Genomic DNA, 72,089 nt, shown 5'->3' on the forward strand with positions numbered 1-72,089 from the left:
GAGTAATTCAACACAGTGCAAATCACTGCGTTGCATTACACTGCCAGGGAAGTGTTCCCATGGGTGTTGTGTGGGTGTTCTCACGAAACATCCTTGGATTTTGACACATTCCCAGATTTACCCGAAATGGTAGACCTGGGAATGTGCCTAAAACCTACCTAATCGCAATCCGTCAGAGGATTGTTTTTGTGCAGGAAAGTGCACCTTCTTGCACTAAATCTATCCTGCCTATAATGTAGGTCCCTTGAACCATGGCGTCAGGCTGCCAGAAGGGCACCAGTGCAGGGGAAAAGGCAGGAATGTGCTGTGTTTGCTTAAATATGCTGCATTCCTGCTCTTTCCCAGTCATGCAGTGCAGCAAGGTGACTTACTGCGCTGCACTGTGTGACAAATATAAATATGCCCCTTATTGTGATTTATGTTAACTTATCAACCATTCATGGTGATTAGTCCAATTAATAAACATTACAGGAGGTACAAATGTGGTCAAAAGTTCCCATCAAAATAGAATGTTTGCAACAGGAAAAGAGCATTTGTCTATAATTTAAGTGCACTAGTGTGCAAAATCACCTTCCATAATATCACACTGTCAAACCTTTGCAAAATGGAGACTCTGTACAATAGCATTGTACCAAAGATGCAGCCATATAAAAGGCTTACTAATGTCAGGTGCCATTGTCAAATTATTATTAGTTGCAGTATGTTTAAGGATCATAGAGACAGCAACTTACATAAGTAGTCATCACAATTATGAAATTAAAAATTTTGTTCTGCCTTTTGTGCCACAATGTGCAACCGTGTGCATCATTATGGCTTAAAATTATGTGCTACATAGACGTTGATGATTGAACAGAGATGTGTAATCATCACACACCCCTCCTTGTAGCTCCATGGGGCCTGTCACATAATTTAGATATCTCCCATCAATACAACTCAAAATATAAAATATGTTTTGGTGTGTGAAGGAGAAGCAAACATAATAAACACAAATTTTATGTCACAAGTGCACAATGAGTGTGCCACACATAGCCAAACATGATATAAGGTACTAGCTTAGCTACATAGAAAGTCCTATATTAGATATAAAGAGTTGGAAAGTCAACTTAGTGGCAATTTGATAGGTGTTGCCCCATCACAAATTACACAATTATGATTTGTAATGTAAGCACAGCTAGAAAAATTAAGAAAGCTGGCCAAGGGACACAATACGATTTTTTCTCATGGTGGCTATGATGGCAGGATAATGAGTGAATATATATGAATCATAAAAATCATTGGAGTAGAAGGTGCCTACACACATTTTTCACTGTCATCTGTGCCTTGGGAGAATGTGTCATACACAGTTAAATGTTAATACTTGAAAAAACTAAGCGACCTCCATAAGGGTAATGTACAGGAAAGCAAATAATTGTGACACATTATATATTTTCTTCTATTGTCAACCAGCATAATAACTGAATAACTGAATGAGGATTGTGAATGTTCCACTTTTTTTTAGAACATTTCATTTGAGAAACGCATTACTTCTATGTCTGTTTGTTTTATAAATGCAACATAACTATGAAGCTAGGTTCCCTTTATTACAGGATGAGTTTTAACTATGGCAGGCACATATACATGGAGTTAAGTATGTTGTAACCCACTCACTTTGTAATGGTGAGTTTTGAAATCTGAAACATCTGTTCACAGGGTTATGTTTCAGGAAAACCCTTTCTGAAGGATGGTAAATTAGTCACAACACTGTTGAGTTGCATCATGATGTCTACTTTTATTGGGAGGAGTTGTCAGGACCTAACACGAAAGTGCAAATCAACTGGAAACCTATGTAATCTTGCTCGTAAATGTCTGTCATATTGAATGAAATTGCAACAAACCAGGTACACTCTCCATCAACTACACATAAAAATGTATGTTTTTCTTTACTGTCAAGGGCACTTCTGGACCACCTCAATAAAGGAAAACACATTGCAAATTAGGTGCCACATTACATTGAGGAAGTTTGAGTGCTAACTTTGTGTCATGCAAGGCGAAGGAAGGACAACATATATCCTTTATGACCGTTTCATCTGAGCCTCATGGCATGTGTTGGGTGCCCGTTGGTGATAGCATTAATAACAGTGACTGAATTATGCTGGTTGTGTTGCATGATGTTGTATTGCTACTTGGGTTTTGCATGTGCCGCCACACGATATGGCCTATGTAAATTACGAGTCAATTGTACATACTATAAGTGTAGTCTAATAAAAATCACAGATTGGTATCCCATTCTCATTGTGGCTTACCAAGGAGATATATTTACTGCATAGACTCTCATCCCTGTTTCCACATGTGTGATAGTGTTCAACACACATTATAAGATAATAAGAGGTCAAATAATTGTGTCTGTGCATGCATCTATCCCTTCAGGACTACAAATTATAGTCTCTGTAGCTTCCTGTCATGTACAACTATGGACAAAGATTCCATGCATCACCACTAGCCACCACACAGTGTATCACTGCAAGTCGATGAAATTGTCCATATGTAACAATATGATGATCTGTCCTTCCCTATACCTTTCACAAAATGTAGCACAGCATCCTTATTAGCATGGGTTTGATGTGTAAAAGTATCCTTAACCCCATTGCTGTGAGTGACTTCCATTGATCATCACAAGCACACCCTCCCTGGTGTGTCTGACGGCCATTGGTCATCACCAGGGAGGGTTTAAAAGAATTCCTTGGTGCACAGCACCAGATAAATATTTTATTCCCCTGGAAGGGAGACAGAGAATCACTTCTGTGTCTCTCCACATGCCCACTCTTGCAAATCTGTGACATCAGCGTGCAGCTAGGTGTGCTGACTTCACAGTTTTATCCAGGGGTGCCGAGGTAGCAGCAGATAAGGCCGGGCTCGACTCTGATGGGGAAAACAGACTGAAAAGGCCTCCTCAGTTTTCCGGCAGGCCTCCGTTGAAAGGGGAGAGTGTCCCCTTTCAAATGGAGCCTTCCTGAAAGGGTTTTCTGGCCATGGATCATGGCCACACTGTGATCCACTGCTAGGAAACTCAACTAGGCACTAGGGATTAACTGGGGAGGTGGGGGGTCAGGCCTCATAGAAGTGGGCAGGCTCCCCCCACTGCAGGGTATTATTTTGAATAAAGGACTGTTTTTCCCTTGGAGAGGTGCAATCACTCCCATCAGGGGTTCAATGGCATCATTTGTTTAAAAAAAAAATTGATGAAATTGACAGGGGGTCAGCCCTCCTGGTCATGGGCCAACCCCCTGTGGGGGCTAAATCTTTTTTAATAGATTTGTGGTTTTTATATATATATATATATATATATATATATATATATATATATATATATATATATATATATATATATATATAAATAGAGAAAGAGAGAAAGAGAGAGAGAGAAAAAGAGAGATCACTTTTTTTTGTAGTTGGGTGCTTTCCCTGGGGCCGCGATCGGAGGAGGACTTCACTCTAAACCCTGTAGGTTTCCCTCCCACTCTAGGGGTCACAGGAAAGACTTTATGGGAGCTTGTCGAGCCGCTCATTCACAAAGGTTACAACCTTTATGTGGAAAATTTATGTAGAGGAATAGCGCTGTTCAGTGAGCTCTACAAAGCTGGTACTGCGGCCTGCGGTACAGTTAATTGTCACTACAAATGATTCCCGCAGGAGCTTATTTGTGAGAAGCTCCAGAAATCTCAGAGCACTGAGTTGCATTCCAACGAACTGCTCGCAGTCAAGTTTCTCGGATAGGCATAATGTGTACATGCTCACTACAATTCATGATGAGAGCACTTATGCTGTCACGGTTTGGGGTCAGATGGCCGAAGTTCACAAGTACACCTGTATACTTGATTACAACAAGTACTTTGTTGGAGTGGACAAGAATGATTAGGTTCTTCAGCCATACAATGCTAGTCATAAATCTCACACTTGGTACAAGAAACTGTTTACCCACCTGATGTAGATGGCAACGTACACTGCATATGTTGTTTATCGTCAGACAACCACAGGAAGAATCACGTCTTTCGTTGACTTTCAGTTGTCTGTGATTGAAAGTCTCAATGCTACCGAAACAGCAGCCTCTACTTCATACGTTCTGGAGGATGAGGCAAGGCTACAGGAGCAACACTTTGCTGATCAAATTCCTAAAACACCCAAAAAGGTAGGACCAGGTTGTCGTTGCAAAGTGTGCTCGAAGCAGGGAAAGAGGCAGGAGAGTTGTTTACTGTTCCCAGTGCCCATCTCAGCCAGGCCTGTGTTTTCCTACTTGCTTTATCTTGTATCATACTAAAGCAAACTATTGGGAAATTGACTGACATGGAGTTGCTGTTAGGTAAACCTTTCAGTGGCTGTGCATAGATACCTACAGTCCAAGGGCCACTACTTCATTAGGCAAGCAGCTGCAGATTTTTAGTTCCTCTACTTCAGGAAATCATAGACTTCCTTATGGCCTTCTCAACACCTTTATTTTCCATCAGAACGTGGTAGGTGTTCTGTTTGCCAATTGACAAGTGTATTATAGTCCTCACAGTGCACATACTGGTACAGAAAATCTACCATGTTGTCACAGAGTACCCTGTGTGGCAAAATGTTAAAGGCTTGATTGGATTTTGAAGTGATTTTTAGGGACTTGACGTTATGTATACTACACAAGGACCACCCTGATTGCCATGAGAACCAGAGTAAGTGTAATAATTCAACCAAATGTCCTGTGGGACTTATTCACTAACATTTCTACTTGCATTGAAAGCATGCAAACTCAAATAGTAACTTGTAACTTGTATCATACCCAATGTTATTAAAAAAGGGGTACAGGACCGAATATCTTTTATGATGATTGTTTTCACATCTTTAGCATAAGATGTTTAAATAATCATCATACAAGATATTGTATCCTGTAGCCTTCTTCAATACCATTAGGTATGATGCAAGTTAGTAATTGAGTTTTGACACTGTCAGATCAAAAGTAGGAGTGTTGTTGAATGAGACCCACAGGACATTTGTCTGCCTTATTACTTTAGGAAAATTATGCAGTGTGCCCCAGCATGATTCCCTTACTGTCAATGGTAGCTATACTTGCTCAGTTTGAAGAATCACCCTGGGAATGCATACTTCAACAAACCCATCTTGCATCCACAAACTGAACGGAGTTGGATTTAGCACAGTAAGTGCAGTGATGGCACATGAAAGACACGTTTTCTTCAGCTTCAACTACCTAGGGATGGAAGGCATTAGTATAGGTTCACTTGGCAATTATACAGGACTAGTCAGTACTCTAATGAGGACAGAGACATGAACGGGTAAGAAAAGCTTATGGTAGGTCTTCCTTCTCTGGGATATTGCATTGGTAAAAGGCAGATAGTAAAGGTAGTAGAGATACACATGCCATGACTTCAACTTCACCCATGGATTCAATCTGATTGATGCCACACTCGCCCCAATACTGAATCACTATGTTGTGTATGGGTCAATGCTTGACCTGCTTGCCGTGTTTATCCTCTGTCAGAACTTAGTAGATGTTCAGTTTGCTGTATGATAAGTGCATTACAGTCACAGCACTGCACATAACAATGGGAGGGACATATGCTACGTTCTCATGGACTACTCTGTGTGGAAAAAACTACTGTTTTTCACAGTTCATGACATTCTGTTTAGGGAACTTCAGAAATTTTCCAGCATGTTTGCCTTAGTTTCAAATGTGAATATGCTCACTCAGTTCGAGGAATGACGCCTCCGGGGCACACTTGGACACCCACAAACTGCATCCACAAACTGCAAGGTGTTGGATTTAGCACAGTGAGTGCGCTAAAGGCGCATTAAAGCTGTCTTCCTGAGCCTCATGGGAGCCATTAGGAAAGGTTCACTAGGAATGCGTTCGGTAATGTTCAGAAAGGAGGAGACGGGTAGTTGACAGGTAGTAAAATGTAGTCAAACTTATTACCTCCTGTGGCGTATGTATGTGATGGGCCCTTGTATGGCTAATAAAAAGTGTGGCATATTGTGGGGAAGAAGACTCTATAAAATGTCACAACAGTGAGTACATGAATTAGTGTTGGAATTGCTGAAAATCATTTATAGAAAATTATTTATTCTAGTAATCACAATAGCACAATAAAATAATTCTCAGTGTACTACCACCTGAAATATGGAGTAATCATATCTACATTCAAAACCATATAACATACATAAACAACCACAAGGCAAAGAACATGCCCGTCTTCTGGCTAAACCAAAAGTGATTTGTCAAATACAGTCTTACTCCAGTCGTACAGGTCAATAAGTGCAGTGTGGCTGTAATCCTTATTTTAAGACCAGTCTACCATAGAGATAGTTCATGTGGAAACAACATAAAGAGGACACTTCTGTCCTTGGTTTGTCATTGTGAGTCCCAAATATAATTGAATATCTCTCCGGTTTAAATAACTCCTCCAAAAAGGTGTTGACACGTTTCTGCCCCTATCCAATTTGGGCCTCCTCAGGACAATGGAAGATTGAAGTACTTAAGGCAATTGAAAGGCGACCTCTCAAGGGAAACGGTTGCGGTATACATTCTGACAGGCACAGAAATAGCCCTGCACCACCCTTCAGTCAGTCATGCTAACATATGACACATCAAGACAAATTGTGACTCAAGCCTACATCCGATTCTTTCAGACCTAACTTGGTCAACCCAGCGGTGCACAGAAGTTACTAGTAAATGAGCACCAATATCAACGAGGTGGCCATCCACTATCCGTCTGAGGGTAGAGAGAATCTTAAAGTGTGCTCGGGTGGTTCCCAATCTGAGCCCCGTCATCACCGACTTCTTGGGGCTCAGTCCTATGCCAGATCATGTTCTCATGCAAGGACTACCATTGACCCTCATGTGATTGGGAAAAGTGGGAGAACGCTGGGTGGAAGGAAGTTTGTGGATCCCTGCATATTCCTGTAGTTTACGTCACAGAAATACAAGGAAAATTAGTGTTTTTATTCAACGTTTCACCTTGGCAGTGTATTCTGGGTAAGAAATCTTTGGGGGAATCCACACAAGCAACACCTTCCTGGACTCCCTTTGATATCTACTTTTCAGAAATATCTGGGTTTGATAGGTTTCCTTATATGTTGGCCAACCCCAGGACTAATTAGTACACCTACCATTATTATCATTAGCACCACAATGCGTTTTGGGTCCTTACCTGTCACAGGTTGTTGGTCAACTCACATAAGTGAGGTACCATTTTTATCAGAAGAGCTCGGGAAATGCTAGGTAGAAGGACGTTTCCATAGAACTTTCCATAGCAGAAATGTGAGGAAAATGTGTTTTTTTAGTCAAAGTTTGAGATTTGCAAGAGATTCTGGGTCACAAAATGTGGCAAGAGCCCTGCAAGTGAGCCCACCCTGGGTACCTCTCAGTGTCTAGTTTTCAAAAACTTACATGTTGGCTAGGTTTCTCTAGGTGCCGGCTGAGCTAGGGTCAAATATCTCGAGCTACATACGTTGGGAAATAAGGGTCAGTTTTCGGTGAAAAAATGTGATGCACCCATGTTGCATTTTGGGCTGTTTTCTGTCCTGGGCACTTGGTCTACCCGCACAAGCGAGGGACCATTTTTATTGAGAGACCTGGAGGAATGCCAGATGGAAGGAACTTTGTGGCTCCCCAGGGATTTCAGATATGAGAAGAATGTGTTTTTTTAATCAACGTTTGAGTTTTGCATGGGATTCTGGGTCAAAAAACATGGTGAAAGCCACGAAAGCCAGCCCATGCTGGATACCCCACGGTATCTAGTTTGCAAAAATGTACAGGTTGGCTAGGTTTCCCTAGGTGCCAGCTGAGCTAGGGTCAAAAATCTTAAGGCCCACTTTTAGGTGAAAAAATGTTATGTGTCCATGTTGTGTTTTGGGCCGTTTCCTGTTGTGGTCAGTAGGTCTACCCACAGAAGAGAGGTACCATTTTTATCAGGAGACCTGTGGGAATGTCAGGTGGAAAACAGTTTGTGGCTCGCCACAGATTCCAGAACCTTCTATCTCAGAAATGTGAGGAAAATGTGATATTTTAGTGAATGTTTGAGGTTTGCAAGGGATTCTGGGTCAAAAAAGGTGGTGAGAGCCATGCAAGTCAGCACACCCTGGATACCCCTAAATGTCTAGTTTTCATAAATTTAGAGGTTGGCTAGGTTTCCCTAAGTGTTGGCTGAGCTACCATCCAAAATCTTGAGATACCCACATTGGAAAAAAGGGTCAGTTTTCAGTGGAAAAATATGATGAGTCCATGTTGCACTTTGGGCTTTTTCCTGTCATGTGGACCAGGTCTACCTACACCTGGTTGTGCGTGATGTCAGAACGCCTTTGCCTGCCCTCTGCTGCACTGGTCCGGTCTGCTGGCTGTAGGGGTGGTATGGGATCATCATCCTCATCAGATTCAGAATCACATATTTCCACAGGTATGCCCCTGGTGGTAGCTATATTGTGCAAGATTGCACAAGTAGCCACTATTCTACATGTTGTCTCTGGGCTGTACTGTAGTGCCCCTCCACTTTTGTGGATGCACCGGAAGCGACTCTTCAGCAGCCCAAAGGTGCGCTCCACCACGTTGCGGGTTGCCCTGTGTGCTGCATTGTATCTCCGTTCAGCAGGTGTTGTAGGATTTAGGTAGGGCGTCATCATGTAAGTGCGCACTGCGTAGGCACTGTCTCCTGGAAGGAACAAAGGGTATAATGAGTAACAGAGCCATGTGACCTCAGCAGGCCATCAATGCACCAGTGTACAGTGGGACAATACCTAGTAGATATCCTTCACCAAACTCCCCAGCTAGCAGTCTTGTGTGAATGCCGTTGTGGCGAAAAATGTATGAATCATGTGTGCTCCCTGGGTACCTGGCCACGAGATCAGTTATGATATAGGAGGCATTGCATATCACCTGGATATTCATGGAATGTTGGTATTTACGGTTGCGGTACACATACTCTGTGGCTGATGGTGGACAGATTGCTACATGTGTCCCATCTATGGCACCTAGGACATGGGGGAACTGTGCTATCTGGTACAAATCTATTTTTGTCTGCTGTATTTCCTGTGGGGTGTGGGGGAATCTGATGTACTGGTGTATTCTGCTCAGCATGGCGTTGATAAATGCATTGAAAAATCTAGAGAGGGTACTCTGTGAGACCCCTCCAGCTGCTGCTACGACTCCTTGATAGCTCCCTGTGGCGAGTAGATGGAGGGAGCATAATACCTGCACATGGGTGGGGATGCTATGAGTCCTATGTGTTGTGCGCTGCAATATGGGTTGTAGCTCAGCTATCAGGTCAAGTATCATGGCTGAGCTCAACCTGTACTTCTCAAATATTTCCTCCTCAGTCTGGTCAAAAACTGTAATGCACACTCTGAAAATGCGCTCCTGTCTCCTCCTCCCTCTCCTCAACCCTGCCAAGATCCTCATTCTCCTCGCCATGACGCAGAGTGCAGCCATTGTGGAAAAGAGTCTGAGGCATTCTGGGCCTCTTTATATAGGTTGCACCTGGTTACCACCTGGTTTCACTTAGTGGTATTTTACATGTGCAGAATGTCATTCTGCGAAAAATCGCAATTTGCAATTTTTTGGTGCATCACATTGCGACTTGGTTTTGCAAGTCGCATTTTGCGTCTCGCAATTTCCTACTTGAAATACCGAATCGCTAATTTGCGATTCGGTATTTCATGTCGCAAATTGCAAGAGGCAAAATGAGACTCACAAAACCAAGTCGAACACAAAAAATCGCTATTTTTGCAGTTTCTTATTTTTCGTCTGCGAATGCCTTTCATGCATCGCAGACCAAGTTTTTGCATTCGCAAACGGACAAATTTTGCGATTCGCAACGTTTGCAAATGCAAAAACTTTTTATACATCTGGCCCTAGGTCTTTGATTCAGCTCTGCATGTTCCTGAAAGGGAAAGCTGGGAAGATGGTGACTTTAGCACAGCAAACCGTTTGTGGATGTCATTTTTAGGGAAAAAAACAGACACTTTTATCTGGAGCACTTTTTCCCTATTTTTCTCAAAAAACTCAAAATTTTGCTATATTTTGCCTATTTTCTCTGTCCCCTTCAGGGGAATCCATAAACCCTGGGTACCTTTAGAATCCCTAGGATGTTGAAAAAAAGGATGCAAATTTGGCGTGAAGGCCATATGAGGAAAAAAGTTTTGGAGCCATAAGACCTAACCTACCCCAAATAGACAAAAATGGGCTCTGCATGTGGGGGAGGGGGATGCAGCAGCTAAGGGGTCAAAATAGTTGTGTCCAATGTCTGAGTCTGTTAATATGGATAACAATCCCTAAAAATCATGTTGTATTGGAACATAAAAGATAGCATTGCTAAATCCTTGTCTTAGCAGTAGACATCTTACCTTTTTATCTGTTGGTATGGTTAATCTATAGTCACCAACATAAACATATCTAGCACTCAATTAATTAATTAGCTAACTAAACTATTTATGAACACTGCACACTAGCTAATCCTAACACTAACTAAAACGTATCTGCTAAATCTTAAATCTACACTATTAACATACACTAAAACTAACACCCTACTTAACTATAGCTAAAACAACACATCATAAGCATCAACCTCCACCCCTTAACATACATCAAAATCTACAAAACCGTCACACACTACATCCTACACAATAACTAGCTAAACATTAATTACTTAACATATATAGTATACCACACTTCTAACATCTAGCATTAGCCCCACCACTGCCTATCCTAACTGTCTAACTGTCCGTATTAAACTTATTACTACCTAACTCTACCTAATATTACACTTAACCTATGTAGGAGGCTGGCCTGGCTTATAGTGGATACCTTGTGGTACTTACACCTTGTGCCAGGTCCAGTTATCCCTTATTAGTAGAATAGAGGTGTTTCTAGCAGCTTAGACTGTTAGAGGTAGCTATGGCAAAGCAGCTTAGGCTGAACTAGGAGACATGCAAAGCTCCTACTATACCACTTATATCATATAGCACAATATGATAAGAAAACATAATACTCAGAGTTACTAAAAATAAAGGTACTTTATTTTAGTGACAATATGCCAAAAGTATCTCAGAGGATACCCTCACTTAGGAGGTAAGTAATATACACAAATTATATGTACACAAACCAAAATCAGGAAAGTAACAGTTCGAAAAGTAGTCCAAACAATGTAGAATCACAATAGGATGCAATAGGTAGACACAGGCCCATGGGCAACACAAACCATATACTCCAAAAGTGGAATGCGAATCACAAATGGACCCCAGGCCTATGGGAGGCTGTAGAGGGTCGCTGGGACTGTGAGAAAACCGTAAGGGTGTCCAAAATACCCCACCCAAGACCCTGAAAAGTAGGAGTAAAGTTACCCTACTACCCCAGAAAGACTGAATAGTCGTGATGGGGGATTCTGCAAGAACCACAAGCACCAGCAAAACACTGAAGATGGATTCCTGGACCCGAGGACCTGTAAAGGAAGGGGACCAAGTCCAAGAGACACGCAAGTGTCCGGGGGGGGCAGGAGCCCACTAAACCCCGGATGAAGGTGCAAAAGGGCTGCCTCTGGGTGGAAGAAGCTGAAGATTCTGCAACAACGAAAGGGGCCAGGAACTTCTCCTTTGGATGAAAGATGTCCCACGGCGTGCTGGAGGTTGCAGAAGTATTCCGAGGCAGAAATACCACAAACAAGACTTGCTAGCTGCAAGAGTTGCGGTTAAGGATTTTGGGTGCTGCTGGGGACCAGGAAGGACCAGAATGTCGCCCCTTGGAGGAGGAAACAGAGCACCCGCTGAAGTACCAGCACAGGCACTTAGAAGATCTGAGGACTCAGAGTCACAAAGGAGGGTCCCACAACGTCAGATTTCAACTCAGCGAGTTGGGCAATGCAGGACAGAGTGCTGGGGACCCAGGCTAAGCTGTGCACAAAGGAATCCTTGGAAAAGAGCACAGAAGCTGGAACAGCTGCAGATCACGCAGTACACAGGATTACTGTCTGGCGTGGGGAGGCAAGGTCTTACCTCCACCAAATTTGGACAGAAGGGCCACTGGACTGTGGGAGACACTTGGACCCAGCTCCTGTGTTCCAGGGACCACGCTCGTCAGGATGAGAGGGGTCCCAGAGGACCAGTGATGCAGAAGTTTGGTGCCTTCGTTAGCAGGGGGAAGATTCCGTCGACCCACAGGAGATTTCTTCTTGGATTCCAGTGCAGGGTGAAGGCAGACAGCCCTCAGAGCATGGACCACCAAGAAACAGTCGAGAAAGCCAGCAGGATGAGGCGCTACAATGTTGCTGGAAGTCTTCTTGCTACTTTGTTGCGGTTTTGCAGGCGTCCTGGAGCAGTCAGTGGTCGAACCTTGGGAGAAGTCAAAGAGGGAAGTGCAGAGGAACTCTGGTGAGCTCTTGCATTCATTATCTGAGGAATAGCCCAGAGGAGAGACCCTAAATAGCCAGAAAAGGAAGTTTGGCTACTGAAAGAGGACGCATGGCTACTGAAAGAGGTAAGCACCTATTAGGAGGGGTCTCTGAGGTAACCTGCTGGCACTGGCCAATCAGAGCAGACCATTGTGCCCCAACGCCTCTGAATCCAAGATGGCAGAGGTCTGGGACCCACTGGAGGAGCTCTGGGCACCTCCCCTGGGAGGTACTGGTCAGGGGAGTGGTCACTCCCCTTTCCTTTGTCTAGGTTCACGCCAGAGCAGGGCTGGGGGATCCCTGAACTGGTGTAGACTGGCTTATGCAGAAATGGGCACCATCTGTGCCCATCAAAGCATTTCCAGAGGCTGGGGGAGGCTATTCCTCCCCAGCCCTTCACACCTATTTCCAAAGGGAGAGGGTGTAACACCCTCTCTCAGAGGAAATCCTTTGTTCTGCCTTCCTGGGACTGGGCTGGCCAGGCCCCAGGGGGGGCAGAAACCTGTCTGAGGGGTTGGCAGCAGCAGCAGCTGCAGTGGAGACCCCAGAAAGGCAGTTTGGCAGTACCCGGGTTCTGTGCTAGAGACCCGGGGATGCATGGAACTGTCCTCCCAATACCGGAATGGTATTGGGGTGACAATTCCATGATCCTAGACATGTTACATGGCCATGTTCGGAGTTACCATTGTGAAGCTCCACATAGGTAGTGACCTAAGTGTAGTGCACGCGTATAATGGTGTCCCCGCACTCACAAAGTCCGGAGAATTTGCCCTGAACAATGTGGGGGCACCTTGGCTAGTGCCAGGGTGCCCACACACTAAGTAACTTGGCACCTAACCTTCACCAAGTGAGGGTTAGACATATAGGTGACTTATAAGTTACTTATGTGCAGTGAAAAATGGCTATGAAATAACGTGGACGTTATTTCACTCAGGCTGCAGTGGCAGTCCTGTGTAAGAATTGTTTGAGCTTCCTATGGGTGGCAAAAGAAATGCTGCAGCCCATAGGGATCTCCTGGAACCCCAATACCCTGGGTACCTAGGTACCATATACAAGGGAATTATATGCGTGTTCCAGTGTGCCAATGAGAATTGGTAAAATCAGTCACTAGCCTGCAGTGACAATTTTAGAAATCAGAGAGAGCATGAAGACTGAGGTTCTGGTTAGCAGAGCCTCAGTGATACAGTTAGGCACCACACAGTGAACACATACAGGGCATACATTATGAGCACTGGGGTCCTGCCTAGCAGGATCCCAGTGACACATGGGCAAAAACAAACATACATACAGTGAAAATGGGGGTAACATGCCAGGCAAGATGGTACTTTCCTACAGACCCCCAACCCCCAAATGAAGGACAATAAGGCCAACCTTGCCCAGATGATTCTTCATTGTCTAAGTGGAAATATCTGGAGAGTCCATCTGCATTGGAGTGGGTACTCCCAGGTCTATGTTCCACTGTATTGTCCATTCCCTGTAGGGATATGGACCACCTCAACAATTTAGGGTTTTCACCTTTCATTTGTTTTAGCCAAAGTAGAGGTTTGTGGTCTGTCTGAACAATAAAGTGAGTACCAAACAGGTGTGGTCTCAACTTTTTCAGTGCCCAGGCCACAGCAAAGGCCTCCCTCTCTATGGCAGACCAATGCTTTTCTCTAGGGCTCAACCTTCAGCTGATAAAAGCAACAGGTTGATCCTGGCCCTCAGAATTCAGTTGTGATAGTACTGCCCCTACCCCAAATTCAGATGCATCACATTGTACAATTAATTTCTTGGAGTAACAAGGGCTTTTTAGGACAGGTGCAGAGCACATGGCCTGTTTGAGCTCCTCAAAAGTTTTCTGACAGCTGGCTGTCCACATTACCTTCTTAGGCATATTCTTGCTAGTGAGATCATTAAGAGGGGCTGAGATGGAGCCATAATTCTTTATGAATCTCCTATAGTACCCTGTGAAGCCTAAAAAGGCTCTCACCTGGGTTTGAGTTGTAGGGGGAACCCAATCCATGATAGTTTGGATTTTCCCCTGCAGTGGTGCAATCTGTTCTCCACCAACCAGGTGGCCCAGATAAACCACTTTCCTCTGCCCTATCTGGCACTTTGAGGCCTTGATAGTGAGGCCTGCCTTTTGCAGGGCCTCAAAAACTTTCCATAGGTGGACCAGGTGATCATCCCAGGTTGAGCTAAAGACAGCAATATCATCTGGATATGCTGCACTAAAAGCTTCCAACCCTTGCAGGACTGTGTTCACCAACCTCTGAATGTGGCAGGTGCACTTTTCAAACCAAAGGGCATTACTGTGAATTGGTAGTGCCCTCCAATGGTAGAAAATGCAGTCTTGGGTTTAGCATCTTCTGATAACCTAATCTGCCAATACCCTGCAGTTAGATCAAAAGTGCTTAGATACTTGGCAGAAGCCTGTGCATCTATGAGCTCATCTGCCCTGGGTACAGGGTGAGCACCAGTCTTGGTTACTTGATTGAGCCCTCTATAATCTACACAAAACCTCATCTCCCTCTTTCGATCTTTGGTGTGAGGTTTTGGTACAAGCACAACTGGGCTAGCCCAGGGGCTTTCTGAAGGCTCAATCATCCCTAAGTCCAACATTTTCTGCACCTCTTGTTTAATGCAGTCCCTGACATGGTCAGGCTGCCTATAAATTTGACTTTTGACAGGCAGGCTATCTCCAGTATCAATTGTATGTTCACACCAGGAAGTTGTACCAGGTACAAGTGAAAAGAAGTCAGAAAACTGACTTAAGATATTGATACAGTTGTCTTTCTGTTCTCCAGTAAGACAATCTGCTAAGACTAATCCTTCCACTAAGCCATCAGCTTCAGTGGTGGAGAAGAGATCAGGGAGAGGGTCACTCTCTTCTTCCTGTCCCTCATCTGTTGCCATGAGCAGGGTGAGATCAGCCCTGTCATAGTAGGGTTTTAGGCGATTGACATGAATCACCCTAAGGGGACTCCTGGCAGTGCCTAGGTCTACCAAATAGGTAACTGCACCCTTCTTTTCAACAATTGGATGGGGTCCACTCCATTTGTCCTGGAGTGCTCTTGGGGCCACAGGCGCCATTACCCACACCTTCTGTCCTGGGTGGTACTGAGTCAGGACAGCCTTCTGGTCATGCCATTGCTTTTGCAGCTCCTGGCTGGCCTGAAGGTTTTTACTGGCCTTTTTCATATACTCAGCCATTCTGGATCTTAGGCCAAGTACATAGACTATTATGTCCTGTTTAGGAGCTTTTAAAGGTTGTTCCCAACCCTCCTTCACAAGAGCAAGTGGACCTCTTACAGGGTGCCCAAAGAGGAGTTCAAAAGGGCTGAAGCCCACTCCTTTTTCGGGTACCTCCCTGTAAGCAAAAAGGAGGCAAGGTAACAGGACATCCCATCTCCTCCTGAGTTTTTCAGGGAGTCCCATTATCATACCTTTGAGAGTTTGATTAAACCTCTCAACCAGACCATTTGTTTGTGGGTGGTAAGGAGTTGTGAACTTGTAAGTCACACCACACTCCTTCCACATTGCTTTTAGGTATGCAGACATGAAGTTGCTACCTCTGTCTGACACCACTTCCTTAGGGAAACCCACCATGGAAAAGATTCCCAGGAGGGCCTTTGCCACTGCAGGAGCTGTAATGGTCCTTAAGGGGATGGCTTCAGGATACCTAGTGGCATGGCCCACTACCACAAAGATGAATCTATTGCCTGAAGCTGTTGGAGGGTCAAGGGGGCCAACTATGTCAACCCCTACCCTTTCAAAGGGCACCCCAACCACTGGAAGTGGAATTAGAGGGGTCTTTGGAGTGACACCAGTCTTGCCACTGGCTTGGCAGGTCACACAAGAGTGACAAAACTCTTTTGTGTCCACTGACATATGAGGCCAGTGAAACAAGGGGACAAGTCTTTCCCAAGTTTTCGTCTGGCCGAAATGCCTAGCCAAAGGAATGTCATGTGCCAGGGTGAGAAGAAACTCTCTGTACTGCAGGGGAATGACAAATCTCCTGGCAGCTCCAGGTTTAGGGTCCCTTGACTCTGTGTACAAGAGGTTATCTTCCCAATACACCCTATGGCTATCACTGATCTTAAACCCTCTAATGTGGGACAGGTCTGCGGTGCCACAGTCAGCTCTTCCCTGGCAGGCCCCCCTGCACCCAAAAGCTCAGCAGTGTCTGCTGCCAGCTCCTCTGGTGTAGGTTCTGCACAGGGAGCGGATTCCTCTTCCTCAAAAGGGGAATCTTCTATAGAGGGAGGGATAGTAGGCAGGGATTTACCCTTTCTACCCCTAGCTTTTGGAAGCACTTGGTCCATTGTTCCAGGATCCAGGTTTCCCTGTCCTTTTTGCTTTTTGGCCTGAGCCCTTGTCAAAGCAAAAATATGCCTAGGAATGCCTAGCATTGCTGCATGAGCCTCCAACTCCACTTCTGCCCAAACTGATGTTTCCAAATCATGTCCCAGTAAGCAATCTACAGGTAATTCAGTGGCTACCACAACTTTCTTTGGACCAGTAACCCCCCCCCCCCCCCCCAGTTGAGATTCACAACAGCCATGGGGTAGCTGAGAGCGTTGTTATGACCATCAGTCACTTGGTACTGCTGACCAAGTAGGTGTTGATCACGGTGGACCAGTTTTTCTATCACCATAGTTACACTGGCTCCTGTGTCCCTGTAGGCCTCAACCTCAACACCGTTGATTAGGGGTAGTTGCTTGTACTTACGCATATTAAGGGGACAAACAACCAAGGTGGCAAAGTCAATGCCACCATCAGAGACTAAAAGAGCCTTTGTGGTCTCCCTAATAAGACCAACCCCAACTACATTGCCAATAGTGAGCCCAGCTACACCCTTGGATTGGCTATTATTAGTAGACTTCCCACCACCATTGCTATTACTAGGGGAACTAGAGGTTGCAGTTGGAGTTGTAGTGGTGGGAGGTTTGGTGTTTTTCTTTAGACAAGTGCAATCACTTGCCCAATGGCCTTTTACTTTACATAAATAACACCACGGCTTTTTCTGATTGTTTGAAGAGGATTTGGACCCACCACCCCAAGAGGATTTTTGTGAGCCTGATGAAGACTCAGAATGTTTACTTTTGTCTCCACCCTTGTCAGAAGACTTACCATCCTTCTTCTTGCCATCCTTGTCACCCCCTGTATGAACTTTTATGTTCACTCTTGTTCTGACCCATTTGTCTGCCTTCTTTCCCAATTTTTGGGGAGAGGTCATATCTGAGTCTACCAAGTACTGGTGCAACAAATCAGACACACAATTGTTAAGACTATGCTCTCTCAGGATCAGATTATACAGGCTTTCATAGTCAAATACTTTACTGCCATGCAACCAACCCTCCAAGGCCTTCACTGAACAGTCAACAAAATCTGTCCAGTCTTAAGAGGACTCTTTTCTGGTGTCTGAACGTAATCCTGTATTGTTCAGTGGTTAAGCCAAATCCATCCAAGAGTGCATCCTTCAAAACTTTGTAATTATTGGCATCACTTTCTCTGACAGTAAGGAGCCTATCCCTACCATTTCCAGTGAAAGATAGCCACAAGATAGCAGCCCACTGCCTTTGAGGGACCAACTGTACCATACAGGCCCTCTCAAATGCAGCAAACCACTTATTAATGTCACCCCCCCCTTGTAAGGGGGGACGATCTTATGCAGATTCTTGGAATCTTGCTCTCTAACAGGACTGCTATCAGAAATACTGCTGCTGCCACCATGGGGACCTAACCCCATTCTCTGTCTTTCCGTCTCTATGTCTAGGGCTTCCCTGTCTAAGGCCAGCTGCTTCTGTTTAAGCTTCAGTCTGTCTCTTCCAACCTCGGCTTTCTGAGTTCCTTTTCCATTAAGTCAACCTCAGGGTGGGAGGCTTGGGAATGTTTGGACACAGAGGAGATTTGGGAATTGGCAGAGAGAGACCTGTCCCTAACTGTCTGGACCCTAGTAACCTGGCCTCTAGGAGTAAAAGCTGCCCTACTAATCTGTGACCATCTAACACTACCAGTGTCACTAGGTGGCCTGCTAGGGGGTAGGACTTTGTAAGAACCCTTCCCAGCATCTTCAGGGGACTCCTCTGAGTCTGACTGGGAAGCTTCCCCTTTTTCTACCCTCTCCTGAGATGGGCCAGACTGATTCTGGTCATCCTGTAAGAGCAGGTTAAAGAGAAACTCTTTTGTTGGATTCTTACCTATGCTTCAACCTCTATCCAGGCAGAGACCCCTCAAACTTTTGTAGTTTAAACTCTCACAAGTTGCTTGAACAACTTTGGAAGTAGCCTCTACTGAAGACATGATAGAAAAAGGCTTAGGACAGAGAGAGAAAAAGTTTTCGAACTTTAGAAAGCACAGAGAAAAAAACGTTTCCAAACTTTTGGAAAACTTTTAAAAGTTTTCAGAACTTTTCAGAAACTTAGTAAAAACGTTTAAAGGAGAAAAGTGAACTGATTTGGTTCAATGTACATATACTGAACTATTTGGTATATGATTTTCTTATGAAAAGCACCAAATGACAAAGTGGTAAAGCAGTTACAAGTACTTATCCCACCACTGCACCACCAATGTAGGAGGCTGGCCTGGCTTATAGTGGGTACCTTGTGGTACTTACACCTTGTGCCAGGTCCAGTTATCCCTTATTAGTAGAATAGAGGTGTTTCTAGCAGCTTAGGCTGTTAGAGGTAGCAATGGCAAAGCAGTTTAGGCTGAACTAGGAGACATGCAAAGCTCCTACTATACCACTTATCTCACATAGCACAATATGATAAGAAAACACAATACTCAGAGTTACTAAAAATAAAGGTACTTTATTTTAGTGACAATATGTCAAAAGTATCTCAGAAGATACCCTCACTTAGGAGGTAAGTAATATACACAAATTATGTGAACCACAAGCACCAGCAAAACACTGAAGACAGATTCCTGGACCTGAGGATCTGTAAAGGAAGGGGACCAAGTACAAGAGTCACACAAGTGTCCAGGGGGGCAGGAGCCCACTAAACCCCGGATGAAGGTGCAAAAGGGCTGCCTCTGGGTGGAGGAAGCCAAAGATTCTGCAACAACGAAAGGTGCCAGGAACTTCTCCTTTGGATGGAAGATGTCCCACGGCGTGCTGGAGGTTGCAGAAGTGTTCCCAGGCAGAAATACAGCAAACAAGCCTTGCTAGCTGCAAGAGTTGCGGTTGAGGATTTTGGGTGCTGCTGGGGACCAGGAAGGACCAGGATGTCGCCCCTTGGAGGAGGAGACAGAGGGGGTGCTCAGCAACTCAGAGAGCCCCCGCAGAAGCAGGCAGCACCCGCAGAAGTACCAGCACAGGCACTTAGAAGATCTGAGGACTCAGAGTCAGAAAGGAGGGTCCCACAACATCAGATTTCAACTCAGCGAGTTGGGCAATGCAGGACGGAGTGCTGGGGACCCAGGCTAAGCTGTGCATAAAGGAATCCTAGGAAAAGTGCACAGAAGCCAGAGCAGCTGCAGATCACGCAGTACACAGGATTACTGTCTGGCGTGGGGAGGCAAGGACTTACCTCCACCAAATTTGGACAGAAGGGCCACTGGACTGTGGGAGACACTTGGACCCAGCTCCTGTGTTCCAGAGACCACGCTCGTCAGGATGAGAGGGGTCCCAGAGGACCGGTGATGCAAACGTTTGGTGCCTGCGTTAGCAGGGGGAAGATTCCGTCGACCCACAGGAGATTTCTTCTTGGCTTCCAGTGCAGGGTGAAGGCAGACAGCCCTAAGAACATGCACCACCAGGAAACAGTCGAGAAAGCTGGCAGGTTGAGGCGCTACAATGTTGCTGGTAGTCTTCTTGCTACTTTGTTGCGGTTTTGCAGGCGTCCTGGAGCAGTCAGCGGTTGATCCTTGGGAGAAGTCGAAGAGGGAAGTGCAGAGGAACTCTGGTGAGCTCTTGCATTCATTATCTGAGGAATAGCTCAGAGGAGAGACCCTAAATAGCCAGAAAAGGAGGTTTGGCTACTGAAAGAGGAGGCTTGGCTACTGAAAAAGGTAAGCACCTATCAGGAGGGGTCTCTGACGTCACCTGCTGGCACTGGCCACTCAGAGCAGTCCATTGTGCCCCAACACCTCTGAATCCAAGATGGCAGAGGTCTGGGACACACTGGAGGAGCTCTGGGCACCTCCCCTGGGAGGTACTGGTTAGGGGAGTGGTCACTCCCCTTTCCTTTGTCCAGTTTCGCACCAAAGCAGGGCTGGGGGATCCCTGAACCGGTGTAGACTGGCTGATGCAGAGATGGGCACCATCTGTGCCCATCAAAGCATTTCCAGAGGCTGGGGGAGGCTATTCCTCCCCAGCCCTTCACACCTATTTCCAAAGGGAGAGGGTGTAACACCCTCTCTCAGAGAAAATCCTTTGTTCTGCCTTCCTGGGACTGGGCTGGCCAGGCCCCAGGGGGGCAGAAACCTGTCTGAGGGGTTGGCAGCAGCAGCAGCTGCAGTGGAGACCCCGGTAAGGCAGTTTGGCAGTACCAGGGTTCTGTGCTAGAGACCCGGGGATGCATGGAATTGTCACCCCAATACCAGAATGGTATTGGGGTGACAATTCCATGATCCTAGACATGTTACATGGCCATGTTCGGAGTTACCATTGTGAAGCTACACATAGGTAGTGACCTATGTGCAGTGCACGCATGTAAAGGTGTCCCCGCAATCACAAAGTCCGGGGAATTTGCCCTGAACAATGTGGGGGCACCTTGGCTAGTGCCAGGGTACCCACACACTAAGTAATGTGGCACCTAACCTTCACCAAGTGAGGGTTAGACATATAGGTGACTTATAAGTTACTTATGTGCAGTGAAAAATGGATGTGAAATAACATGGACGTTATTTCACTCAGGCTGCAGTGGCAGTCCTGTGTAAGAATTGTCTGAGCTCCCTATGGGTGGCTAAAGAAATGCTGCAGCCCATAGAGATCTCCTGGAACCCCAATACCCTGGGTACCTAGGTACCATATACAAGGCAATTATATGGGTGTTCCAGTGTGCCAATGAGAATTGGTCAAATTAGTCACTAGCCTGCAGTGACAATTTTAGAAAGTAGAGAGAGCATAAAGACTGAGGTTCTGGTTAGCAGAGCCTCAGTGATACAGTTAGGCACCACACAGGGAACACATACAGGGCATACATTATGAGCACTGGGGTCCTGCCTAGCAGATCCCACTGACACATGGGCAAAAACAAACATACATACAGTGAAAATGGGGGTAACATGCCAGGCAAGATGGTACTTTCCTACAACCTACAGCTATTAAAATACAAAACCTAACTATCTAACTATATGATGAAATATAAAACTATATTCAATTCTGAAGGGAGGGAAAAGGGGAAAGTGAGGATGTGGTTATTTCTGTGCTATAATGTGAAGTGCCTGCTGGCACCCATGTTGATGTTTATTATTGCCCAATGTTAGGCGATTCAGTTTCCTTATTTAGGCAGTGAGGGTGTTCAGACTTCTTTGTCTTCATCCTCACTAAGGTCAGTCAGTTGCTGCCCATCTTGTTGCAGGATTTCATGGGAAGAGATGTTGCTGGTGCGCCCGTTTGTGTGTTGTGAGCTGCTGTTCATTATCCCATGTGGTGTGTGGGAACCTGTGGATGTTAAAGGCAGATTTTGAGCAGTTGCTGTGGACCATCTTTCTTGTTGTTTTTCCTTCTCATATATCTTGCCCATTTTCCTAAAACCCTGAGCCACCGTCTAGAAACAGACAATCTGGCCTTGCAGGCTTCATATTTTTTTTTTCCTGGTCAGCATTCATACTGGCCAAGCATTAAGAACAAAAAGAATGTCTATATCGATCATGCAATACAAAACATTTCTGATTACGATTCTTCACCCTGTTATGTTAACATATGAATTCCCTGCTGTTGCATGTCATGATCACTTAAAAATTTCTTAATGCTAATGACATCCCACTTCTCTTTGCAAGTCTCTGAACAATTAACATGTTGGTTCACTGTATTCCACTAACAGAACTGTCCACTGCCCCACCAATAATAACAATGATCACAACATGGCTCTTTACATACTTTTTGGGCAAGAAATGGTGTAAACATATGTGTGCAGTATGACCACCTATCCCACATACAAACAACTGATAGTAGAGCAACAGCTGCTGCATCCACTGCTATTCTCATGATAGCGGTGCAGCTCACATAGATATATCACAAGAAATAGACTACATTCCTACCATATGATGTGGGGGTGTCTCTGGAAGAAATTGAGACCAAATATACTAATGAATCAAGTAGTGATTGCATCATGCAATGGAATTAAAGCCAAGGTCAATACTTAAATGATGATGACCAGCACACACAAAGTCACCTTAATTGGCTCAGGCTGGTCGAGCACACTCAGAGTTACACTAGGGTGCACATATCCCATTCTTTCATCAAATGGATGGAGAATGGGTGTTCCCATGCAACCAGTTGTAGTGTCTTCCCCAGCCTGGGTACCCCCAAATGAAATGCCACACACAGAGCTGTGTATTACATGTCTTTAGTCGTCTGCGTGCAACCATAAACTCAACATTATAAACCTGCATTCACCTCACCACGTTCTAACACTCACATCACAGCTCTACAGAGTCCTTTAGGAGCCAAAATACATATGCTATTAATACTCACAAGACACTAAAGCAGCCATCCAGCTCAATTACATTTTCAAAATCATGAAGGTCAGGTGACAAGTTGACTTCTCAGATTTGTGAACCTCCCAGGCCCAGTTGTGAAGAGGAGGAAAGTATACATGGAGGTTAGTTGTGGCAAATTTCCAAGTGCCCAGCAATCACCTACAAACATACACAAAGGAGTTGGGAGCAACTTTGTGTAATCGTTAATTTATGAATCCCTTCCTTCACACACGCATTGCAGACTGTAATGCTGCCACACTTGCACAATGGCCTCAGACTGTGTGTGTAGGCGCTGGGCAGCACAGAGTGGGCCAAAGTTAGGAGATAGCATAGAAGGCACACGTTAAGTCTATTTAAGCCTCATTCCTGCTGTCAAGTTCTCATGCAACTCAGACTCAGGGACGGATTATATTGTGCTGGATGATTTTGGGAGCCTTCAATTTAAATGTTGCTAAAGTTTATCTTATGATCACTGCAGGTGCCACATTTAAGTAATGTCCCAGCCTAGGGGAAGCAGCACCAAAAGGTTTCTGTTTACCTTAAACATATAATAGGGTATAGATGTTAGATGTACTGACATCACACACTCACCATAGTTTTTTTAGATCACAGCAAATGTTTGTGAATCAAATACATAACTTGTCACTATGCATCACAATGCATATCATGCCTTCGACATCCCTTTTGCTCACGGACTGGAAGTGATGGATTTGATTCTATGTTGTGTAATGACCCACCACAGGGGGAAGCCAATGGAATAGAGACCAGCAGATATATGTATTGGCTATCAGATTGTCATCATCCAATATATATCATGTCTGTTTCACATAATGTGGAGCACAATTTGTAGTTGTGGAGGATATACAAATGTCATGATTGTAGTGCTTGGATCCTTGCATTATATATGATGGGAGACATGCATGTTGCTCTACTCCACACATGGAGATATCAGAGGGATTTTAACAAATATAAGATGGCGTCCAACAAGTTTACTGTTTTATTTTGTAATACTGTACATTAACAACATGGCAAATGGCACAGATTTTTTAGAGAAGTTTCACTTAGTGGATTGATTATCAAAATCATTGTTGCCACTTCTTTTTACTTTAAGGGGGAGTTTATATGCAATTAACACTTAGCTTACACTACACAGTTAAAGTGATTAATCATTTTATCATTGTCAGGAAGCACATATATACCAAACAGCAACTTCAATCCCCATGTGGTCCAGTAGGTCTGCCTCCTGTGACATCAGCCCATCGGTGCTAGAGTTGATGGACTGTCCTCTCCAGCAATGTAACGGGATGCAAGTGATTGTGTATGCACTTGCATTGTGCACGTCACTCTGTGGCCGCATTGCCCTGGCTCACTCGCTCTCCCTCCAAAAGCATAAGAGGAAGGTAATGAATGATAAGCCATATTAAGGTACCTACCTCACTCTCGCCAAAATTCGTCACTTTCCCCTTGCCAGACATGCTTAATCCTATAACACTATAAAACCCCAACCGAAGAAACCCCATCACATTCCTGAATACCCCTAAACAACAATGACCCTAATTTACCCCCCACGGACAGACAAACCTTTTTAAGCAAAAACACACGACGTTTTCAAACACACGTAACACAAACAGATTATTCACAGACAATCCTGAGCACAAACAAAACAAAACTATCAACACTATCCAAAACCTCATTCAGCTCTAACTCCCAATAACCACCAGGCACAAGGAGAAAGTGAAAATATTTTCAAAAAACATTCTTCTATGCAGCCACGTCTGTTATGTCATCTACTCGTTGTTTCCCGCCGATTGCGTAGGTATGCATCGTGTTTTTTACCACACAGGATTGTGTGGCGCAGTATCGTTTTATTCAATGCTGAGTGATGCAAACATATTTTGTGTCACATTGCATAGGAGGATATCAACATGATCTTACACAAATGGACAAGTTACACACTGGATATGATCCAAAAGAGGTGACTGTCTTGAAGTATGTTTTATCAGTGTAGTTTAACTTTCCCTTTTGTGTGTTTGGAAGGTATTTGAGCATTGTGGAGCTTGAAATTGTTTGAATATTTGATTAGTGTGTTTTGAGATCTATAGCTATTAAGATCTGATGTATTGAGTTCCTAATAGTTTTGTGAACCTTGTATTTGATATTTATATTTGTGTGAATGTCTATTGATTTAATAGAATGCTGTGTGTATGTTTAGAAGAACTGTAACATCATTTTTTGAAAATTTTGGGTTATTTGGTATATAATTTGAGTAATATTTAATTGGAGTCTTTACAGTAAGTGAGTTCAGGGGAGTGTTAAAAAGTTTGATGAGAGTAAGGTAGGTGCATTGATACGGTTACTTGTGTACTACCTCCCTCGAATGCTTTGTGCTGGTGCCTGAGTCAGTCCTGTCTACCCATTCATAAAAAGACAATACGCAAGCAACTGTTCCCGTTGGGTGGACCTCGTGTCACATGAGACACACTTTGCACATTTGGGCCTGGAGGTTGCTGGACCAGTTGCTATGTATGGTATTTAAATGTTAGTCGTGTTGAATGATGGAATTAAAATTAGCAATTTCACTTTTATGTTTTGCATGTAATGTACTAACACCATGTAATCTAAGTAATTATATTTGAGTAATTTGTGTTTCATACATATTCCTAAAATAGGTTCTAATCATTTTTCGCAAGTATACCTAGTATTTTTTGTGATTTGAATTACAAGTCTTAAGCCCTCATTACAACCCTGGTGGTCATGAGACCACCAGGGCTGCAGTGGAGGTCGGACTGCCGCCAAAGCAGAGGTCCGGCCTCCACATTACGATTGTGGCAGAGTCACCACTGTCCGACCGCCGGCACCACCAGGTTGTCACTAGTCGATAGACTGGTGGTGCCAGTGGTCTTAAACCACCAGGGCAGCTCTTACGAGTCCCTCCTCCAGTGGCTTTTGCATGCCGGTACAACCACAGTGCAAAGGCTGGCAGAGACGGGGTGCCGGCATGGGCAGTGCAGGGGCCCCCATGAACAGCTCCGTTGCGCGTTTCACTACCCGAATTACAGGCAGTGAAATGCGTGACGGTGCTGTTGCACCCAAAGCTCCTGATAGTGCGTCCAGTCTTTATAAATTACTTGTACTTGGACACGCCGGAGGTCGGTGAACCTTTTAACCGAGTTGGGTTCTCCTCATCCAAGAATAGTCGGATCCCTCAAATCAATACTAGTTAATCATTGTAATCAATATCCAATACTCAATTAATAGATCAAACAACACATTAAGAATCAATAACAATCGGTATTTTGACACGCCATGACCTTTCAGTCATGAATAACCACACCAGTTTATTAGAAGTTAATGAATTTTATTTCCCTATATTAATAAAGCTAGCATGATATAAGTGAGTCTTAAAATCAAATGGTATACATATACGAACATTACTATCTGTCCATAGCGGCGGAAGAAACGCAATCTAAGTAGAATCTGGATTATAATGCACTCGGTTATAGCAATATAAATCACTAGTATAAGCAACTGAACTTGACTAATTGCATACATCGGTCAGCATAACAAGATTTCAATTTAGCATGGTGCATCAAGTGAATACCTCAACTAACCTCTAATTAGCATTGGCATGTGGGGCTTCATGCAAAACGAATTTAGTTAACACAAATTTAGAAAACTCCTAGCTTGGGCCCTATCAAAATAAGCAGTTGGTACCTAGGAAGGAAAACACAATGCATAATACAATTATCCTTTCATATTTACCAAATACAATCAGCATTCAAGAAAAGTCTTCGTCCTTCAGGTACTGGTTCGATCAGCATGGGGCAGGTTTCAAAGGGGCAAAGTTAAAGCAAGATTCCTTGCAGCAGCAAGGAGAATGGGGCAAAAGTTGCTGCATGGACAGGATGGGGCAAAATTAAAGTTAAAGTCTCTAGGGTGAGAATTCTTTAAAGTCTCTTTCTCTTCGACAGAGAAAAGGCATCAAAGGGTCGTTCAAAATGGCTTCTTGAATTAGGCTTCAAAATGTCATCAAAGAAAATGGCTGACTTCTCTTTGTCTGGTGGGTTTAAATAAGAAACATTCCAAATTCTTCAGGGTCTTCCATTGGAGGGTTCATAGGGTGGCTTCCTTTTGACCAATGAATAGTGTCTTTCTCCTAGTACTCATTTATGCATAAGGTGGCCTTGGAACACAAGTTGCAACAAAGTTTGCCAATTAATTTTATCTCAGTGTCTTTATTGTCTGCACCTGCAGAAACTGACCTTGCTTCAAAGGGATGAAACTAGCCTAGCACGAAACCTTGAGATAAGTGTATTAGTCATTTCTACTGGAAAAATACAACCTTAAAGTAAAATAATATGTCTTTGTTAATACAAGTGAAAACCACGCAGTTAAATTTGAAACCAGGCAACTAGGCCAAAGCCTCTGCTAAATTTAAGCTAAGCATATAACAGTTTCGACAAGAAAATCATAGAATACATTTGCAATTATGACGGATTACTACATTTTCAATTCTTCATGATTAATTAAACTCGTTTATAATAATGGGGAACAACCCCATGGGCACAATTTCCCACGTACATTATTTTTCTTTGCTAAAATCACACAACCTTATACGATTTTGATTACATGATATATGAATATTTGTTAGTCCTTCTTTTCTGCGTCATCACTCCACAACATTGCCGCCGGCTCAATTACGATTCAGCGTCAATGATGTGGTGGTGTTTCCACTGGGCCAGTGGGTGGAAACATTGTTTGCACCCACTGGGCCAGCGGAAAACTCATAATAGGGCTGGAGGGTGGAAAACCGGAGTGGCCGTTTTCCATCCTAAGGAGTTTGGCGGGCTGCCTCTGCCTCCCGCCAAACTAAAATGAGGCCCCCAGTAAGGAATTAGGCAACACAGTAAAGGAAGTTAACTTGGTGCACTGCATTGTGTGAAATTTCTGTAAACCTGGCCACTACAGGCCATACTGCAAAGTGTATGTGGTAAGCGTATACATTTTTACCTCAGAAAATTGGTCTTCCTGTCGAATGACATGAAATACCAATGTCCTTTATGATTGCCTTGGAAGACACATATTTCACCATGTTATATTTTTAGATATACTCATGTGCATAATGGACTGTCTTATGAAACCATAAACAGTCTACTTTGAGGTACTGCATAATATGAGCTATATACAATTTCTATCCCACTCGTAGGTATGTCTATGATTCTCCTCTTCAAGATGGTGACAGAGCTCTGTAGATTTAATGTTCCTCCAATGTCTTTTTGCATGAAAATAGTTACAAATCTACATGAATTGAGTCTACATGAATTATGAGCTCCCTAGTGTGTGCAGATCCCATAAGTATCTGATACACACAGTTAGTCACATATGTTAGAGAATGTGTTTATTTGACTGTAATAATTTACAGGTTGACTACATTTCGGTCCTTTTGCAGTATGATGCTTTGATAAGACCAGACATCATGACTTTGAATAATGATATATTAAGTGGGGAAACATTAATTGTTGATCCTGTCCCACAGCAGCCCTGCTAAAAAAGGTGTAATCATTTGAAGTTTGTGGGATGTCACTCTATGCAGGTGGACACATAGGGCCCGATTCACAAAGGTGAACTTAGACGTTTAGATGGGAACAATGGAAGGCCTTCCCAATGCAAGATAAAACATGAAAGCACTGTGCAGTGCTTCACATTATTGTCTTAGTTTGTTAAACACGCATTTCCATACAAAGGTCCATATTTATACTTTTTTAGCACCTCGTTTGTGCCATTTTTTGACGCAAAAGCTGTGTAAACTTACAAAATACCATTGTATTTTGTAAGTTTGAGCTGCTTTTGAGTTAAAAAGCGGCACAAATGTGGCACTAAAAAAGTATAAATATGGGCCAAAGTGTCTAAGCATGGCTTGGTACATGGCAACAAGTATGTTGCATTGGGGACACTAAATTTACTCAACACCCATGCAAATATTTTCGAAAATATATACCCCTCTGACTGCATGCCTATGGGTTCATAAGTTAAACAAATTGTAGTAGGAGAGCACATAATTCAATTTCATCACCAAATAAACATACTGTTATTGACAGGAGGTGTGTTTACAAGCATTATTGGAGATAATTTATTACATCAGCTCCCATCACTTCTTATGGGTTTTTTATGTTATGCACGTTCTGCGTGGAACATGAAGTGTATGGCAGTCTCATACCATGCCACTTTCCATCATTACAATGTGAGTCAACCTTTTCAGTACAACCAAGATGTCATTTATGTCAGATCAAGGACATATTGAACTATATTGAGGCCACTAAGATGACTCTACTCAGCAACCATCACACTTCCACACATCACACATGTGCTTATCTCTAGCTGCAGACTTGGCATGTGGATGATTAGCTGAAACTACAGCTCTTGCAATGCGGGTAAGGATTTGTCAGAAATCTTTTCAAGTGGGCATGGGCACACAGGGGCTACTGGGCCCAACAGTGGTGGTTGAAGACTTTTACTCCTGATGTCCCTGAGCCTGATCTACTAAGCATCCTGAGCAACTGGGTGAAGTAACACTTCTGCACTTGACTCTCAGAGGTAGTTGTAGTCAAACAGTCAAGGCCAGCTCGAGGGGATGTAGATACAGGTCAATGAACTTGATTCATATGTCAAAGTGTAAACAGTACGAGCAGTAAGCCAATGCCCAGTCCAAACCTTGTTTTTATACGTAAACATAAATATTTGTATTCCTAATTCTACACATGCAAAGCCATGCAACATTCAGAAGCTATAATACAGTCCACCTAGAGGTCAGTGGTTATCAGGCAATTCCCTATGCCACCAGCCTTTGTGTACTGTGTTTAGGATTCTTCCCCATCAATAGTGGCCACATCCAGAGAATGCGAACTATTAGGCCGACCTCAAGGGTTCTCCCTTTGACTCACTAGGAATTAGTCAAAAATGTATATGATACCACAACACCGTTATCAGCAAGTCTCCTGGGGCACCAAAATCCCAGTCCATTCTTCTCCCCTCCGGCGGTCTGGCAGTATTTAGCGATGCATTGATTGCCCTCTCCTCAGACTCTTTTGAGTTTGGCTCTTGTATGGCAAAGTCGGGCTGCGCATCGATGTGCTAACACCCGGCAGTATATCTGTCTCAGTCAAGCTGCACTGTTTTTCCGTTCCAGTAATCAGAGCTGCTCCCACTCAGCAGACACATAGGTAAGTTGCTCTTTCCTCTAGCAGAGATGGAGATGCTGGTGTGATTCTCCAGCTACTGACCACAACTCCAACACAGGTACAGTGTCCTTGGTGGGATATGTGTGAGTCTCTGGGACTTTGCCAGGTGCAGTTCACAGCATGCATCCTCGACCTGCTAGTCACAACAGAACTACTCTAGTCCGGGGGACCCAAACAGTAAAGGCAAAGTGGTTTGGGGTTGTTGCAGTAATCACGATCCAGGCACAGACTATCCTGATGTGATCGCCCACACTATGGCAGCCCATCATGGCATACATGGTTGACAAATTCAGCAGTCACAAGTCCTGTGATCCTGGCCAAAGATCAGTTCAACGTGAACCCCTCTGGCATACAGGGTCAGCGCAATGTAGAGTTGCAGCCTTGTGCTTCCTGCATACAGCTTCCACTAAGGATCAAAAGAAGGCAGCCCTCTCCTGGCATACGAGGGTCACAGAGCAGATACTGAACTTTGGGCAACAGGCTGATCGCTAAATAGCCTCACACCTAGCTCAGGGAGTCATTGTGCAGGGCTCCCTACTGGACCTCATTCCCTGCAATGCTCTGTTCTCCCTCACAGGGCACATCGGTCTTTGCATACAGGCAGACAATGGTGCTTCAGGCTCCTGACCAGGTGATTTTGGTGTCCTGGGTCATGTCCCCTTACCCAGGATGGAGACTAGCATGCCTTGGCCTCCAGTCCTGGTCATAGGCAGAAGTCTTGCAGAGCTTCCCCTTCTCACACACCCCTCTGGCTGCTTGGCAGATGGCAAATTTTGGGGGACTTAACCTCTACTTCTTAGATTTTCCTGACACCAAGTGTGACTTAGGGTCTGAGTCTGTGAAGTTTTATGTTGGGTTCTGCTTCTTTTGAAGTTAACACTTCTCTCTTTGTTCTTTGCCTCACGACCAGAGTTCATACTTTGATGTCAGCCACAGTGATATGTGCATTGAAAGGTTAATCCCACACCCCAGCCCTATTCTTTATGATTTCCTTATCAGCCTTGTCTCCTTCCTGAGATGTGTCCTGGCCCCTTCCTTGTGATCTGTTACTGAATCAAAGAGCAGTCTTTTGCAGTGCAAAGGGTGTCTCTTCTTTTTCCCTCCAGTGTATGTCGTACCCAGCTTGCAGGAATACAATAATACACAAATCTGTCTCTGGAGATTCCTCTCTTCTCCTCCTCATGGCTTCACCAGGCAGGCCTGGGCTCCCCAAAATAGACCCTGGGTCCTCGATATAATGTACAATTGCAGACACGCTCAGTGCACATTCACAGCACACTTTCAATCCAGCACTGTTACCTCTATACATTGTACCATTACATGTACACATGCATTCAGTACATACACTCAATCTGCACACACTGTTCAGGACTGAAGCTTTTCTATCTTTATTCATGGTTTGTTATTTACAAATATACACACTGCCAGCACACACTCACCATGTGTGCTGCACAACACTTCACCCTTCGTGTATTGTACTTCACATAAGCATGCATACACCTAGCAAGTACTTTCATTGTGCATGCACGGCACAGCACTATATCTGTAATGTCATGTATTCCTCACAGACATACATACACTCAGCACATGCACTAATCTCACATGTATTAACTGTACTACTCTAACCTTCACTTCCCAAGCACATATACAACCATGCAGTCACTAATCCTGTGCTATGCAGCACCCCACATCTACTTGATGTAGGCAGAGGATGAGTTAAGCACACAGCAGTGGAACTTTTAAAAGGTGAGTGGGTCTGAGGGCCTTACTCCAATGACACAGGGCAAAAAAGGTCCTGTGCACTACTCTTTATCACTACATGGTCTACTGTCACCACTGTGCTCATGCTGCTTAAATTCTGGTGAAGGCGGTAGTCTCCCACCACTATGAGAGTAGCACTTTGAGCACCAGTCCTGGTTCAAAAAGACTGCAATCTGTGAGAAAGGCCTATGTCATGGCGCACATGCATGATCCGTGTTTGCCTATAACAAATAAAAATCAACATTAGGAATCCAGACAACAGCTCAGTTGAGCACTCATGCAAGGGTAAACCTCTTTACCATGCAGAGGACTTTCCTGTCCCAACAGGATTCCATTCACATATTGGTAACTCAAATGAATGTTCTACAACATTTACACAATTCATTGGTTTGATGCAAAAAAGAAAATATAATTGTTTGACCATGCATGATTTATTTGCAATACATGTGCTGAATAACATTCATGAGGACACATGGTAAGAATTTTAATCATTGAAAAACATTTACAGCAAATAATTTCTACATGACTACTGTTCCACAGACTGTACAATGTCCTCATCTTCTTTTTCCTCAGTTGTTTCTGGACAAGAGGAGTCCCATTGTAGAAGTGTTCTGACACATATATTGTGTGGGGATATGTAGAACCTTCTCCCACCACAAGATTTTGAATCTGGATTTCCACCATCCCCAAATGTTAGTTCATTTACATTACTTACATTTCTTGTTTTCTGCACTGATGTATTGTACTTCCTTTGTGCCTCGGTCTGTGGTTGGCTGAGAGGAGCCATCATCCATGCTTGGACACCATACTTTTGATCACCTGATGAGAGAGACAGAAATATACTAGAGGAGTAGTTCATAAGTGATACATACATGTTGCTTCTATGATAGTTTAGGAGGCATATACAAAATAGTTTCTCTTCTACTTAGGCTTTGCTATGGTAGTATGATTGCTCTATGGGTGAATAGAATTTTGTAACATATGATTGTATTGAATGTTGATTTTCCCTGTATGATCTACATATCTTAATCTACCATAGCTCAATGGAGCAATTCTCCTAGACTATGCAGACAATCTGTACAAGTCGACTACATATTCATCCTGTTTTAGATACTGCTTTTACTTAGTGTTCTGGTATTTTCATAAACACACACAATATATACTAGTATATGTGCTTTGGTTACAGTGGCTGACACCTACAGAGCATTTGTTTACGTACTGCAATTCACATAACTTAAAACAATCATTTGGTATTGCATGTAATTGTTAAGTCTATAGAATAGATGTATGATGGAACAACGCATTCACTGAGCACGCATGCCTCAATAACGAGGTCGGAACAACGACTGTGTTATTTCCACAAATGCCTTTACCAAGCATGCCTTTACAACTCATTTTTGTTGTACAGGCATGCCTAGTAAAGGCATGTGTGGAACGGTGTGCATGGTTTTCACATGCCATCCTCCCACCCGCTCTAAAAAGACAACTACCCGACACCTCCATCCACCCCTAAAAACTACCCCAATACGACCCACCCAGCCTGAGCCCTAAAACCTACCCCAACCCCCCAGCCACCCTAAAAACAACTGACTTCCACCCCAAAACTACCAAGCCCCTAAAAACAAAAATACCCCGACCTCCCACCCGCCTCAAAAGCTATCCAGACCCCCCCACCGTCCTAAAAATAAAACTACCCTGACCCCCACCCACAAAATAAAACTACCGCGACCCCACCTCAAAAGTAAAACTACCCTGATACCCCACACACCCTTAAAAACTACCCTGATACCTACCACCCACCCTGAGCCCTAATACCTAGCTCAACCCCCACTCTAACAACAACTGTCCCCACCCCCAAGAATAAAACTACCCTGCTCCTAAAAATATAATTACCGACCCCCTACCCATGCCCCTAAAAACCTGACCTCCCCACTCATACTAAATACAAAACTTCCCGACCCTCCACACTTGCTCCTAAAAACCTGCCCCCCACCCATTCTAAATACAAAATTACCCACACCCCTAAAATCAACATTACCCCACACTAAAAACAACAGTACCCCCACCCCCCACCCTAAAAACAAAACTACCCCGAGCTCCCAGCACCACCCCACCCCACCCCTTAAAAAAAAATAACCCAACCACCCCCACCCCTAAAAATTACCCCAACCCTCTCCCAGCCCACTTACCTAACCACGCCCGACCCGCCCCTAAAAACAAAAATTACCCCGACCCCCTGCCCCTAAAAACCAGACCCCTCCCGCCCTAAATACATTACTTCAACCCCTCACCCCCTCTAAAAACAAAACTACCCCCACCCCACTTACCTGACCACGACCTCTCCCGATGCTGACTCCCTTTTTCTCTGCCTTAACCACGTATGTGCATTGTTCAGCACATGTGTGGATAAGGCATAGAAAAAGGGAGTCATTGTTAACGCAAGCGTGGTTCTGCTTGCGTTAACAACGTTGTCGTGATTCAGGCGTCATTGTTCCGGACATTTCCCCTATGTAACACATTATTTCCCTGATTTTCCCATGGAGTCTAATTAACAACACAGCACATTCCTTCCATGTCTTCACATATAACTTTAAGTGACACATACACGATACAGGACATGTGTCAACAAATGGAAACCACAAGTTCAATAATTTTTTGGGTGAATGATTACGATCTAGTCATGTACAAACATTTGTGCTTTACATTTTGTATTGTTTTTGTTCAGACATAATTTAATACTTTATTGATACTGCATCCACACACAACACAACCACAACAACCAACACAACCACACTCTCATCTACACAAACACACCCACACACAAGCACAACTACACACATCATGACAACCACACAAAAAAACACTCACCTGAATGTTGCACACAGCAACACAACACACCACCAAACATACACAACAGACATCAGACACATGCAAGTGGCACATACACAGACACAACCACATCACACGCTCCAGCTCTCTCTGCATCAAACAGCAAATCCAATTGCACACACACACACACACACACACACACAGATAAACGTACTGACTCACATACACAACTGGAAGCACAACATCATAGGTACAAGTCCCCTTGCAATGTGCACACATTGACATATACGACAGGTGTGAATGTAATGTCACTGTGGTGCTAGCATTCAATTGGCAATAAATACTGACACCAGAATAACAGTTGTGTATGTGTGCGATATGTGTCATGTATCAGTGTGTCCCATCCTTGTCCCACTCAAATATCTCCCAACATATGCATGTCACAGTAGTTCAAGAAAAATACAGTGACATATATATGAGTGCAGTGGTTCTGAGTGCATATGCAGTGACCACGCAACGTACACAGCCAATGCAGGTTCCCTACCTTTATGTATGGAGGCTGACACTTTGTGTTTTTTCCATGGTCCAGTGGCAGCAGTAACGGGAGGTCTTGTCTAGGCATGTTCAGTCGAAAAACAGAAGTGGAATGGGTGAAAAAAGGTAGGTTTGTACACCATTTCCCCTCCAATCCGCCAACTCAGGTATGGAGGTCGGACCGCCACAACTGGTTTGGTGGTAAGGCACATCCAAATCTGCTCAGTGGTAAAGGTGGCTGGAGTCCCACTGTCAGCGCCTATTCCCAATGCCGCTGTTGAGGTGGCTGGAGATTCACAGCAGAGTCAGGTGGCTATGTGCAGTCTTTTTCCTATGGTCCCACCAACATCTAAATTGGGCAGGCGACTACCAAGGCTGCGGACAAGTTTTCTGACAGAAAACCTGTGGTGGGACCGTTAATGTCAAGATCTAAATCAGGCTGTGTTAGACCTGGCAGCTCTTGCTGTGGTTTCCCTGTACTTTTTCTTTGCTTCTGATCCCCTCTTTATGGATCCTGTGCTGTAATTCATTTTTACTGGTTTTGGTACTCAGGGCACTTTACCACTGCTAACCAGTGCTTATGTGCAAGTGCTCTCTGTCTAAATTGTATTGTGGATTGGTTTATCCATGATTGGCAAACTTGATTTACTGGTAAGTCCCTAGTAAAGTGCACCAGAGGTGCCCAGGGCCTGTAAATCAAATGCTACCAGTGGGCGTGCAGCACTGGCTGTGCCACCCACATGAGTAGCACTGTAAAAATGCCTCAGGCCTGCCACTGCATTGTCTGTGTGTGGAGTTTTGCACTGCCAGTTCGACCTAGCAAGTGTACCCACTTGCCAGGCCCAAACCTTCCTATTTACTACATGTAAGTCGCCCCTACGGTAGGCCCAAGGCAGCCCCATGGGATGGGTGCAGTGTATTTAAAAGGTAGGGCACTTACTAGTGTTTTTACATGTCCTGATAGTGAAATTCTGCTAAATTTGGTTTTCCCTATTGCAAGACCTACCTCTGCCACAGGATAACATGGTGATAGCCTTGAGTTATCTTTTAAGTGCAGTTCCCATTGGGAGCAGATAGAGATTTGGAGTTTGGGGTCTCTGAACTCACAATTTAATAAAGCATCTTTTGGTAAAGTTGGTTTTTAGATTGTGAGTTTGAAAATGCCACTTTTAGAAAGTGGGCATTTTCTTGCTTAACCATTCTGTGCCTCTGCCTGGCTGTTGAATACACGTCTGGGCCAGATTGATAGTTGGGCTGTTGGTGAATTCACTCTAGACAGTGACACAAAGAGAGATGAGGTGTGTCCTGCATTTCCTGATGAGTCTTCCTGGGTTAGAGTGGGAGGGAGGAGATGTCACCTACACTTGAGGGGGCTGTGCTTGTCCTCTCAAAATACAGTCTCCAACCCCCTAGTGTGTGTCTGGGGCAGGACAAGGAAGAGGTGGTGTCTTGTGCACTACAAAGACTTTCCTTTGAAGTTTGCCTACTTCACAGGCAGAAATGAGTATACGTATTGGACTGCTGACCCCACAATTTTAGATTACTTCTGGATCAAGAGGAACCTCTGCCAAGGAGAAGAGCTTGATACTTGAGGAGGACCTGCCACTCTGCCTGTTGCTTTGCTGTGCTGGCCTGCTGCTTCTACCTTAAGAGGGAAAGAACTGGACTTTGCTTTCTGAAAACCTGCTTGTGAAGTTTCTCCAAGGGATTTCTTGCCCACTGTTGTGAAGTCTCAGGCACATCAAAGACTTCCTCTACCAGTGCCTGGGCTCTTCTGCTGAGACTCCTGACTTGCTAAGTGATGCAAATCCTGTCCCTTAAGCCTTAGAAGTGGGAGCTGGTAACTTGCGGGGAAAATCTGTGTGTGCGTGTCAGATAAAATCGACACAGCGCCTGTCCCACAGCTGAAGATTCAATGCAGCCACTGCCTTGCGGCTGGAGAACCGATGCAGCGCCTGTTCTCAACGCAGATCCTTCGCAGAGTGCGCCAAAATCTTTGCACGCATCAACCCTTGGCGTCAAAATCCTCAATATCATTTCACAGACCTGAGACTGCTTGTCTGGAAATCAACGGATCCCTTCTTTGCGAGGAAAGAATCAATGCATTGCTTACCTAGCGGAGAAAGTATCTACACACTGCCTCACTTGCGAGTAAGGAATCGATGCATTGCTTGCTTTTCTGAGGCATGCTCACCAGTGTGGCTTTATTTTTTATGCATACCAGGTACTTTGTGCTGAAACAACACATCCATTGATTTCTACGGATTAAGACTTTTGTTACTTTAAAAAGATCATATCTTTGCTTGTGTATGTTGGATGTTTGTCGTTTTGGACTTGTTTAATTAAGATTATTGTTGGCTATTTTTCCAAACCGGAGTGGAGTTCTTTTGTAGTGTTTACACTGTGTTACTGTGTGTGTTAGTACAACTACTTTATACATTGGCTCTGAGATAAGCCTGACTGCTTGTGCCAAGCTATCGAGGGGGTGAGCAGGGGTTATTTGAGCTGTGTACCTCCCTTACCCTGACTAGAGTGAGAGGCACAACTTGGACAGGGTGTAAACTGACTGCCAACTAGAGACCCCATTCTTAAGTTGTATGCATTATTTCAAGTGCTTTGTACACATAACATCTTTGTCATAATTGCACACATGAATAGCACATTTGGTAGATGCATTTCATTCAATCAGTTTTACACTATTCAGTTTTGTAGACTTTACCTACACTATACACAGAATGGTATACAATTAAATATTGTATTTGATTTTGTACCACTCATTGTGAATAAATGCAACACTTTATAATTATTACTATAAATGGATATTAGTAATTCTAGTTCATATCCTCACAAAATCTATTAGATGTGTCAGACTTACCAATCAGAAGTCCTTGTCCATATATATGATTCTGGAAGTGCTCATTTGTGATGAAGTGTCTAAATATGTAGGCATCAGGGCACCTCCTCGGTATTTGGCTACTATATTGGTGAATATGACTTTATGGTCTACAGTTGGCTGTACATTGATGGAACAGTTATGCTTCACATTTTTATACATATGTGCAGTGGCTGCAGGTGGCACTAATCTCACATTCATGCAATAAATTGCTCCCAACACATGAGGAAAACCAGCAATTTCATAGAAGCCTTGCACTGTGTTAACTTGCTTTTAACTTGTTAGGTCACAGCCTACACAACAGTGCAGCTGTCTGATTTGCTAAAGACATATGTGGGACATACAGAAAGCTGACCAAGGTATGCATTCTGCCTATTGCTCGTCATTAGCTTAGTGGTTTGTAAGTCCCATTTTCTTGTTCTCCATTTGCTGGCTTTCTTTGTTTTAGGCTGTCCAGCTGGAGTTCGTACTTTCTCTTGTCCAAACTTCATTTACAGTATCCTTCCAAGTGCCCCCTTTCTGTAAACAAGCCTGGAAATCTTTTTCTTATCTCATCACATACGCTGTGCATTCAAAGACTGAGGTCAAATATCAGGTGGTGTCTTCTGGGGGTGCTTGTTTAATTTTCTTTTTCTGACTTCAAAGTGAGAGAAGGTATGTGACAAAACAAATCATCACACTAAGTAATGCAATTTCCACACATTTTTGTCTGTGCACTGTATAGTTTTATTAGTAAAACTGTATGTCTGTGCAAATGTGATGGTCATTTCAACTGCAAATGTGTTGTCTGTAATGGAAGTGAGTAACCACACCATGAATACTCCACTCTACTCCACTCCACTCCACTCTACTTTGCACCACTCCACACCCTTGCCCTCTACTCTGCAGAACTCCACTTTACATCACTCCACACCACTGCAGTATGCAGTACTTCACTCTACATCATTGCACTCTACATCACTTCACATTATGCTTCTCTACCCTGTACTACTGTACTCAATGCAAATGCACGCTTTGCCACTCTACTCTACACCACTGCACTCTTCGCCTCTGCACTCTACACCACTCTATTCTCGGCCACACTAATATACTATGTACAACTCCACTCTAAGCCAATGTATTCTACGCCACTCTGCAACACTGAACTCTTCACCGCACTGTATTCTATGCCAATACATTCTACGCCAATGCACTTTATTCTGTAACACTCAACTCTATGCCAATCTACTGAACACCACTCTAATCTATTCTGCACCACTGCACTCTTTGCCAGTGCACTACACCACTTTACACCATTATACTCTATGCCACTCTATTCACCTCTCCACTCTGCGCCACTTCACTCTACTCTGAAACAATCTACTCTACACCGCTGCACTCCACACCACTGTACACCACTCTACGCCACTCCACTCTAAGCCACTGCACTCTACACAACTGCACTCTATGTCACTGCACTCTACTTTGTATCACTGTACTCTACGCCACAGCCCTCTACGCCACTCTACTCCACTGTACACCAATGCACCCTGACACTTTACTCTGCAACACTGCACTCCCCACCACAGAACTCTACGCCACTCTACTCTGCACTACTCCACTCTAGAATACTCCAATCTACGCCACTGTATTCTATGTCACTGCACTCTACAGCACTATACTCTACTCTGCACCACTCTATGCCACTCCGCTCTGCACCACTCTATGCCACTGCATTCTATGCCACTTAACTCTACTCTGCACACTATGCCACTGCACTCTACGCCACTTGATTCTACTCTGCGCCATTACCCTCTGCATCACTCGACACCTATGCCACTGTACTCTACGCCACTGCACTCTAAGCCACTCTACTCAACTCTACCCTGACCACTCTACTCTGCACCACTCTACTCTGCACCACTCTATTCTGTGCTACTCCACTCTGTGCCACTGCACTTTGTACCACTGCACTCTGAACCACTGCACTGTACTATGCACCACTCTAATTTATGCCACTGCATTCAAGGACATTGTATTATATGCCACTTAATTCAATGGCACTCCACTCTACACCACTATACTCTGCAACACTCCACTCTACACCACTATACTTTGCAACACTCCACTCTACACCACTATACTCTGCAACACTCTATGCCAATTCACTCTACACCAGTCCACTCTACTGTATGCCACCCTACGCACCTCCACACTATGCCACTCCAATACACAACACTCTCTGCCACTCCACTCTACAGCACTCTACTCCACTCTTTGCCATTCCACTCTGCACCACACCATGACACTCTCCTCTATGCCTCTAACTTTTGGCTATGCTGAACTGGAGCTGCACTGGGGTACAACATGGCTAAAACACATTGGCAAATCCAATAGCTCTTGCATAGGTGAGACCTATTGGCTTTGCCAGTGCTTGTTTTTGGGAAATGCAGGTATTGTGGAGTTATTTTGATGACTGCATCCAGTGCAGATGGCAGAAAAGTGGAAAAAGCACACTGACATATACCAGACAACATGGCTGATGTCTTCTGAAAGGATCCAGAACCAACATATGGAGTACTGCCAACAGTTCCGCATGTGTTGGTATGGCAATAGACAGTCCTGTTGTTGGCTGTAAACTTGAGGTAATCTTCTGCAAAAACTCCAGAGTGCTTACCTTCTTGAGTCTTTAGAACCAAATCACCTCCTGCTTCCTGACATCTATGAGGGTGACTCTTGCCTGGATATCTGCTCCTTCGCTGTAGCTGTCATTGACACAGACCAGCACACTGTAGAGGAATAACTACCTCCATGGCTAAAAAAGTTTGCCTGAGTGTGGTAGGTATTTTCATGCCCTTGCATCATCGCTTGCATCTGTGTTGTCCACGTATAGCATTCTGACACATTGGCATTGTTGCTGTATCATATGCAGCAAAATCTTTGTGAATCCCACTTTGTTACTGTTGCGTTGGAATTTGTGTGGGAACATCCACCTTGCATAAAGTTTTTGCTGCGTCACACAGGGTGATGTAGCGCAGCATTTGCCCCAACCAAGCGGCGAAAAACTGCCTTAAGCCCTTGCGTTACCTTGCCTCGTCTTACATGACTCAAGGACTACATTGGGCCTTACTACATCTGGGCCTAAGTCCAAACATAGAAATCTTCACCGCAGCTTCTTCCAGTGGCTCCTTGGCAATGACGCCTCTTCCTCGGACACTGCCAGCCCCGGTGAACTTTAACTTCTCAGACAATTGTTCTTCAAAAATTCTTCTAAGTCCAAGCTAAGTGAAGACCAGCCCCAATCCCCTTTGTGTATTTGAACCACACTCCACTGCAGCTGGCCATAACTTTCAGATTTGTTCTGGTCTTGTGCGACTAGAGGCCCATGGTTGGCACATTGATCTTTTAGGTGCTCGTTTTTACTAAAACTTTAAAAAATCATAACTCTGGTTCTACTAATTGGGTTTTTGTTGTTCTGGTATCAAAACATTTAGTACATTTTACTATAGCTCTCTAAATTGGTGTGGGATTCGTCCTGTGTTGTGTTTTCACTTTATTACTTTTTTTGAGTGCTCCATTAACACATTGCCTCTAAGTTAAGCCTGACTGCTTTTATGCCACGCTACCAGAGGGTTTAGCAAAGGATAATTTAGAGAAATTCATAGATCACCCTGACAGGGGATGTGGTTTTTGCTTGACAAGGGGTCTCACCCCCTCAACCAAAAGCACAATTTCCTGCAACTCAGTAGGGTGTGTGGTTGTCAGGGTGTTATCTTTAATTTGATCCTTTTTGGGAAGTGTTTCCATATTGTGCGTGAGGACCGTGATGTGCGATTATCGTTTTGTAGAACACATCACTCAGCACTGTGATGTTTGAAAAAGTGTGAACGAGAGATACAAATTTGATGGTTTTCAGTAAGCTGGCATCTTCATGCAGCTTTGCAGGTCCATTTATGGAACTTCTTGACTCTTAGTTGATTACTTCACTGGGTTATCCCTTCAATGATATTTTGTTTATAGTGCTGAGCAGGCATAGGTTGGAGGGAGAAATGGTGCACAGATCTGCTGGTGTTTACTTTTTTAATATCATCTCATATCTAATTGTCACTGTGACATGTCAAGAAGCTTTCATTGTATGTAGTCTGTTGGGACCTACAGTGGTAGACTTAGTTAAAGTTTTTTGTTGGCCAGTGGCATATGGCAAATATCTTCAGTTATTCCATGCATGTTCAGTTGGTGATGGTTGATATCTTTTTGTGGACTGGTATAGTATTGGGTGATGGAAAAGACCTTAGGGCATACTGTCTTCTATAAGAAAGTCAAGCAGTGTAAGGGAGTTATTGTGCACAGGTATGAACTACGATCAACTCCCGACCACTGATTTTAATAGTATTGTTATAAGTTTGGACCAGGAGGGTTGTGTTTTGGCATGCTCTGAAGTGACAGAATGGCAGCACTCTATGGAAAAAAACAAAGGAAAGCACAGTCAACGGTCAATGATGGCTGAGCAAGTTGAACACAAGCTGTCATAACATATTAAACTGTAGGTGGCGAGTTCAAATCCTTTCGAGACTGATTACCTTTAAGTATTTAATATCCAATATTTACACATTCAGCCACTGCAGTTGAGGCTTGTGGAGCGCTGTCTAAAACATTTCATCGTTATTATGCAGACAGAATAGTGACATGCCCAGAATGATGAAGGTAAGCACATGACGTTTTTTATTAGAATAAAAAGCTGCAGTGCGTTCCAGGCCTATGTTCGTTGATCAATGCCCTTTGTAAATCTACAGTACCTCACTGACAACAGCTTATAGGTGGCCAAGATCCATGTTCTGTGTGTATTTCTGCCATAAATCAAATCACATATGTTAGCAGGTTTCACTCACTTTTAGGGCAACAGCCGCAAAATCTTGTCGCAGATTGAAAAAAAATCTTCCTCTTTAATGTTAAATATTTTAAACTCCTTTGAAACACAAATGTCTCTGTTTCTAGAGAGCTGCTCGCTCTCCAGTTTTCAATCTGTCTATATTTTTAAAGAAATCGGTATGTGCGTATTTCTATGGACATCAGTCAGAATGCTTAGGGCCTGATTTAGAGTTTGGAAGACTGGTTACTCTGGCACAAAGGTGACAGTTATCCTGTCTGCCGGATTACGATTTCCACAGGACATAATGGATTTGTAATACAGCAGACAGGATATCTGTCACGTTTGTGACAGAGTAACCCTAACTGTCAAACTTTAAATCAGGCCCTAACATCAGGTTCTAAGGGCCTGATTTAGAACCTGCAAGATAGGTTACTCGTCACAACGGTGACGGACATTCTGTCCGACGAAATCTAAATCCCATTACATCCAATGGGATTTAGATTCCAGCATTCTGGAAATCCATCACCGTTGTGACAAAGTAACACATCTGCCAACTTCTAAGGGTCGGAGTTAGAGCTTAGTGGAGGACAGCAGCGGTTTCTCTTAAGGAGCGGAAAGGCGTTGACCCATTGCCCTCTTCCACAACTCACCCTGGAATTAAAAATATAATGCTCTGAACTGTGAATTCTAATTGGTGGTGTTCTTAAATACTCACATTTTGTGGGGTTGCAATTACGTGTATTGGGAATGCCATCACGAAGTTGAGGGGGCGAGGATGTTGCCATGGAGAGCTGCAAAGCTCTGTACTTAAAGTGTGCATGAAAGACTGACCAGTCTCTGAATTTGGCCAGCCTGACATGTGGCTTCTCAGTTCTAAATCCACTCTGCCTAGAAGGCAGGGGACGGGCCAGCTAATAAGCCCTCTGTTTCTTCGGAGGGGCGCTTTTTTACCTTGTCCATCTAATCCCAGTGCAGTTCTCATGCTATTTTATGTATTAAATAGAAGAAGACGTACGGTCGGCATTGGCTCTTTGGCACACAGGATGTTCCACGCTTGGGCTCAGTGCAAGGGCAGGAAGAGTGCACAACATGGCCAATTATTGGGGGAAGGGAGAACATGGTGGCCAGCAGCAGAGACGCTGCTGAGCTAGTCACGGCGCTGAACGGGCCCTATGACATAGCGGTCATGTGGGCTACAGTCTCCCCCTGCTTCCCCCAGGCTTACCTTCTTTGGCGGTATGTGCCGCTCCAAATCCGTCTGTGAGAGTGCGTCCCGATGCAGGTTTCTTCCCGAGTCGGGATGCCAGAGTCAACGGAGACGACCACGAGGGAGAGCGGCGGTAACTTGGGGAGAGCCACTCTGAGGGGAGGAGGGTCAGGACCCTCACGTCCAGAGTCATGCTGAGGGGCGCGACCAGGAGCACACCCGGCAGAGGCAGCACAAGCTGAGGAGCGACGTGGGGCAGACAGAGGGGGCTGCTGCCAGCTAAGAAGGGGGAAGAGACTCTCCCCTTCTCTCGTTTACTGGGGGAGCCTGAAACATCACATAAGTTAACCACCGTCTTCCAAGTACCGGGAGAAGGGGGTGGCACTTCAAATTTTGCTGCACTTGCTAGTTTAAGGGGGCATCTTTATCTCGCCAAGTTTTGGAAGAGGAGGGGGGACTTTTTAGTGATGGAGGCATCTCTGGGTCCCAGGGAGATAGTTTAGGAATCTCTCCCAAAGAAATCGCAAAAGAAAGTGAAATTATTCCAGGGAAAAAAATGTTTTTCCCGGCTCAGTAAATATCAAAGGGGAGGAAAAAGCAGACTTCCCCCACCCCCCCAACAGCAGAGAATCACGCCTTCCCTGAGGTCCTATTTTAAGGCTAAAAACCTAGTTGGCACTATGGCCACTTCTCCCCCACCCCCCACCTTCTCCCCTCCAGTTTTGGCATCAAGTAAAGGGTTGCAGGGTGAGATGGAGGGGGGAGGGCAAATAAACATGCATTAGACTTTTCCAACGCCTCTGCTTTCCACGTCTCTGAGGGTAACGGATTCCTGTGTGCCTGTTCTGGGAGGCCCGGTACAGTCTTTGGATTTTTTGGTGAAGGAATCAGGCCCCCCTCTGGAGAGTACTACTTCAGTGGAGTCGGTAGGATCTCAAAGAGGGCTATTCGAGGAGATAAACTCATCGTCCTCTCAGCCAGGTTCTTTGGAGTCCTTACTTTATTCTTTAACAAGGGAAGTCAGGCAGGGCTTTTCGGTCTCTCAGGCAAATCAGAAGGGGATTCAGGAAGTATGTGAAGCCTTAGCAAACAAGATGGATCTACTGACTCAAAGAAATCAGGGATTGGAAATACAAGTTGATCAGTTAAATGAAGCTGTAGAGAAGAGTACCCGAGAAATAGACGAATTGAAGACCAAGAATAAGCAGGGAGCTTAGAGACTGGAATCCTTGGAGAATAACATGAGAAGAAATAATATTAAGTTGATGAATGTTCCGGAAGGGAGAGAAGGCAAAGATATTAAGGCATTTGTGGTAGATCTCCTGAAATAGAGTTGGGTGTGGAAGGGCCGGAGGAAGTTTTAAGCAGAGATACACAGCACATCCATAAGAGATCCTTTCCGAAAAGTGGCAAATAGGACAAAACCTAGGAGGATTCTAGTGAACTTTCTTACTTATATAGTTAAAGAAAAGATTTTGTTAAAAGCCTTAAAACTGGGAACATTATGTGTAAAAGATTGCTCTTTTGAGGTTAGATCTGATGTTTCCCGTATTACTTCAAACAGATGGTGGGAGTTAGGCAAAAGGCTGGAGGATTTCAAGAAATTAAGAGCCATGGTTCAATTGAAATTTCCGGCAACCCTGAGAGTGATGAGGAATAACAAAATGTATAACCTAAGAGATGTCCAGGAAGCAGACACTCTATTGGGCGAATTCAGGGAAGGCTAGCCTGGGGGTGGCTCTCACTCCTGTTTACTCCTTTCTAGTTTTGTCCCTTTAAATCCTCTCAAAACCTTTTTTTTCTTTCTTTCAGATAAGATTTTGGTGTGTGCGATTTTCTGCTTCACTCTCTTTTTTCTTTTGAGTTTTCCTTAGTTAAGATGAATTGGCCCAACAGCTCAAAAAAGGCTTAATAGCCGGTTAAAGATGGGTGGGGTTCTCCAGGAAGGGGGGTCTAGGGTATTTGGGGATGGGGAGGGGAAGTATTTGAGGGGGAGGGAAGAGGGTCAGGAAAGTTAAAAATGTGTACCTCATCACAAGGAGGCCCGATTGGTAGTACTTTTTTTAACGGAGTCCCTAAAAATTAATAAAGACAGAAGAAATGGTCGGGAGTGGGCTTCAGTTTTTCTCTTGGAACATGAATGGCTTGCGGGTTAAGTCTAGGAGGAATTATATTTTTCAGTACATTAGGGACTCTCCAGCCCAGATTGTAATGCTGCAGGAGTCTCATTTTGCAGCTATAGAGGCTTGTATTATCTTTAAATCTCAGAGATGGGTAAAGCAAATGGTTTGTTCGGGCAACACTTTTCATTCCAAGGGGGTTTTGATTTTGGTGAAAAGCGGGTTGAACGCCTCTATTTTGCATTATAAGGCAGATGTGAAAGGTAGATGGGTCACGGCTGACATTAGATTCAACAAAAATATCTATACCTTAGTGTTGCAGGAATGGCACAAATAAGAACGCAAGGCTGTGTCTGTTTCTCTGGTAGAAGTTATTTTATTGGTTATAGATAGTGATAATTATGCAGATGATGACTCCTTAGGTAGGTTGTGTGCAGTGGGTATACGCCTTGTCCTGGTAGTGGTTCACAGTCTTCTCCTTTTCCTCTCTCTCTGGTACAGGTCTCCCGGGAAGCACATGTGAAGCAAGAAAAGAAAACCACAGTAAGTGCTGGTGTTTTCCCTCTTCTTTTTTGTCTGGCTTTCCCTCTTCTGCTGCTATGACTTATCTTCTCTTTTCTTCTTCTCTACCTGTCCTCCTCCTGTTCTTTCCCTTTCTAATGGGAGGGTATATTTGCTTTACTTTCTGGTTCTCTTCCTGCTTTCCTCTATAGATTTCTATAGCTCTCTATATGTGGGCCTTTGTTTTCTGTCTTTCTTTGTCCTCACGACCGCTGTCTGCTTTCTTCTCTTTAATATCCTTGTCCTTATTCCTTTTGTTCGTTTCCTCTTTCTCCGCCTCGTTTTCTTTTGTGTGTAGTCCCCTTCCCTTGTCTGTGTCGGGTTTTCATTCCTAAAGTGCAGCCCCCTTCCTTATCCATGCCATTTAATTCATAAAATACAACCCCCTTCCCTACCCGTGCCGGTTTATTCATAAAGTGCACCCCCCTTCCCTGCCCCAGTCTCAGCCACTCACACGCACCTGGTAATGGCATGATACTCCAGAAGCGTGGCGGGCTCCTGGCATTCGCTTCCCGAGGACAGGTTCTTCTTCGGTCGCTGCTCGGGAGTCCCGCTGTCCGGCTCTTCACTCTCCTCCTGTCCCAGATTGGGACACATGGGTCTACGACCTCCTGGATTCCACCGCCCTCCGTCTTCTCCTGTAGATGCTCTCCTCTCCGCTCCATCTTCCCCGGAACACGCTCTCCTCTCCGCTCCGTCTTCACTTGGATACGCTCTCCTCTCCGCTCCGTCTTCACTGGGACACGCTCTCCTCTCTGCTCCCTCGATTGCAGCCAACCTTTGAAAACCCGAGACCGGGGTTTTTGAACACCCGTCTTCCCGCCATGACCTCTAGTCTCTTCTCGTATTGGTGAGTAGGTCGAGGACTTCTGGGTCCTCAGGGCCAGCGTCAGCACCAGCAGTGAGCTAGTGCGGGTCGGCCTCGTCCGGCCCGTCACAGACACTCCCCATAGAGAGCGGCAGTAGATGACGCTCAGGGGCCAGATAGCGGGACAAGAAGTCTGCATTCGTCATGTGGCTGCCAGGCGAGTGGTTGATCTGGAAGGAGAAAGGTTGCAATGAAAGAAACCACCGAAGGACCCGGGAATTCATATCTTTGTGGCGAGCAAGCCATGTGAGCGGCGCGTGGTCTGTGACCAAGGTAAATGTACGACCAGTGAGATAGTACCAGAGTGCTTCTACAGCCCACTTAATTGCTAGACATTCTTTCTCGATTGTGGGATAGTGGGTTTCCCTAGGGAGGAGTTTCCGACTAATGTACAGTATCGGATGTACGTGCCCGTCATCCTGAGGTTGGGATAATACTGCTCCAAGCCCAACATCCGAGGCGTCTGTTTGTAATAGGAACGGTTTCTGAAAGTTTGGACAGCTCAATACTGGATCTTCAGTCAAGGCCTTTCGTAGTCGTTCAAAGCTCTGTCGTTCGATTCCCGATAGAGGGAGAAGTGTTTTTGGACAGGACTTTTTAAGCAGGTTTGTAAGAGGTTCGGCAACTGTAGAAAACTGAGGGATAAACCGCATACAGTACCCCACTAACCCAAGGAACGCTCTTATCTCATTCTTTGTCCGTGGAACATGTATGTTTGTGGTAGCATCTATTTTTTCAACTTGTGGGCGGACCTGACCTTCTCCTAAAACATATCTTAGGTACTTGATTTTGGTATATCCCAACCTACATTTTTCTGGGTTGGCTGTGAGACGGGCTTGTCTTAGGGTGTAGAACACCTTCCCCAATTGGTGGAAGTGTTCCTCCCAGGTAGTACTATGTATGACTATATCATCCAGATAGGCAGCTGCGTATTGCTGATGGGGCCGCAAAATCCTATCCATAAGTCGTTGGAAAGTGGCGGGAGCCCCGTGGAGCCCGAAAGGGAGGACCGTGAACTGATATAGACCAGATGGAGCTGCAAATGCTGTTGTTTCTTTATCTTCTCTTTTCAAGGGTATTTGCCAATACCCTTTTGTAAGGTCTAGGGTGGATAAAAACCGGGCTTGGCCAAGTCTCTCGAGGAGTTCGTCGATGCAGGGCATCGGGTAGGCATCAAAGTGCATTAACTCATTAACTCGCCTATAGTCCACACAGAAACGATTGCTCCCATCGGGTTTCGGCACCAACACCACGTGGAAACACCAGGGGCTGTTGGAGGGTTCAATAATACCGGCCTCCAGCATAGAATGAACTTCTTGTTCGATGATTGTTTTTTTCACCTCTGGGATATGATAAGGTCGTTGTCTAGAGATTTTGTCTATTCTCATCCGTATCGGGTGGTCCACTAGCTGTGTTCGACCAGGTTGTTTGGAAAACATATCGTGATAGTGCTGTATCACATGTGTGAGCTGTCTTTGATAGGGTCCTGGGAGGTCAGAGTTTGTCTGGGGAAAAGGACATTCTGTATGGATAGACGTGGCAAACGACAGATGTGGTATTTCATCTGTGGCCACGTTTGTAATATAGCGAATGGGTTGTTCTCCCGCAGGTTCCTGCCATTTTTTTAGAAGGTTTATATGATATATCTGTTCTCTCCCTTGCCTTAATGGAATAGACAATTTATATGTGGTGGGTTTTATTTGCGCAATAACCTCATATGGACCTTGCCACCGGGCCAACAACTTGTTTTCACAACTGGGAAGTAAGATTAGGTCCTTGTCTCCAACCTCTAGACTGAGAAACACACTTTTGGCATCATACCGCTGCTTCTGTTTGGTTTGGGATTCTCGTAGTGTTTTGCGGGCTTTTTCCCACACGGTATGAAGATTGTCTCTTAACTCCTGGGTATAGGTCAACAATTCTTTAGCCTCATCCTCGGTCTCCTCCCATTGTTCGGCCAACATCTCCAAAAGAGTCCGGGGTTGTCGTCCGAACAATAATTCGCAGGGGCTATGCCCTAGTGAGGTCTGGACGTGTGTACGAATCGCATATAATACAAGAGGCAATTTATTTTCCCAATCTCTACCCCCATCAGAGATGCTCTTCCTGAGGAGAGATTTGATTGTACAGTTGTACCTTTCCACTAGACCGTCCGTTTTAGGGTGGTATACTGATGTCCTTATTTGTTTTATCCCCATAGTTTTGCTCACTTCTCCCATCAGTCTGGACATAAAAGGGGTTCCCTGGTCGGTTAATATTTCTTTGGGAAACCCCACCCGGGAAAAGAAATCAATAAGTGCTTGGGCAATGACTTTGGTGTGCATACTAGGAAGTGGAATGGCTTCTGGGTATCGGGTGGCGTAATCCACCAGCACCAGTACTGACGTCCCCGACTAGAAGTGTTAAGAGGCCCAATGAGATCCATACCTACTCTCGAAAAAGGAGTTTGGTAAGGGATGGAGTGGGGCTGGCGGGTGTGAAGATGGGTTAAATAACTTGCATTTAGGACAGTCAGAACAGTGTCTACGTATTTCCCCGAATACCCCGGGCCAATAAAAGCGCCAGAGTATCGCCTCCTCTGTTTTTTCCCTACCGAGGTGTCCCTCTCCCTTATCCCCGTGTGCTAGAGAAAGAACCTGTTGTCTGTGGCTTCTAGGAACTACCAACTGTTTCTGTTGCTCTCTCTCTGAATTTGGTACTCTGTATAACAGTTGGTTTTGTACAATGAAATGTGGACCTACCGCCTGCTCTTCCGGTTGTAGTGCTCGTTGCCATGCAATTTTCAGGGAGGGGTCATCTCTTTGATTCTGTCGAAAATCCCCTGGAATGGTACATACTCGACTGGCCATTCCTGATGTAGATATTGCCTCATTAGTGTTCCTTTGGGCATCCTTTTGTCTCTGTATTCTTTTTTGTCGTTACTGAGGGTTGTCTTTGGGTTTCGACTTACCCCTTCACCCGCCCTGAAGGGTACTCCTCCCCACAACGTCTTGAGGGTATGTTCCTGCCCTGCCTGAGTTAATAGGGTGGAGAAGTCTCTATAGTCTGTTCCAATGATGATATTTTCTTTAAGGTGGGGAAGAATGCCCACTTTTAGGGTCTCAGTAACTTCCTTCCATTTCAGGTGGATTATGGCTACTGGGTAGTATCTTTGATCCCCATGCACGCTTGCTCTTAAAACCTGCGCCTGGGGTATCTCTTGCCCAGGTAATACTAGGTCCTGTCGTATCATGCTCTGGCTACATCCAGAATCGACAAACGTGGTTCTTTTCACTCCATTGAGGATGAGAGAGAGGGTATAAGTCGGTTTGTCTCCCCCTGCCCAGAAGACTCTCCCTTTGGCTACCCCAATTTCCATGGGCTCTTCAGTATCCTTCTTATGGGGACAATATCAAGCAATATGCCCCCATTCAGAGCAGTGGAAGCCCTGAGGCCTGGTGGTTGGGTAGTTAGTGTTGGATGGTGGGTTAGTCATGATACGTTCCTGGCTACGCACTAACAGCAGGTGTTGGGACGGTCCTCTCCCGACAGTTGGGCACACAGGGGAAGGGACAGGATGTCTGTTGGAGGAGGCCCTGAAATCAGGTCCCATATGATACGCACAAGCGAGATCAATAGCGGTTTCATTTGTTAGGCCCGGGTGTTGTCTAACCCAGTTCTGAGTGGTACTGGGTAAAGCATCCAAGTACTGTTCTAACACCACAGTGTCGAATAATTCCTCCCGAGTTTTCTCAGTAGGTTGTAACCATCTCCCCACAGCATGTTGCACCCTATAGTATAGGGTTCGCGGGTTCTCCTGCTGTTGCCACTTGGTTTGGCGGAAACAGGAGCGGTAACTTTTGCCGTCCAACCCTACCCGTTCCAGGATGGTTTTCTTAATCTCCTTGTAGGGGAGCGTTCCCCTGGGGTTGATGGCTTGATATGTAGCCTGTAAATGCCCTGTAAGTAAAGGTGCGATATGTCGTCCCCACTTCTCTTCCGGCCAACTCGCCATTCTAGCGACCCTTTCGAAGTTGGTGAAAAAGGAATCCGGGTCTTTGTGTTCCTGGTACCTTTGTAGGACGCTGCTGGGCACGTTTGGATGTACTTTCGTATGTGCAATAGTGTCTGTGAGCTTCCCCAGGGCGGTTTCATGTACGTGTTGATTGTTCGCCATTATCGTGGTTTGGCTCTTGAGAGCAGTCTGTAGGGCGTCCCGTTCCTCTCTGGCCTCCTTCATTTGCTGTTCCCACATCAGTTGCAGATGACGCTGACCTTCTGCCAGCTGTGCAATTACGTCTGCCATGGTGGTTTTCTCCTCCATTCCTTTGTTTTCCAAATCCCACTTCTGACACCACTTGTTGCAGGAATGGCGCCAATAAGAAGGCAAGGCTGCGTCTGTTTCTCTGGTAGAAGTTATTTTATTTGTTATAGATAGTGATAATTAAGCAGATGATGACTCCTTAGGTAGGTCGTGCAGTGGGTATATGTCTTGTCCTGGTAGTGGTTCACAGTCTTCTTCTTTTCCTCTCTTTCTCGTATAGGTCTCCCGGGAAGCACATGTGAAGCAAGAAAGGAAAATCACGGTAAGTGCTGGTGTTTTCCCTCTTCTTTCTTGTCTGGCTTTCCCTCTTCTGCTACTATGACTTATCTTCTCTTTTCTTCTTTTGTACCTGTCCTCCTCCTGTTCTTTCCCTTTCTAACAGGAGGGTATCTTTGCTTTACTTTCTGGTTCTCTTCCTGCTCTCCTCTATAGATTTCTATAGCTCTCTATATGTGGGCCTTTGTTTTCTGTCTTTCTTTGTCCTTACAACCACTGTCTGCTTTCTTCTCTTTAATATCCTTGTCCTTATTCCTTTTGTTAGTTTCCTCTTTTCCCCCCTCGTTTTCTTTTGTGTGTAGTCCCCTTCCCTTGTCTGTGTCGGGTTTTTATTCCTAAAGTGCAGCCCCCTTCCCTACCCGTGCCGTTTCATTCATAAAATGCAACCCCCTTCCCTGCCCGTGCCGGTTTATTCATAAAGTGCACCCCCTTTCCCAGCCCCTGTCTCAGCCACTCACACGCACCTGGTAATGCCACGCTTCTCCAGAAGCGTGGCGGGCTCCTGGCGTTCGCTTCCCGAGGACAGGTTCTCCTTCGGTCGCTGCTCGGGACTCCCACCGTCCGGCTCTTCACTCTCCTCTTGTCCCCGATTGGGACACACGGGTCTACGACCTCCTGGATTCCTCCGCCCTCCGTCTTCTCCTGTAGACGCTCTCCTCTCCGCCCCATCTTCCCCGGAACACGCTCTCCTCTCCGTGTCACGACTCACGTGCTGCTTACGCCTGGAATCCGCAGATCGAGTGGCGTGGGTCTTGAATGTTCGGCTTTGGCCCAGATAGGGGCGACTCTTTTTTTTTTTTTTTTTAATTTGTTTTTATTGTTATTAACTACTTGCTGTTTTTACAAGTGTAATTCTTCTTACAGTAACGTATTGTCGTGATTATACATTTCTGCTAATTATACCATTTCCGGGCTTTGCGGTCCATGCAATACGTTACGCATTTGGTTAGTCTTTACCATGCATTTACTTAACTTATCAACAGTTATTTCTTCGCCCAATTGAAACTTTATAATGGCATTCACATTTTCATTATCCTACGTTACTGTTGTATTCTGTGACCTGTTAACAGACTTAACTCAACTTCAAACTGTATATGAACTTTTAGGCCTATGTGGGAGGAACTGTTTAATTGCTGAATTACTAAAAAGGGAGATAGCTTGCCCGGGTATTGCTTGTCGTGTTGTATTGCCCTGTGTTCCGTCATTACCCTCCCTTATCCTTTTTATTATACAATCCCGCTCTCCCCCTCACACTCATACCGCATCCGGATCAAACTGATTCTTAGTAGTCATTCAGTCTTAGTTACAGTGAACATCCCCTATGTTGGGATCTTCTGACCGTGTCCATTAGCTCATCCCACTCCCTCAGGCTCCATCGGACTCTTTGTTAAGTCTTCCCAGTTAGACACTAGGTTTTCCCACTCCGCCGCGATTGGGGTCTGAAGGACCCCCCTCGCCTCCTCAGCCCTAAGGACCTGAAGCTCTGCCCTGGACCACCTTGTGACATCGTTCCTCCATTCTGTTAGTGATGGGTGGGTTGGGGACTTCCATCCCTTCGTGATCAGTCTTTTAAATAGAGCCAGAGACAGGTCAAGGAAACGATTCCCAACCTTGCCCCACCTAATCCCGGTTCGAAGACCCAGTAGGCACAAATCAGGGGTTGGCCGGAGCTCCAAGCCGAATAACTTCGTGAGGGTAGCCATCATCTCGAACCAACCCACCTGGATTCTCGGGCATACCCACATCATGTGGTCAAAGTCAGCTTCCCCGCCTCACATCTGGGGCATACCTTGGGAGCCCCCCCATATATGCGGTGCAACCGATGTGGGGTGAGGTAAGTTCTGTGTAAGTAATTGTATTGAATATATCTGAGCCTCGTGTTGCGTGAGATCGTTCTAGGATAAGCTAGAGCCCTGGCCCATTCCGACTCGGACAGGTCTCGCCCGGCTGTCTTCTCCCATTTTTCTCTTAGGGAGTGCAGGGGGTCCACAGCTGACTCTATTTGGGCACGGTATATTTTTGTGATCATGTGAGGTTCCTCTCCTGCCGTCAACAAGAGGTGCAGCACCCCATGGATTGTGGGTTCTGCATTAATTGTACCCCAGTGCTCTTTTAGGGTGTGCATCAGCTTCCAGAAGAATAGGAATTGACCTTGCGGTACCCCTCCTACTACTAAGTCATCGAAGCTCTTCAGCAACCCCTCCTTGAATAGTTCCCCCACTGCCCCCAGCCCCGCTCCCACCCATGGCCCCAATCCTAGCCCCCCTCGCTCACGCCCCCGTAGTTCTAGGGCGACTACCTCCAGTGGTAAAGCGGGAGAGTATGGCGGCCCGACCCCGGTCCTTTTCACGCAACGCTTCCAGCATTTCAACGCCACGTTACACATTATGCTGTCACCTATGAGGGCGACCTTCCTACCCGCCATATTTGCCGCTATACGAGCTGTGTCTGTTATTCCTTGCGCTGTTGCCAGGTCTAGCTGTCCCCTGCCCGCCATCCAGCCGGCCACCCATTGGAGCTGAGATGCCAAATAATACGCCTCGAAGTCAGGGGCACCCAGTCCCCCCAGACGCGCCGGTCTACAGACGGTTGTTAGCGCCGTTCTCCTGCGACCCACATCCCATATCAACTCTCTAAGCAGTGCATTTAACTCTCGGAACCATGTAGGAGGGACCTGCAATGGCAGGTTCGCAAAGTAATAGAGTAGGCGTGGCAGCATGACCATTTTGGAGAGCGCCACTCTGGCCATTATTGATAGTTTCAATGACCTCCAGAACTCCACCGAGGTGCGCAGGGATCTAAGTGTCCTGCCGAGATTGCCGTCCCTAAGATCGCTCAGTTCGTGAAATATTTGTATGCCCAAATATTTAAAAGTCCGCGGGGCCCAGTTTACGTCCGCAGGGCACGAGTCCGGACGAGCGCAGCCTGCCAGAACAGGGAATACAAATGTTTTTCTCCTGTTAAGTCTGAGTCCAGATAGACTCCCGAATTCCTCCAGAATCCCCAGCGCCCACCCGACACCTCCCGCCCCGTCCCTCAGGTAAAGGAGTATATCGTCGGCATATAGAGAAACGATATGCTCAGCCGGACCCCAGATAATTCCCTTGCCCACTCCTTCTCGCCGCAACTGTGCCGCCAGGGGCTCAATTGCCAGGGCAAACAACATCGGTGATAGGGGGCAGCCCTGCCTAGTTCCGCGGTATATTGGGTATGCACTGGAGATCGACTTTCCGGTCTTAACTCTAGCCAGGGGGGAAGCGTACAGTAGGTCCACCCACTTCACCCATTCCTCCCCTAGTCCCATTTTGAGCATCACCTTCCTTAAGTAATCCCACCTGATTGAGTCGAAGGCCTTCTCGAAGTCCACCGCCAACAAAACCCCAGCTGGCGGTCTCAAAGCCCTGGGCATATGCAGCACCGAGAAAACCCGTCTTAAATTCAAAGAGGTGCTTCGGGCAGGAATAAAGCCATTCTGATCAGTATGCACTAGCTTGGTCATATGGGGCAGCAATCGAGCAGCCATGATCTTGCTAAGAATTTTGAAATCACTGTTTAGCATTGATAAAGGCCTAAACTCCGTCACCCGTGCTTCCCTGTCTTTAGTTTTGGGGAGAGGGACCACCACAGCCTCCCGCAACGTTTGTGGCAGTTCACCCTGTCGCCGTGCCTCCGCGTACATCTCAGTCAGTTGGGGAGCCAGCAGTGACCTATATTTTTTGTAAAAGTCCATGGGGAGCCCGTCTGTTCCCGGAGTCTTCCCTGGCACTAGCTGTGCTATGGCTTCGTTTACTTCCTCCACTGACACTGGGCCCCCCAGGGCCTCTTTATCCTCTGCGCTCAGAGTTGGTAGCGGGATTTGCTGTAGGTACTCGTCGAAGGACTCTGTCCGCAGATCACTGGGTTTCCCGTACAACTGCATATAATATTCCCTGAATGCATTGTTTATTTGGGCCGGGCTGAGCTTGCGTGAACCCTCCCCATCTAGTACACATGTGATAGGCTCACCCTGCCCCCCGGAGCGGACCAACCACGCCAACATTCTCCCGATCTACCCTCCTCCGCCTGCAGGGATGCTGTGTACTTTTGTCTATCATGGCATCTAAGCTGCTCTTCAATGCGGGAGTGTTCCCTGCGGACTCGACTATAATCCTCCTTCTCCTGCGCAGTTCTCCCCTGTCCCAACTCCCCTTCGTGTATGTCTTTCTCCAGAGCATTTAGCTCCCTTTCAAGTGTACGTCTAACCCCCGACGACTGCCCCAAGCAAAAGCCCCTCGTCACCACCTTAAGTGCCTCCCATTCCAGGGCCCTAGTGGGGGTGGACCCGTTGTTTGTCTCGATGTATTCTGTCAAATGACAGCGTAGGGCTTCTCTGTACGACTGGTCCTCAAGTGTTGAGGGGGACATCCTCCAAGACGGTATGGGGGGTCTGTCCTCCGGCACCCTCATCGTTTTTAACAAGGGATTGTGGTCAGACAAGGTGCGGGCCAAGTATTCCGAGCGTGTCATGTTAATTAACAGGCCTGCAGTGCATACTACTCTATCGATTCTTGTATGTACCTGGTGAAGACCCGAGTAATAAGAATAATCTCTGTCAGTTGGGTGATGCACTCGCCAGACATCCGATAGCCCCCACCCGTCCAACCACTCCCCTACCCTTTTGGCTGTTTTTATTGCCGCAGCCCCCTGTATAGGAGGGGTAGACCTGTCCAGTTCAGTGTCTAGCACCGCATTAAAATCCCCACCTACTAATAGCTCTCCGGTGCATTGGCGTGTAAGGTGACTTAATAACCCTGACATGAAGGGTACCTGGTCTTGGTTAGGGGCATAGATGCAACTCAAGACTATCGGTACACCATGCAGCCTCCCCTCCAGTATCACGAATCTACCCTCCTTGTCAATATTGGAAGAGATCGTCGTGAAGGGGACCCCCGCCCTCATCCATACCAATACACCTCTAGCGTAGGCAGAGTATTCCGTTGCGAATACCTGCCCTCTCCACCTACGTCTCAACTTCTCTCCCTCTCCAGGCGCCAGGTGAGTTTCCTGCAATAGAGTCACCTGTACACCCCTTCTCTTTAGATAGGAGAGTATCTTGTGCCTTTTAGCCGGAGTGCCCATCCCTCTAACATTCAAGGTCATGAGATTGTAATCTGCCATTGCCCATTTTCGGTTTGGTGGCTCTGTCCCGGCCCTCCCAAGCCTCGGAGCCTCCTCTCCCTTTATCTATAACTTTGTCACATTCCAATTCCAATTCCCACATTGCCTTATTAACTTTTAACTGTATGACCCAACTCCCAGTCCCCAGGGCGCCTCCGAACTTGTAGGTCGCCCAGCAAATTGTGCAACAGTGCAACTTGTTCAGTCTCTGATTAGCAGTACCCGCCATTATTGTCAAACGGCAGAGTACTGGTCTGGGGGGGTGGCCTTGCCCGGAGGGGCCGGTCGATCCCAATACGCGCCCTGTCTCCAGGGCCTTCCGTGCGTCCAGGCTAGCCAAGTTCGTCAGCTGTTTGCGGGGTTACTTTCGGGGCTCGGGTTGAATGATCCACTTCACCTGCAGATGAAACCATCGTGTCGTCAGACTCGTTCCCGGATTCTTCCTGGGGTGACGCCTCTCCGCTCATGCGTGCCGCTGCCTCCAATGCCTCCTTCCTTCCTTTCTCTTTCTGTGTTTGGGTAGGTACCAGACGTCTGCGGTTTCTGGGCTTCCTTCCCTTCAGCGCTCGGCGCGCCCCGTTCCCAAGCGCGACCCTTCCTGTGGACCCTCCTGCCCAGGAGCTGTGTGACTCTAGCCATTCCCAGGCTTCCTCAGGTGACTGAAGGAACGATGTCTTCCCTTCCAGCATCACTCTCAATCTGGCTGGGTAGAGTAGCGAATATTGGATTCCCTCCTCCCTTAGGGCTCTCTTGACTGCCAGAAACGAAGCTCGCTTGTTTTGTACCTCCAGAGTGTAATCCGGGAATAATGTCACCTCCCCGTTTCCGACTTTAAAAGGGCCCGATTCCCTGGCCCTCTGCAGGAGGGTGTCCCTGTCACTATAATGTAACAGTTTAGCTATCACGGCCCGGGGGGGCCTGCCCGGGGCCAGCGGCCTCGCCGGTACCCGATGCGCCCGCTCCAACGTGTAGAAGGGGGTCAGGCGCCCCGGAGCCACCGTCTCACCGAACCACTTCTCCAAAAATTCAACCATGTTCGTACCCTCGGTCCCCTCCGGGAGACCCACCACACGTACGTTATTCCTTCTGTTCCTCCCCTCTGCGTCTTCAACTCTCCTTTCGAGGCGCGTCACTCTGTCAACCAGGGAGGACACTTCAGCTGCCAGGTTTTCCTGCTTCGGTGCTATGTCCGCCAGGGCAGTTTCTGTTTCTTTGACTCTATCTACCAATTTGTGGTGTTCCGCTCTCAGCAAGCTCACCTCAACCGCAACCTGGCTGATCTCTCGCTGCAGCGTTGTTTTGGTGTCCTCTATCGCTCCAAGAATTTTATCTAGCGTGTCCTGGACCTTGACCTGTGTGTGGTCCTGCGCGCCCGACTCTTCGCACTCGGCCTGAGCCTTGGACTCCATGTTTCTGGCCTTGGGGCGAGCCTTGGAGGGCATCAGCGCGGCCGCAGACCCCGCCTCAGGGACCCCTGACAGCAGCCTCGGCGGTGTCTGTCTATCTTCTCCAAGACGTCACTCCCTCCCCTCCATGAGCCGCTGCCTTGCCCCAGGCTTTTCCTCAGCCGGGTCCCCGTACCCTTCAGGGTCCACTGTTTCTGAGTCTCTCCGTTGGGTGCTCCGCGCCTTTGCTCCCCTATTGCAGTCCAGACAAATGGGTCCCCCCGTCCCAGGGATCAGATCAGCCCCCCAGGGGCCCCACGTTGGTGCGGGTCCAGATCGTTCTTTTTCAACTTTTGCCCCAAACAGCCTACCAGTCCCGCGCAGGCTCGTCAATGCCCACAGCAGTCCTCAAGGGACCGATTTTACTGCACGTTACGCCGCCATAGGGAATGTCAGGGCCCCGGGTTCCGTCTCCGTTCCAGTGACCTCTCCATATGTTCCCTTATCACTCCCGCCTTTCGCTGCACTGGTCCCCTCTTACAGCCTCCCGATAACTCTTCGCCGCTGGGCGTCGCGATGGAGGAGAACTCCTCCGTTGTCCCCTGGGGTCCAATGACCAGACGCTCGATCACAGCCCCGGCCTGCAGCCCTACCCGGGTCTCAATCACCGCCTCGAGCAGGTCTCCGAGTCCACCCGGGGCCGCTCGCCTCCCGGGGCGCTGCCCCGCCGCACCCGTTCCGGTGCGGGAGCTCATGGGCTCTCAGGCCCCTCCAGCACCTGTGCCGCTATGAGGAGGGGACTCCATACTATCCCCCCTCGCGCCTCGCATTGCCCGCTCCTACCGCGGGATGGTGCCGCCGTCTTCCGCTGGGGCCGCCCGCTTCTGGGCACGCCGGCCGGTCAGCTCCGCCACCCGACACCCTCAAGGGCCGCTGTAGGGGCTGCAGTCTCTCGCCCGGGTCGGCGCCCGTCTGCTCCCGGGGCCGCCCGCGTTCAGCCACTCCGTCCTGCAACGCCCCGACTGGGCGCGACTTCTCCCGCGGGCACGGCCGCCCCCTGCTCTCTCACCGTCTGATAAGGCCACGCCCAGGGCCCCGCACCTTCACGTCCCGTCGCCTCCTTCCCTCTCCGGCGGGCCCGGCCACAGCCCAGCGCGAGGCCGCGGATGCAGTCGTGCGCCCAGGCCTCTCGTCCCCCGAGCCGTCCAGGAGGCCGATTTCGGCACCGGGCTCACTTCGCCGTCACCAGAGGGGCACTCTCTCGCCTAGCCCCCTCCTGTGAGTCTACCCCTCAGTCCGGACCTCGGTCGGCCCGGCAGAGGCGCTTTTTCGCACAATTATTCGCCGGCCCCTCCGGAGCTCGGAATTTAGGCGTGCGCCATCTCCGAGACCTTGGCCACGCCCCGCATAGGGGCGACTCTTTCTGGTAGACACGGTGCTGTAGGCAATGGAAACGCCAAGAACAGACCGTGCCCTTCAGAAATAGCGTCAGAGGGAAAAAAAAAACTGAAAAGGGGAAAAAACCTCCAAACAGATAGATTCCTGAAACAGGAACAAAAGAACAGGAATCAACAGAGGCAAAATACAGGAAATACACTGAATCGACGAGACCCAGCACAGGAAGGCAAAGAAACAGGAGCGAAGACACCATCCAAACAGAAAGTGTTGCAGCGCAAGGAGAGAAAGAATCACAGTCCTTAAATACCAACAAACAGGAAGCGACCGACAGGAAGTACAAAGACACCATCTTAGATAGGGAAAAGATACATAGAATAGAATGAACTAGGAGCCATACAGAGCAGGGAACAAGGAATGTTGGGAAAAGAAGGGAGATATGGGAAGGGAGAAAAAACATAAAGGAAGGCACAACCAGATAGCCAGGGAAAAGCAGAGAAGAAAAGAAAAGAAAAGAACAGGTGAGTGGGGGGTTTCAGACCTGCTTGTACGCATGGTGCAGAAAAGGAAAACGAGGCCCCGTGCAAAGTCTGGGGCCTCGGAGAATGCAGAGTAGTCTGGGGGCGGAGCGCGTCTTGTGGCCGCGTTCCGCGTCTCGAGCCGAATGTTCGGCTTGAGAAGCACGCAGCGGCGCGACACTCCGCTCCGTCTTCACTTGGATACGTTCTCCTCTCCGCTCCATCTTCACTGGGACATGCTCTCCTCTCTGTTCCGTCTTCACTGGGACACGCTCTCCGCTTCCTCGATCGCCGCCGACCTTTGAAAACCCGAGACCGGGGTTTTTGAACACCCATCTACCCGCCATGACCTCCAGTCTCTTCCCGTATTGGTGAGTAGGTCGAGGACTTCGGGGTCCTCAGGGCCAGCGTCAGCACCAGCAGTGAGCTTGTGCGGGTCGGTCTCGTCCGGCCTGTCACATTTAGTATCCTACAACAGTCCAAATCTGGATGACACAAGACCATTACAGGATTTATGTTGTGAACTGTTAGATATCCGGTATCCAATTATAATGGCAGGTGACTTCAATGTAGTGTTAGATCACTCACTGGATAAATCCACTGGAAGTAGATCGTTAGGATGTCAAAAGTCGTTTGCATATATTAAGACAATAATGAAACATTTTGCATTGGTGGATATCTGGAGAGAGTCTCATGGACGATCCTGTGGTTTTACTTATCAGAATAAGAAGTACAAACATTAGTCAAGGATAGACTATTTTTTAGTAGCTAGTTCACTTAGGAAGACCGTTGTGGACATTCAACATATTCCAGCACATTTGTCGGATCATGCCGCGGTAATTCTAAAATTGGAGTGTGCAGCTGTACATTATTCGAGAAGATAGACGTTGAATCGATCCCTTCTAAATTACTCTAAGGTGGTGGAGCGCTTAAAAAGTGATACTAAGGGGCATATTTATACTCCATCTGCACTGAATGTGCGTAAAAAGTTTTGACGCTCATTCGTCGCAAACCTTGGCCCATATTTAAACTTTGACGCCGAGGCCGCGGATGTCAAAATCCCGCTGTATACGTCATTTTCTGGATGCGGGAAACTGCCTTGCGTTAATCATATGCAAGGTAGGCGTTCCCGTCCAAAAAATGACTTAAACGCCCGTGCGTCGTATTTATACTTCCGGACAAAAATCCCGCACGGCCGGGAGGTGGAGTCAGAAAATGACGCACAGCCCGATTTGTGTCAAAAATGAATGCCTGGGTCAGGGCAGGCATTAAAATGGGGCAAACACACCTGTATTTAATCAGAACACACAGAAGCAACAGCAGAGCAGCAGAAGGGAGACATGAAGGTGCTTCTCATCCAGCGTGCACGCAGACGCAGAGCACAGCAACAACAACAGCAGCTACCACAACACCAGCAGGGACCCCAAAGGCAACGCAGAAGGCAGGAGAGGATATTCCGCACCAGGACAACCCTTCATGGCCTCAGGGGACATGACATCATCCAGAGGTACAGGTTGAACTGGCAAGCCATTCAGCAGCTGCTGCGCAACATTGAGCCACAGTTGGCACCCAGCTTGCTGACACCCCGCACCATCCGACCAGAAACCAAGCTGCTAGCTTTACTACCCATGTTGGCAAGTGCCTCCTTTCAAACCACTGGCACCCTGGTTGCCGGGATATCACAGCCATCAATCTCTGCCTTCTTGCCCAAAGTACTGGATGCCATCATCGGTCTCACATCCCGCCACATCTGCTACCCAAACACACAGCAGGAGCAGCAGGAGACCAAACAGGGGTTTTACCTCATTAATGGATTCCCACACATCCTTGGTGCCATTGACTGAACACATGTACGCCTTGTGCCACCTGCTGCAACTGAACACCTATACCGCAACAGGAAGCACACACACTTCATCAATGTGCAGGCCATTGTGGATCACCAAGGATTGTTCACCAATATCGTGGCAAAGTATCCTGGGAGTGTACATGACTCATTCATCTTCCGTCACTGTACCATCAATCAACACTTCCAGGATGGACGATATGGCAATGGACTACTTGTTGGTAAGTACAGAAAGCTACTTATATACACACTGCACAGCAACCCTCTAGGACACACAACACATACACCACGACAGCAACATGTGGACAGGAACACACTGAGGTTGTGACACCGCTAGCCATGTTTGATAGGTCTGCAGTGAACGTGTCACACATCTGAAATTAGTGTACAGTCTAATGTCAAGACGTCAATGATCACAACTTATGGAGAGGTTTGGCCAATTGTCACCTTGCAAAATGTAAGCATCTCAGTGATGTTTAAATTAATCCATTGCATATGTCTAAAGGTATGGGATGTCCAGGGTACATAGATGCTAACGTGTTACCAACACCATCAAATTGAACCTCTTTATGGAACTATCATCTGACCCCCAGTGAAGACACAGGGACACCTGTATCACAAGTCACAATGCTAGGGAGAGCACACTGTACTGCAAATCCCAAAACATACTGCTGACAACCGGTCATCAGGCAAACACTCGTTCAGCCAAGGAAACAACCCAATGCAGATGGTGAATCCTATAAGCCTAGGAAGCAACACAATAACACAAAAGAGCCACAGACAACACAAGACAACTACTGCCATGCAAGGTGATATGAATGGGGCAAGCTACGTCAACATGATCCCAATCATTTTCTCTTTCAGCTGATCAGGGGTATGGGATCCAGCCATGGGTTATGACACCATTTGGCAACCCAAGCACTGCAGCAGAGTGTGCCTACAATGAGGCACATAGGAGGACACGCACCATAGTCGGCATCCTCAAGTCGAGATTCAGGTGCCTTGACATCACTGGTGGCAGCCTCCTATATTCACCAGAAATGGTCTGTAAGATCATTTTAACATGTGCCATCCTGCACAACATTTGTATATGAAGAAACATTTCCCTATTAGAACCAGAGCCACAAATGCCTGAAGAGGAGGAAGAGGAGGATGCTGGCCTGCAACATGAGGGGGAACAACAAAACACAGCTGCTGGATTGCGTAGGCGCCAACATATTGTGAACAATTTCTTTTGAAACAACTCACCATCACCACTGTAGCAACATATGTAAATAAACACCGATAATAATCACCATATCATAGTCTGGCTAATCATTTCTGCTCACCTTTATCTCTAACTATCAGAATAAGAGTGTAGCCTCATGGAGCATTGCTGGCATACCGATCAGGACACAGAAATTTCCAAAGCAATTCTGATGCGTATTATACAACAGTCACATACACACACACTGTAAATGACATATATCCTGTACGTTTCAACTTTGAAGGGCAATAGCAGAGGACCACACCTATTTCACACATACATGTTGGCAACATGGTTCATCTCAGCATATGGCACACAACTAAGACACCATCAGTCAATAAGAGAAAAAAATGCCTTATACATGAGGCAGTGGATGTGCTAATGCATTGGTAACAGGAATGTATGACCAGACCCGTGACAGCAGTAAGTCGTACAGCAGCTATCTTTGCAAGGACTATCTGTGACTAGAGTTCCATATAAGCAGAACATAGACAGCACAAGAGCCACACCTAAGACAAGCAGTGCGCACATGACATTCCATGTACATGTCAGCCCATGTCCTAACTCCTGACACACCCATGCTCTTGGTCTCACCCCACTTGTCTTAAAAGGTCCCTGGAATGGTAATATGTGTACCCAGATATTCCCCCCTCTACACACACACACACACACACTAACAATAGTAATCCAGTGTGCTTCACCCTTTTGTATGGTATGCCATAGTCATTGTACATCTGACTGCATGGACGTCAGGTCAAATAATGCACTGGCTTGTAGTTTCTAAGCCCTGTTATCACCTGTAGATTGCTTCCCATGTGAAAGGTACTGTTGACCATTTGAACTCAAATCTCACCTACAGGACTTGTGAGAAGCTGATGCAGCACACACCTGTGAGAACCTCCATGCAGACCACCCATTTGAAAATGCACTGCACTTGCAGATGCTTGGAACAGCATAGAAGCTGCCATTTTGTCGATTACACTGTTATGCATTGCTAGAAAAATAAGCTGTGTAACACAGCCCTTGGGTTTATGTGTCACCTTCCAAAACACAGGACAAACACAGTCTTCCATGTCAACTGTCTTGTTCTTCCTCTGATCAGTCTTAGTCAGACCACTGAGTATGTACCTTGTGAAATTGCAGAATCCTGATTGACCCTGCATCCTGTCAGCCTGACTGGCACCTGTCTGTGCGTTACCCTAAAGGTTAAGTGGCTACATATGTAGCATACTTGCTTTCCCAACCCTCACATTCCTCCGGGGGTATTGGGGTATTTTGTTAGGTGCTTCCTCAATGCATACTCAAATACATTGTATAGCATAATCGGCTTTTTTATTGTACCATATTTGTAAACTTGTCTCCAAATACCCAAATCATGGCCAATCCCTTGCCTGGGTCTCATGTATGTATGAGCGACAAAGTGTGACATTGTACCAGGGCCGTATGCAGGATTGGGTATGGTGCCTCCAGCAGAACCAGCAACCTCTGATAATGTGCATGAAAAGTCCACACATGTTAGGACCCGGACAGTTCACACGCTGAATCAGATTGCTCACAACATAATTCGTCGCAAACCTTGCCCCATATTTAAACTTTGACACCCGAGGCCGCGGATGTCAAAATCCCGCCGTATACGTCATTTTCTGGATGCGGGAAACTGCCTTGCGTTAATCATATGCAAGGTAGGCGTTCCCGTCCATAAAATGACTTAAACGCCCGTGCGTCGTATTTATGCTTCCGGGCAAAAATCCCGCACGGCCGGGAGGTGGAGTCAGAAAATGACACACAGCCCGATTTGCGTCAAAAGTTAATGCCTGGGTCAGGGCAGGCATTAAAATGGGGCAAACACACCTGTATTTAATCAGAACACACAGAAGCAACAGCAGAGCAGCAGAAGGGAGACATGAAGGTGCTTCTCATCCAGCGTGCACGCAGACGCAGAGCACAGCAACAACAACAGCAGCTACCACAACACCAGCAGGGACCCCAAAGGCAACGCAGAAGGCAGGAGAGGATATTCCGCACCAGGACAACCCTTCATGGCCTCAGGGTACATGACATCATCCAGAGGTACAGGTTGAACTGGCAAGCCATTCAGCAGCTGCTGCGCAACATTGAGCCACAGTTGGCACCCAGCTTGCTGACACCCCGCACCATCCGACCAGAAACCAAGCTGCTAGCTTTACTACACATGTTGGCAAGTGCCTCCTTTCAAACCACTGGCACCCTGGTTGCCGGGATATCACAGCCATCAATCTCTGCCTTCTTGCCCAAAGTACTGGATGCCATCATCGGACTCACATCCCGCCACATCTGCTACCCAAACACACAGCAGAAGCAGCAGGAGACCAAACAGGGGTTTTACCTCATTAATGGATTCCCACACATCCTTGGTGCCATTGACTGCACACATGTACGCCTTGTGCCACCTGCTGCAACTGAACACCTATACCGCAACAGGAAGCACACACACTTCATCAATGTGCAGGCCATTGTGGATCACCAAGGATTGTTCACCAATATCGTGGCAAAGTATCCTGGGAGTGTACATGACTCATTCATCTTCCGTCACTGTACCATCAATCAACACTTCCAGGATGGGCGATATGGCAATGGACTACTTGTTGGTAAGTACAGAAAGCTACTTATATACACACTGCACAGCAACCCTCTAGGACACACAACACATACATCATGACAGCAACATGTAGGCAGGAACACACTGAGGTTGTGACACCGCTAGCTATGTTGGATAGGTCTGCAGTGAACGTGTCACACATCTGAAATTAGTGTACAGTCTAATGTCAAGACGTCAATGATCACAACTTATGGAGAGGTTTGGCCAATTGTCACCTTGCAAAATGTAAGCATCTCAGTGATGTTTAAATTAATCCATTGCATATGTCTAAAGGTATGGGATGTCCAGGGTACATAGATGCTAACGTGTTACCAACACCATCAAATTGAACCTCTGTATGGAACTATCATCTGACCCCAGTGAAGACACAGGGACACCTGTATCACAAGTCACAATGCTAGGGAGTGCACACTGTACTGCAAATCCCAAAACATACTGCTGACAACCGGTCATCAGGCAAACACTCGTTCAGCCAAGGAAACAACCCAATGCAGATGGTGAATCCTATAAGCCTAGGAAGCAACACAATAACACAAAAGAGCCACAGACAACACAAGACAACTACTGCCATGCAAGGTGATATGAATGGGGCAAGCTACATCAACATGATCCCAATCATTTTCTCTTTCAGCTGATCAGGGGTATGGGATCCAGCCATGGGTTATGGCACCATTTGGCAACCCAAGCACTGCAGCAGAGTGTGCCTACAATGAGGCACATAGGAGGACACGCACCATAGTCAGCATCCTCAAGTCGAGATTCAGGTGCCTTGACATCACTGGTGGCAGCCTCCTATATTCACCAGAAAAGGTCTGTAAGATCATTTTAACATGTGCCATCCTGCACAACATTTGTATACGAAGAAACATTCCCCTATTAGAACCAGAGCCACAAATGCCTGAAGAGGAGGAAGAGGAGGATGCTGGCCTGCAACATGAGGGGGAACAACAAAACAACAGCTGCTGGATTGCGCAGGCGCCAACATATTGTGAACAATTTCTTTTGAAACAACTCACCATCACCACTGTAGCAACATATGTAAATAAACACCGATAATAATCACCATATCATGGTCTGGCTAATCATTTTTGCTCACCTTTATCTCTAACTATCAGAATAAGAGTGTAGCCTCATGGAGCATTGCTGGCATACCGATCAGTACACAGAAATTTCCAAAGCAATTCTGATGCGTATTATACAACAGTCACATACACACACACTGTAAATGACATATATCCTGTACGTTTCAACTTTGAAGGGCAATAGCAGAGGACCACACCTATTTCACACATACATGTTGGCAACATGGTTCATCTCAGCATATGGCACACAACTAAGACACCATCAGTCAATAAGGGAAAAAAATGCCTTATACATGAGGCAGTGGATGTGCTAATGCATTGGTAACAGGAATGTATGACCAGACCCGTGACAGCAGTAAGTCGTACAGCAGCTATCTTTGCAAGGACTATCTGTGACTAGAGTTCCATATAAGCAGAACATAGACAGCACAAGAGCCACACCTAAGACAAGCAGTGCGCACATGACATTCCATGTACATGTCAGCCCATGTCCTAACTCCTGACACACCCATGCTCTTGGTCTCACCCCACCTGTCTTAAAAGGTCCCTGGAATGGTAATATGTGTACCCAGATATTCCCCCCTCTACACACACACACACACACACACACTAACAATAGTAATCCAGTGTGCTTCACCCTTTTGTATGGTATGCCATAGTCATTGTACATCTGACTGCATGGACGTCAGGTCAAATAATGCACTGGCTTGTAGTTTCTAAGCCCTGTTATCACCTGTAGATTGCTTCCCATGTGAAAGGTACTGTTGACCATTTGAACTCAAATCTCACCTACAGGACTTGTGAGAAGCTGATGCAGCCCACACCTGTGAGCACCTCCATGCAGACCACCCATTTGAAAATGCACTGCACTTGCAGATGCTTGGAACAGCATAGAAGCTGCCATTTTGTCGATTACACTGTTATGCATTGCTAGAAAAATAAGCCGTGTAACACAGCCCTTGGGTTTATGTGTCACCTTCCAAAACACAGGACAAACACAGTCTTCCATGTCAACTGTCTTGTTCTTCCGCCGACCAGTCTTAGTCAGACCACTGAGTTTGTACCTTGTGAAATTGCAGTATCCTGATTGACCCTGCATCCTGTCAGCCTGACTGGCACCTGTCTGTGCGTTACCCTAAAGGTTAAGTGGCTACATATGTAGCATACTTGCTTTCCCAACCCTCACATTCCTCCGGGGGTATTGGGGTATTTTGTCAGGTGCTTCCTCAATGCATACTCAAATACATTGTATAGCATAATCGGCTTTTTTATTGTACCATATTTGTAAACTTGTCTCCAAATACCCAAATCATGGCCTATCCCTTGCCTGGGTCTCATGTATGCATGAGCGACAAAGTGTGACAGTGTACCAGGGCCGTATGCAGGATTGGGTATGGTGCCTCCAGCAGAACCAGCAACCTCTGATAATGTGCATGAAAAGTCCACACATGTTAGGACCCGGACAGTTCACACGCTGAATCAGATTGCTCACAACATATTGATGGCCTGTGCATGCTGAATAGCTGCAAGATTAATCAACACAGAGGCTATGATGTTCCCAGACGCAGTGGGAACTTTACAGGCCAACCTGTGTACAAATGTTGTAATGACACCTGCCGGAACATGACTCCTGAGATATAATCTCACTCAGCACATCAAGGTTGCCCTGTTGACAGTCTCATAACACGTCTTCAGTGACAGGGTGGGACCATCCCCATGTAGGTTCTCATGTCCTCATTGGCTTTACTTCCATTGATCTCCGAAGGATACACAGTAGAGACAGGAATAGTCGCCACTATGATGAGACCTGGACGTAACTGTGACAACATAGACCCCTAAAAATGTCCAGGATCAACATTGGACCACACACATGAACCAGACACCTCTATGCAATTGATCACTGGAAATATGTGGCCACGTGCTGCCTCGTCTGCTGGTCCACCACTGCCACAGGAGAGTTGTGGCTCAGTCATATGACCACAACTGTGGGGTGATATTACAGTTGCAGGTCACCTTTGGCTTTCCATGTCAATAACATGGTACCCACTTAGTCTGTACATGTGCCTGACTCATGGTGGGTTCACCAACAAGTGCCTAGGAAGCAGTATCCAAATTTCCAGGACATGTGATGGGCAACTTTTGGAGCATTGACATGAACAAGCGTCTGCCATCTATCCGGTGCATTCTTTGTCATTTGTGGTGTCTACGTTACCCAAAATCTTGGAAGTGCACACAACAGATGTTGCTACATGTATGACTAACACATGTCCTCTGTCATTTCCACACTGACTTGCATCTAAGGTTTGGACACATTGACTTCACATTCATACAAGCATATTTGCAGTAATGCATCTTGTGATGCACACACACTGGGTTAACAACTACATTAGTAGCCAATGCACACACATTGAGCCATAGGCATTAAGGTATTGTTCTTATGTGCGTCACATTGCCATCCTCTCCTGACGCCAAACATGCCCAATTTTTGCAATACATATATGTAAGCCACACACATGGCCATCTAGTGCGTCAGCTAAGAGTGAAAATCCTGTTAATGAAGTAGCGGATCATGGTCCGCAGCAGTATGATGTCTCACATGTGCCCATACACCGTCAAGGCCAAAAGGGGTGCAATCAGCCGATCTCAGTTGTGTCACAAATGTTACATAACATTAAAATGACAAAATGGCCCAAACCCAGTTAATGCCCTGAAACACTCTTCCACACTGTACCTCAGAAAATTGGTTAAGTGTTAGACTATTTCCAAATATATGGATGCGGGCTCATTTCTACTCCTGTGCATCGAAAAAAATGATGCCCAGACTGTATGCATGAATTTCTTTTTTTACGCATAACGATAAAAAATGGCCGCCATTTTGGGCAGGAAGTGATGTAATAGGATACCCTGTTTATAGGTTATGTACAGTGGGATGACTTTCACTTTCACTTTGCAGTCTGTGATTCTTCTAGACTGTGTGGCTGTGTTGAGAGTTTTGTCTGGTTAAATTGTGCTTTTGTCTCCTGTGTGGTCCATTACTTGTCATTTTATGAATAAAATATTGTTGTTGTATCCTGTCTGAGTGTTTATTGTGTACAATTGTCTTGTATTGTATTGTCTTAGTTGTTCTTGGGAGTCTGTTGTGGGTAGTGATAGTTTGGGTATAGTTGGGCTGTTTTAGTTGTTTAGTTTAAGTTTTTCATATTCTACTTCCCCCCTATTCTCCTTTGTTCCCCTTTATCCCCTATTTCCCTTTTTTTCTGCTAAGATGTTGGGCAGGCCTCGTCTTGGCAAGATGGGTGAGGAGGAGCTTGGGGGTTTCATATGGCTGGTGTGCCATTTCCTCCCCCTTTTGATTGAGGCAGGTGGGCGGGTGATACAGGGGTATCACACTGAGGCACGGAGGCTCCGGTGGGGAAAGGTATTGCATCACCTGCAACACATTTATCGGACACCAAGGAATGACCAACAGCTGAAGCACCGCTGGGCTGGCCTCATCTCCAGGGAGCAAGATCTGCTGGACCACCTGGGCATTGTGATTGGTGGCCGTGTTGGTGAGTACAAATCATCTACATGTGCACGATTAAATGCTCTGTAGTGACATCAGATGATTTGTACAATATCTGCAGGCAATGTTGTTGAGTGTGTGGAATGCTTTGGAAACATACAGGGTCATTTATGTACTATGTTAAGGACCACATTTGCTAGCTGTTAGGAAGCAAGTGCTCTGCAAACTACTGAATACTTTTGCTTAATGTAAGTTGGTGCCGCCTTTGTGTCAAACAGCAACACAAATCAGGAGCCAATTATGTATAGATATAGGTCACATTTGCCTGTGAGGTATAGATTTCCCAAATCATTACCAACATTTGTTGACGCAACGGCTAGACTGACTTTTTAAACACTACATGAGGCTGAAAATGTTGGGCAGGCCTCGTCTTGGCAAGATGGGTGAGGAGGAGCTTGGGGGTTTCATATGGCTGGTGTGCCATTTCCTCCCCCTTATGATTGAGGCAGGTGGGCGGGTGATACAGGGGTATCACACTGAGGCACGGAGGCTCCGGTGGGGAAAGGTATTGCATCACCTGCAACACATTTATCGGACACCAAGGAATGACCACCAGCTGAAGCACCGCTGGGCTGGCCTCATCTCCAGGGAGCAAGATCTGCTGGACCACCTGGGCATTGTGATTGGTGGCCGTGTTGGTGAGTACAAATCATCTACATGTGCACGATTAAATGCTCTGTAGTGACATCAGATGATTTGTACAATATCTGCAGGCAATGTTGTTGAGTGTGTGGAATGCTTTGGAAACATACAGGGTCATTTATGTACTATGTTAAAGACCA

General features: G+C 46.1%; 1 long non-coding RNA gene across 1 annotated transcript; it reads right to left on the reverse strand.

Moving 5' to 3' along the window:
• Positions 1 to 7,394: 7,394 nt before the first annotated feature.
• On the reverse strand, positions 7,395 to 44,660 carry LOC138287009 (uncharacterized). The gene is made up of 3 exons (XR_011202168.1): positions 44,369 to 44,660; positions 32,754 to 32,857; positions 7,395 to 8,675 (listed from the first exon to the last, which is right to left on the reverse strand). It is a non-coding gene; the product is annotated as an uncharacterized lncRNA (long non-coding RNA).
• Between the last annotated feature and the right edge of the window lie 27,429 nt (positions 44,661 to 72,089).

This window comes from Pleurodeles waltl, chromosome 1_1 (genome assembly GCF_031143425.1).
Source record: "Pleurodeles waltl isolate 20211129_DDA chromosome 1_1, aPleWal1.hap1.20221129, whole genome shotgun sequence".
Classification (NCBI taxonomy): Eukaryota; Metazoa; Chordata; class Amphibia; order Caudata; family Salamandridae; genus Pleurodeles; species Pleurodeles waltl.